Here is a 72,089-nt window from a genome sequence, read left to right as displayed (position 1 = left end):
CTTCATGGCAAAAACAGCCACGCACAGGTATATATTTGACGACCGAAATTATCTTGCGACTTTCGCAGTACCGCTTGAGAAGTACGCGCTACTGCTTACACGTTTTGTTGTCCTCATGGAGTACTACGAGTGTACGAAATTGGAAGTAAATCCGCGTTCCAAACGTCGTGGCCTCCGCTTTTCAGTGATGAACTCTGTAATGAACGGGTTTTAGCAATGGGCAATACAAAATACAAGCACTGATGCTCAAATCGTTACAGGCCCTGCAAGCTGGCTGAAGCCGGAGATAAGCTCAGCCGAAATGTTTGCGAATAACCTAACTGTGTTCCGAAGGGGGAGACTAAACACGTTTGGTGGTGGCGCGTTTGCTGCTGTTAGAAACAGCTTATCTTGTCGCGATATTGCAGTAGATAGTTCCTGTGAGTTAGTAGATGTTGTTGTTGGAAACCGGAATAAAATAATAGTTGTATCCTTTTAGTGACCTCCAAATTCAGATGATACAAATGAATAAAGTTTCTTTAATGTCAGTACCGCCATTAGACTGTTGTTTATTTGCAATGTTACATTTACATTTACACAATCACGATTTCCGCTTCAAAGTGCCATTATCAAGTGATAGCACTTCAAACACTTGATAATGGCACTTTGAAGCCGAAATCATGATTGTGGCAGTGTAAATGTAACATTGTAAATAAACAAGTCTAATGGTGGCGGTAATGACTTTTAAGAAATATATTATGGCTGTGGCCCCGCATTATGAGAAAAATTATTAATTGATGAAAGGTTCAAAGACACCTTGAGTTTGATTTCAAACACGTCCCCGACTCATACGATTATAGTTGGTGGTGACTTTAATTTACCTTCGATATTTTGGCGATAATACGCGTTTAATTCCGGAGGTATGCATAAGACATAAGCCAAAATTGTGCTAAACTAATTCACTGAAAATTTATTCGACCAGTTTGTTCATAAGCCCACGCCAATAGTAAACGTTTGTGAAAACACACTTGACCTCTTAACAACAAATGATCCTGAGATAATAACGAGCATCAAAACGGATACAGGGATTAGTGAACACAGTGTTGTCGTAGCTAGACTGAATATTGTAACCCCCAAATCCTCCAAAGATAAACGGAACATATACCTGAATGAGATTTTCACTCTGCAGCGGAGTGTGCGCTGATATGAAACTTCCTGGCAGATTAAAACTGTGTGCCCGACCGAGACTCGAACTCGGGCATGGATGTGTGTAATGTCCTTAGGTTAGTTAGGTTTAACTAGTTCTAAGTTCTAGGGGACTAATGACCTCAGCAGTTGAGTCCCATAGTGCTCAGAGCCATTTGAACCATTAAATATTCTAGAATTCGAGTTCGAGTCTCGGTCGGGCACACAGTTTTAATCTGCCAGGAAGTTTCGGAGCATATACCTGTTCAAAAAAGCAGATAAAAATTCACTTGACGGGTTCCTGAGAGACAATCTCCACTCCTTCCCTACTGATAATATAAGTTTAGACCAGATGTGACTTGAATACAAAGAAATAGTATCGGCAGCAATTGAGAGGTTTATAACAAATAAATTAACTAACGACGGAGCTGATCCTCCGTGGTACACAAAACGCGTCAGAACAGTGTTGCAGAAACAACGAAACAAACATGCCAAATTTAAACAGGCTCAAAATCCATAAGACTGGTGAACTTTTACAGAAGCTTGAAATTTAGCGCGGACCTCAACGCGAGATGCTTGTAATAGTTTCGACAACGAAATTTTGTCTCGAAACCCCGCAGAAAATCCAAAGACATTCTGGGCGTATGTAAGGTATGCTAGCGGCACGACACAATTAATGCCTTCTCTGCGCGATGGCAATTGAGATACTGCCAAAGACACTGCTGCCAAAGCCCAGCCTTCCGAAGTCCCTTCACAAAGGAAGACGAAGTAAATATTCTAGCCGGCCGAAGTGGCCGCGCGGTTCTGGCGCTGCAGTCTGGAACCGCGAGACCGCTACGGTCGCAGGTTCGAATCCTGCCTCGGGCATGGATGTGTGTAATGTCCTTAGGTTAGTTAGGTTTAACTAGTCCTAAGTTCTAGGGGACTAATGACCTCAGCAGTTGAGTCCCATAGTGCTCAGAGCCATTTGAACCATTAAATATTCTAGAATTCGAAAAAAAATGGTTCAAATGGCTCTGAGGACTATGGACTTAACATCTGAGGTCATTATTTCCCTAAAACTTACAACTACTTAAACCTAACTAACCTAAGGACATCACATACATCCATGCACGAGGCAGGATTCGAACCTGCGACCGTAACTGTCACGCGATTCCAGACTGAAGCGCCAGAATTCGAATCAAGAACAGCTGTCAACATGTGTAACATATAAGTAGATACTCTCGGGGTAGTAAAGCAACTTAGATCACTTAATAAAACCAAGTCTTCTGTTCCAGACTGTGTACTAAGTAGCTGCTTTTCAGAGTATGCTGAGGAAATAGCTCCATACTTAACAATCACATACAACCGTTCGCTCGAAGAAAGATCGGTACCCAAAGACTGGAAAGTTGCACAGGTGACACTAGATTCAAAAAAGGTAGTAGGAGAAATCCACTAAATTACAGGCCCATATCATTAACGTCGAAATGCATCAGGATTTTGAAACATATGTAGTGTTCGAACGTTATGAATTACCTAGAAGAAAACGGTCTATTCACATACAGTCAACCTGGAATTAGGAAACATCGTTCTTGTGAAACACAACTAGCTCCTTTCTCGCATGAAGTGTTGAGTGCTATTGGCAAGGTATTTCAGATATATTCAGTATTTCTGGATTACGAGAAGGCTTTTGACACTGTACCACACAAGCGGCTCGTAGTGAAATTCTGTGCTTGTGGTATGTCGTCCCAGTTATGTGACTGGATTCGTGATTTACTGTCAGAGAGGTCACAGTTCGTAGTAATCGACGAAAAGTCATCGAGCAAAACACAAGTGATTTCTGGCGTTCCCCAAGGTAGTGTTATAGGCCCTTTGCTGCTACTTACCCATATAAACTATTTGAACGAGAATATAAGAAGCCATCTCATATTGGTTGCAGACGACGCTGTCGATTATCGACTAATCAAGATATGAGAAGATCAAAACAAATTGCAAAACGATTTAGAAAAGATATGTGCGTGGTGCGAAGCCGGCTGTTGTGACGGAGCGGTTCTGGGCGTTTCAGTCTGGAACCGCGCGACTGCTACGGTCGCAGGTTCGAATCCTGCCTCGGGCATGGATGTGTGTGATGTCCTTACGTTAGTTAGGTTTAAGTAGTTCTAAGTTCTAGGGGACTGATGACCTCAGATGTTAAGTCCCATAGTGCTCAGAGCCATTTGAATCATTTTTTTTCTTTTTTTTGTGGTGCGAATGTTGGAAATTGACCCTACATAACGAAAAATGTGAGAGATCATCCACATGAGTGCTCAAAGGAATTCGTTAAACTTCGGTTACACGATAAATGAGTCAAATGTAAAGGCCATTAACTGAACGAAATACCGAGGAATCACAATTACGAACAACTTAAATTGGAAGGAACACATAGAAAATGTTGTGGGGAAGGCTAACCAAAGACTGCGTTTTATTTGCAGGACACTTAGAAAATGTAACAGATGTGCTTTAGAGACTGCCTTCACTACGCTTGTGCCTCCTCTTTCAGCACACTGCTGCGCGATGTGGGATACTTACCGGATAGGATTACCGGAGTACATTAAAAGAGTTCAAAGAAGGGCAGCACGTTTTGTATCACCGCGAAATAGGGGAGAGGGTGTCAGAGAAATGATACAGGATTTTGGGTGGACATCATTAAAACAAAGGCGTGTTTGTTGCAGTGGAATCGTCTCACGAAATTCCAATCACCAACTTTCTCCTCCGAATGCAAAACTATTTTGTGGACACCGACGTACATAGGGAGGAACGATAACCATGCTAAAATAAGGGAAATTAGAGCTCACACGGAAAGATATAAATGCTCGTTTTTTCCGCGCTCTATACGCGATTGGAATAATAGAGAATTGTGAAGGTGGTTCGATGAACCCTTTGCCAGGCACTTAAATGTGATTTGCAGAGTATCGAAGTAGATGAAGATGTAAATGTAGAAAATGAAATCTCATTTTCATGAAATATATCACTGACATGTATCAATCAAAGGCAGAGGCTACACAGGTATAATTAGGACGACGTCCAGCAAACGTATATGAACTGACCTTACAAAAGTAATGGGATACTTCCTAATCCGTGTCGGACCTCCTCTTGCCTGGCATAGTGCAGCGACTCGACGTGGTGTCTGCTCAACACGTCATCCTAAATACCCTGCAGACGTACTGAGTCATGCTGTCTCCATAGCCGTCCATAATTGCCAAACTGTTGCCGGAGCAGTCTGTTGTGTACGAACTCGCCAGCCGCTGTGGCCGAGCGTTTCTAGGCGCTACAGTCTGGAACAGCTCGACCGCTACGGTCGCAGGTTCGAATCCTGCCTCGGGCATGGATGTGTGTGGTGTCCTTAGGTTAGTTAGGTTTAAGTAGTTCTAAGTTCTAGCAGACTGATGACCTTAGATGTTAAGTCCCATAGTGCTCAGAGCAATTTGAACCATTTCTTTTGACTCCGTTTCTTGTACAGGAACTGGAATGTCCATTCTACTTGAGACAGATGAATCTCATTGCCAAACTGTTACTCATAGCCTATCGGCACTGGCTCAAGAAAACGCAGAAACGAAGCTGTATGTCGATAGGTCCTTATAGCTGCTGGATTTCTACGTGGCTGAATTACTCAACAATTTCTTTGACATACGACGGTTGTAATACGATACTTTCTGCTGGGATAACACCCTGTACGAAGATAAATCCGGAGAGAAATTAAATAGATCTGCAAGAAATGCTCAGAATACTAAACATTGCTGGCTGGGCAATACAAACTGCTTTAGGAGCTGAGAACTACGTAAGCGGAACTGGCTGCAATACTTGCAGCTCTCAAGAAACGCATGACGCGAATTCGGAGATATACCGCCACGTTATCAGTCTTCCACCCTGCCTCACTGCTACCGGAGCGTCAGTATAAGCAACGACAAAATCATTCCTGCATTTACTATTTTCAATGCAACGTGAAGAAATGCTGACTATGGATAAAGAGATATTATGAAATAGTAAAGAGGGGATATTAACATTCCAGGTTTTTATGTTCCACGCTAAGAAGTAGCTCCAAAATATAAAAACTTGACTGTGTGCAGTAGGAGGGACTACAAATCTGTTATTATTCAAATACTTCACCACGAATGGTACAACTGTTGCAGAAGATTCCCAATAGCGGTTATAGTACAATTAGCTCTTCTGGATAGGTGTGTCTGATACACCAAAGGGACAGGAAGAAGAAAAGACAGGAGACAAGTTTGGCGGCAGATGTGTGAAGACGACCTTAAATCATCTCTCAAGGAGACTATTGGATGTAGGCTATATGGCACCTGCAAGCTGTATGACATTGTCAGATTCAAATAATGTAAGCGTGTATCAATATACACTACTGGCCATTACAATTGCTACACGAAGAAGAAATGCAGATGATAAACGGGTATTCATTGGACAACTACATTATACTAGAACTGACATGTGATTACATTTTCACGCAAATTGGGTGCCTAGATCCTGAGAAATCAGGACCCAGAACAACCACCTCTGGCCGTAATAACGACCTTCATACGCCTGGGCATTGAGTCAGACACAGCTTGGATGGCGTGCACAGGTACAGCTGCCCATGCAGCTTCAACACGATACCACAGTTCATCAAGAGTAGTGACTGGCGTATTGTGACGAGCCAGTTGCTCGATCACCATTGACCAGACGTTTTCAATTGGTGAGAAATCTGGAGAATGTGCTGTCCGGGGCAGCAGTCGAACATTTTCTGTATCCAGAAAGGCCCGTACAGGACCTGTAACATGCGGTCGTGCATTATCCTGCTGAAATGTGGTGTTCTGCTGGGATCGAGTCGTAACACATCTGAAATGTAATGTCCACTGTTCAAAGTGCCGTCAATGCAAACAAGAAGCGACCGAGAGGTGTAACCAATGGCACCCCATACCATCACGCCGGGTGATACGCCAGTATGGCGATGACGAATACAAGCTTCCAATGTGAGTTCACCGCGCTGTCGCCAAACACGGATGCGACCATCATGATGCTGTAAACAGTACCTGGATTCAACCGAAAAAAATTACGTTTTGCCATTCGTGCACCCAGGTTCGTCGTTGAGTACACCATCGCAGGCGTTCCTGTCTGTGATGCAGCCTCAAGGGTAACTGCACCCATGGTGTCCGAGCTGACAGTCCATGCTGCTGCAAACGTCGTCGAACTGTTCGTGCAGATGGTTGTTGTCTTGCTAACGTCCCCATCTGTTGACTCACGGATCGAGACGTGGCTGCACAATCCGTTACAGCCATGCGGATAAGATGCCTGTCATCTCGACTGCTAGTGATACGAGGCCGTTGGGATCCAGCATGGCGTTCGGTATTACCCTCCTGAACCCACAGATTCCATATTCTGCTAACAGTCATTGGATCAACGCGAGCAACAATGTCGCGATACGATAAACAGCAATCGCGATAGGCTACAATCCGACCTTTATCAAAGTCGGAAACGTGATGGTATGCATTTCTCCTCCTTACACGAGGCATCACAATAACGTTTCACCAGGCAACGCCGGTCAACTGCTGTTTGTGTTTTCCTCGTGTCAGCACGTTGTAGGTGTCCACAGGTGCCAACCTTGTGTGAATGCTCTGAAAAGCTAATCATATTCTTCTTGTCACTTAAATTTCGTGTCTAGAGCACGTCATCTTCGTGGTGCAGCAGTTTTAATGGCCAGTAGTGTAAATACAAGTACCTGAGTAATTTCTCTTTTCAGCATATAACTACAGTATTATTTTTCAATTTTCTTCGAAATGGATGTAAGAAAGAAACTGCAATGGGACAGTCAACGGATAATTGTGTGGTGAGAGCGTTTCTCTTCCTCGAAAAATGGCACATTTGTGGCTCTGCATCTTTTGATATTTAGTTTTATAATATTGGCTGTTAAAACATGCAGTACAAGTAAGTTAGGTTTATTGACCAACTGTGACAACTGTCGCCATGCAACCATCGTAAATTACTTATCGATCAGTAGATATAAAAATTGTTTGTAGGAGAAAGTAGTGTAGAAACTTTTAGTGTCAACATTCTGTAATGGCTCTAAGCACTATGGGACTTAACAGGTGAGGTTATCAGTCCCCTAGAACTTAGAACTACTAGAACTAACTAACCTAAGGACATCACACACATCCATGCCCGAGGCAGGATTCGAGCCCGCGATCGTAGCAGCAGTGCGATTCCGGACTGAAGTGCGTGAACCGCTCGGCTACAACGGCCGGCCATTCTGTAATCACCGAATATTATCACAGAATATTTCGCCTTCAACACATCATGTACATAGTTAGGTACTATTGTTAAGAACCAGACATGTTCATTATGAAATGTTTACCTACTTTTCCGGCTGCTTTCACAATTTTTCACAGCAATCGTACGATAAATATGAGGATGAAGAAGGCGATTCTGATTAAAAGTGGATGTCGCAACGTTATCACCTACTGAATTTGTGTTATCATGCTTCTACGACAACAATGTCGACAGAGAAAGAAGAGGGCCACAACTGGGATATCGCCTACCAGTTAGATTCATCGTGCTTATAATTTATCATAGCTACGAAAACCTATGAAACGTTGTATTTATGCCACAGATGTTCCTTTATAGACCTGTCTCTAATGGCGAATAGTTCAAAATCTCATCAGACAAAGTGAACTATGGCGAAATTCAGTACAAAATGTCTTGTCAGTAGAAACACCATTGTAACATAACGGTGTGTCCTTCTGTATCTATGGAAGTGGAGTAAAAATTCACGAATTCATGTGAACAACAGAAATTCAACTCAGCAAAGAACAGTTCCAGATCTTAGGAAACAGTCATTTGAAATCAAGGCGTTTCATTCATTTTGCTGACGTTGGCTTCATATGCAGCATGAAGCTACAGATACATCTACATGATTACGCTGAGATTCGCAAGTACATTCCTGGCAGATGGTTCATCGAAACACTTTGAAGTTGTTTTTCTGCCATTCCACTCTCGAACAGCACGAGTGCGAGCTCTGATCCCTTTTGTTTGATTATGGTGACAATTTTTCCCTATGTAGGGGGGGGGGGGGGCACCAACAAAATACATTCACAATCGAAGGAAAAAGTTTGTGATTTCGAATTCACGAGACGATTCTGCCAGGACATAAAAACGCCTTTGATTTAATTATTTCCATCCTAATTCGTGTATCATATTCGTAGCATTCCCCCCCCCCTCCCCCCTCCCACCTCCCCCCTCCCCCCTCCCCATCCCCGACACACACACACACACATCGATATTAGACAACGAGCTGCCCTTCTTTGGACTTTTTCGATGTTCTCCCCGTCAGTCCTACCCAATTCGGATCCCATACCGCGCAGCAATAATGCAAAAGAGGACGGGAAAGCGTAGTGTAACGCTGCCTCATTTAAAGACCTTTTGCATTTTCTAAAAGTCCTGCCAATAAATCGCAGTCATTGCTTCACTTCCCCCGTACATTATACAGGGTGGTCTATTGATCGTAACCGGACCAAATATCTCGCGAAATAAGGGTCAAACGAAACAACTACAAACAACGAAACTTGTCTAGCTTGGAGGGGGAAACCAGATGGAGCTATGTTTGGCCCGCTAGATGGCGCTGCCATAGGTCAAAAGGATATCAACTGCATTTTTTTAAAAATTAGAACCCCCATATTTTATTACATATTCGTGTAGTGCGTAAGGAAATATGAATGTTTTCGTTGGACCACTTTTTTCTGTTTGTGCTAGAAGGCCCTGTAATAGTCACAAACATAGGCTCACAATTTTGGATGAACAGTTGGCAACAGGTAGGTTCTTTAAATTCAAATACAGAATTTATGTGCGTTTGAACATTTTATTTCGGTTGTTCCAAAGTGATCATGTACCTTTGTGAACATATCGTTTCGGAGAACGCAAGCTGTTAGAGCGTGATTACCTGTAAATACCCCATTAATGCAATAAATGCCGGTCGGAGTGGCCGAGCGATTCTAGGCGCTTCAGTCTGGAACCGCGCGACCGCTACGGTCGCAGGTTCGAATCCTGCCTCGGGCATGGATGTGTGTGATGTCCTTGGTTGGTTAGGTTTAAGTAGTTCTAAGTTCTGGGTGACTGCTGACCTCAGACGTTAAGTCCCATAGTGCTCAGAACCCTTCGAACCATTTTTGCAATAAATGCTCAAAATGAAGTCCGGCAACCTTAATGCATTTGGCAATACGTGTAACGACATTCCTCTCAACAACGAGTAGTTCGCCTTCCGTAATGTTCGCACATGCATTGACAATGCGCTGACGCGTGTTGTCAGGCGTTGTCGGTGGATCACGATAGCAAATATACTTCAAATTTCCCTACAGAAAGATACCGGGGAACGTCAGATCCGGTGAACGTGCCGGCCATAGTATGGTGCTTCGACGACCAATCCACTAGTCATGAAATATGCTATTCAATACCGCTTCAACGGCACGCGAGCTATGTGCCGCACATGCATCATGTTGGAAGTACATCGCCATTCTGTCATGCCGTGGAACATCTTGTAGTAACATCGGTAGAGCATTACGTAGGAATCAGCATGCACTGCACCATTTAGATTGCCATCGATAAAATGTGGTCATTTCTCCCATAAAAAATGGTTCAAATGGCTCTGAGCACTATAGGTCTTAACATCTATGGTCATCAGTCCCCTAGCACTAATTAAACCAAACTAACCTGAGGACAGCACACAACACCCAGCCATCACAAGGCAGAGAAAATCCCTAACCCCGCCGGGAATCGAACCCGGGAATCCGGGCGTGGGAAGCGATAACGCTACCGCACGACCTTCCTCCCATAACACCGCACCATACTTCAACTAGTCAAGGTCGCTGATGTGCCACTTGTTGCAGCCATCGTGAATTTTCCATTGCCCGATAGTGAATATTATGCCGGCTTACGTAACCGCTATTAGTGAATGACGCTTCGTAGCTAAATAGAACGCTTGCAAAAAATCGGTCATCGTCCCATAATTTCACTAGTGCCCAGTGGCAGAACTGTACATGACGTTCATATTCGTCGCCATGCAATTCCTGGTGCATAGGAATATGGTACGGGTGCAATCGATGTTGATGTAGCATTCTCAACACCAACGTTTTTGAGGTTCCCGATTGTCGCGCAGTTTGTCTGCTACTGATGTGCGGATTAGCCGCGACAGCAGCTAAAACACCTACATGGGCTTCAGCATTTGTTGCAGGTCGTGGTTGACGTTTCACATGTGACTGAACACTTCCTGTTTCCTTAAATAACGTAACTATCCGGCGAACGGTCCGGACACTTGGATGATGTCGTCCAGGATACCGAGCAGCATACATAGAAGACGCCCGTTGGGCATTTTGATCACAATAGAAATACATCAACACGATATCGACCTTTTCTGCAATTGGTAAACGGTCCATTTTAACACGGGTACTGTATTGCGAAGAAAATACCGTCTGCACTGGCGGAATGTTACTTGATACCACGTGTCTATTACTTGATACCGTGACTATTACAGCGCCATCTATCAAAAAGCGAAAAAAGTGGTCCAACGAAAACATATTTCTTTACGTACTACACGAATATGTAATAAAAAATGGAGCTTCTGAAAACTTCATCAATCTTGGGGTGTTTACGTTCTATTAAACCTGGCGATGGCTGAAAAGACAGAGCCCAGTGCGCAACCTAGCTAAAATTATCTCCTCGCGGCGATAGGGCCTAGAGGGCGTCGGCCAAGTCACTGCGAGAGGTTTAATTTCCCGGACCTTGTTTCCACGAAGAGATGACCAGCGGTGATGCTAAAGTGAGGCCAACTGCCTTTAGAATTGTGTGATCTATAGTGCAACAAAAATTTAACAGCATTCTTTTTGTATTCTTGTGAATGACCTCACAATTTCCTTATTCACAGACAATTGTCACTTGTCGCATGATGTACGCATGTTGTCGTTCTTATGATGACTTTTCTAGATGATAAATAACGGTCTCATCTGCAAAGAATCTAAAAGAACTGCTCAGATTTATCGTAAATCGTGAGAATGAAGAACTAGCTGTGTTACGTAGGAATGATATTTTCCGCACCCGTGTTGGCTGTTTGTCAATGAACTTTTGCTGTAGGTAATTCATAATGTTAGAGCACAGTGTTAGTTCCAAAAGGCTATTACAAATCGACGTTAGTGATACGGATCTGTAAGTCAGCGAATAAATCATATTTCCTTCCTTGAGTACTGGTGTGGCCTGCGCAACATGCCAGTCCGTAGCTACGGATATTTCGATGAGCGAGCGGTTGTATGTGACTGATAAATACGGAGCTATTGTTTTGCATACTGTGAAAGGACCTCAACTGGTATGTAATCTGAAGCCTAGACCTTGCCTTTATTAAGTGATTTAAGCTGCTTCGCTAAACTGAGGCAATCCATGTCTAAGATAGTCATGCACGCAGTTGTTCTTGATTACAGTTCTCGAATATTTACTTCAATTTTTTGGGAGGGTGTTCCGGAAAACCGTGTTTAGTAACTCTGCTTTAGTGGCACTGTTATCAGTAACATTACCATTGCTGTCGCGCAGTGAAGATACTGATAGTGTCTTGCCACTGGTGCACTTTACATACAGCCTGAATCTCTTTCGATTTTCTGCCAAGTTGCGAGACAGAGTTTTCTTGCGGAAACCATTAAAATCATCTTACATTGATGTTCGAGCTAAATTTCGGGCTTCTGCTAACTTAATCAATCTTGAGGTTTTTGCGTTCTTTTAAACCTCTCAACTGCTGTCGATACTACGTCTTTGAATCCAAACCGCACCTACGCTACGTTTATATTGTCACTTTGGAAGGAGTGGAGACTGTCTCTCACGATAGAGTCAAGCGAATTTATGTCTGCTTTTTTAAGCAGATATATTTTGTGTTTGTTTTTGGTTGATTTGGACGTTATGGTACTCAGTCTTGCTACAACGACCTTGTGATCAGTAATCCCTGCATCCGTCATGATGCTACCTGTTCACTTAGGACTGATTGTTTTAAGATGACTCAAGTGTGTTTACGCAACTATTTACACTAGAACTAATTGTCCATGATAACTTTCGGAAATATCATTCAGTACTTTCCTACGAAACACACCTATTTTTTCAAACACGTCGAGGGTAGAATGAAGTCACCACCAACTATAATTGTATGAGTGGGGTACGTATCTGAAATGAGAGCTAAGTTTTTTTAATTTTTCAGTAATTGAGAAACTGTGAAGTCCGGGGTGGTGGAGGGTGTCAGCAAAAGGAACCAATTATTAATTTACTCCGGTTGTTAAGTATAACCCCTGCCCATACTAATTCATCGAAAATTGTAGATTCTTCGACCTATGCTGTGTGGTGGAAGGTTGTAGGACGCCCCTCGATAGATCAGTGGTGCACCTCACACAGGAAGCAGCTACATGGTTATCACAGTACTTGTGGCGTGCACATGTGGCTTCTTTAGATTAGGTTCCTCCGCACGGGAAACAAACCGTTGGCTTGAAATTACCAGACCATGACACTCATGTGGGTATGCCAACTGTAAAAATTGTGAGTTCGTCTAAACAGGTCATTCAAAAGGATTTAGGTATACTAAATCTCACGTTAGTAAATCGTCGAAGTGTCTGTAGCAAGATCCTAGAGCTACTCTCCGAAATAAACAGTAGGAATGCCAATATTGTATTAGGCAGTGAAAGGAGATTGAAACTATACATAAATAGCAGTGAAATTTTGAACTCGGATAGGACAATGTTTAGGAATGATAGGACTGATGCTATAGGAGGTTGTAATGGTCGCCTAGTCGTAGATATCGCTAATTGCTATAATCGCACTATTTCACTCCCATTTACGGAGCTTGTTAGCACTTGATGTTAGGTTGGCGCCATTACAATGCATTGTAATCTGTTATCATCTGTTATCATAATTTGTGCAGAAAAGTTATTAATTTGCATCGAGTGACATAATTTAACATGTTATTAAAATGACAGACAGATTTGTTGACTTGACAGAATAATTCTTTGTTACAAAAAGTCCGTTTTTTAGAAGTTTGTCAATTGACTTCTCTAATTTGCATAAATAAGTAATTAACATGAATTATTAAGAAATACATTGGTTTTCGTCTAAAACAGGATTGATTTCGTGAATAATAAGTGAAACCGCTCCTAGTGAACAAATAGGTTTCACTTGGTGATTTTTATTTAAGGAGATCCAAAATACCTAAGTTGTACACTATTTTTCGTACTTCATATTAATTATTTAATAAGAATTCAGTGTTTTTACATGATGACATTTGCTGTATCAGTGATCAAGTGATATTAACTTTTGTGTGGGTTAGTAATTCAGTATAATTTAATGGGTTGACTGTTTATGGAGACATGTTACGCAATCATTGTTAACATACACAATAACTTTTCTATAATCATAAATACTCGTTAAACTGGTTGAATTTGGAGGGTATCGCATACTTCGGTACAGTAAAGCCTTTAATATGTTCCGTTACAAGGTGTTGCATTCATTGCAATTAAAAGCTGTTTAAACGAACTTGACATCGATACTGGGTCTGACTGTGAAATAGTCTGGATAAAGCTGTCAATCAGTCAAGGATTGGCCACTGTGTTCGGATGTTTTTATAGACCACTAGCATCCGCAAAAAACGTCGCAGAACGTTTCAGGGAAAGTCTGCAGTATATAAGAAATAAATATTCAAATTATCCATTAGTTATAGGTGGATACTTTACTCTGCCATCAATTGACTGGGAAAATTACACGTTTATCACAAGGGGCACAAGCAAAGACTCGTGTGAAGTTATTCTAGGAGCGTTCTCAACATACAACCTTGAACAACTGGTTAGAAAACCAACTCGAGATGGGAGCATATTAGATATCTTTTCTACATACAGACCTGATCTTTTTGATGAAATTAACCTAGAAGAAGGTATTAGCGACCATAATGTCGTTGTGGCTTCTATGCCAGTGGAAGCTGCAAAAAAATAAAAAGAGAGTTTTCTTGTTTGGGAAAGCAAATAAAAGTATCATTAATGAATGTCTTCATAGTCAGCTCCAAGCATTCACCGCGGGACACAAAGATATTGAGCATCGTTGGTTGGAATTTAAAGGTATTGTCCACCACGTGCTAGAGATGTATGTGCCTAGAAAAAATATAGGGGAGGGAAAGGATCCACCTTGGTACAACAAACTTATTAGGAAGTTGCTGAGAAAGCGGAGAATTTTGCACAGTCGTTTTAAACATAGTCACAAACAGAAGTTATATGAAATGAAATCAGCTGTCAGAAGGTCAATGAGAGATTCTACAAATAGCCCCGAAAAATTTTGGTCGTATGTAAAATCTATGAACGCTACAAATAATTCGATACCTTCTCTTGCTGACAGTACGGGTAATGTAACGGACGATGATAAACAGAAGGCCGAAATTCTAATCCTAGCTTTCAAAAACTCGTTTACGGTAGAGGGCTGCATCACCATCCTCCCTTTCAATTATCGAACAAACGCAAGGATGGCTGACATAATGTTTAGTGTATTTGGGATTGTAAATCAGTTAAGATCCTTAGACGGTATCCCCGTAAGATAACACGTTGACTATGCTACAGATATAGCACCATTCTTATCCACCATCTATCAGGGATCATTGTAACAGGGGGAAAGTACCACGGGACTGGAAGAAAGCCCAGGTCATAGCAATCTATAAAAAGATTAGAAAATCGGATGCACATTATTACCGGCCAATTTCACTAACATCGATTTGTTGTAGAATCGTGGAACATATTATGAGTTCAGACATAGTGACCTTTCAAGACTGAGAAGCTCATCTGCAGAAACCAGCACGGTTTTAGGAAACAGCGATCATGGGAGACAGCTGGTCCTCTTTGTGCATGATACACAATAGGCTCTAGATACAGGCTCTCAGGTTGATGCCATATTTGTAGAATTTCGAAACGCGTTCGACTCAGTTCCGCACATTCACATTTCTTTACGTACTACACCAATACGTAATAAAAAATGGGGGTTCCTATTTTAAAAATCGCAGTTGATATCGGTTTGACCTATGGCAGCACCATCTAGCGGACCAACCATAGCGCCATCTGGTTTCTCCCTTCCAGCTAGACGGGTTTCGTTCTTTGTGGTTTTTTCGTTTGATGCTTATTTCGCGAGATATTTGGCCCGGTCACTATCAATTGACCACCCTGTATAAACCAAACGGGATTTGCGTCCTCTTTTCCGTTAGTGTACAGTCGTGTGGAAACTAGTGTTCATGCAGAAGGGTACTCCGGTAGACAATCTTGGTCTTCATTTGCGGACTAAGACTCGGGATTGTATGACCAATTGCGTTTTACAATATTTTTTTGGATGTGATAAATCCATTTCGTAGGACCGATAAATCATCTTTGTAATGCTAAGCGTTTCTTTCTAAAACAAATAGTTATGCACATTACTGTACCGAAGTTATAGGGATTACGTCGCACTGACAGGTGCCTTTCAACAAAGATGAAAGATGACGATCTACTTGTAGGAAGGAGCCTGGAAAGCTGTAGTAAAATGTAACAGTTTTATCCGTCGATGTTACATTTTCTGACACTTTTAGTGCAACAAACCGTGCCATAAACAACGAATACGCCGGGAGAAACTGAAGAATCACAACGCATTTCTGTTTACAAAATGGCTCTGAGCACTATGGGACTATATATCTGAGGTCATCAGTCCTCTAGAACTTAGAACTACTTAAACCTAACTAACCTAAGGACATCACACACATCCATGCCCGAGGCAGGATTCGAACCTGCGCCCGTAGCAGTCGCGCGGTTCCGGACTGAAGCGCCTAGAACCGCTCATCCACCGCGGCTGGCTTCTGTTTACACCATGTTTTCTTAGTGAGGGAGCAAATGCAAAACGAAAACTTCCTAGCAGTTTAAATCTGTGTGCCGCACCGGACTCGAATCTGGGACATTTGCCTTTCACTCTACCGACTGACCTATCCGAGCACGGCTCATGACTTCCCTCACAGCTTCGCTTCTGTCAGTGTCTCATCTGCTTTCCTTCCAGATCTCTAAGAAGTTCTCTTTGCTTATCTTGAGGGAGTAACGCTCCTCGAACCGAGGAATGTGCAGACACATGGCTCAGTCACGGGCTGAGGGATTGTTTCCGGATTGAATTTTCACTCTGCAGCGGAGTATGCACTGATCTGAAATTGATATCGGAAAAAATATGAGTTGTTACATATATTAGGTCAAAACACTTGTTGAAAAATACTGAGACACGTAGATTTTGTAGCGATCAGCATGCAGATGTGTGTGCTTGTGAACTAATATTGAAAAATAGTTCACTTTTAACTGCATACAGAATGCTACTGGGAAATTTTGAAGTGTTTACGAGAAATCTGAATTCCTTAATGTTTTGTTTGTCAGACAACAGGAAGCAGTTGATAGTCTGTGGTGGCTTCAGTGCAGATTTTCTAAGGAATTCCGACAGCACAAAATTATCTGGAAACATTTTCTGAATCCTGCATTTTGATGTCAATAATTAACTTTCCAACATGGGTGAACAAAGACAGTAGTACCGTAACTGTTCATGTTTTCTTAGTTGAAGATCAAAGCAAGAAAATAACTTTTTACCTAGTAACACATGCTCCCTCTGGTCATGATGAACAGTTAGTTAGGATAAATAACATAGTGCTTGGGATATGCATACTCCTCAGTGGGAATCAAAATAATTAATGACTCTATGACAAATGTTTATAAGAATACTTTACAAGAGAAAACCTGCTATGAAATTTGTAATTAACCAAATGTTAACACATAATTTAATCTATTCCGTGATAAATTCGTGTAATTATTTGAAAACAGTCTGCCGCACAAGTTAATCAGAAAGTACAATAACAGCCATGTAAGAAACCATGGATCACTACAGGGATTAAAGTATCTTGTGAAATGAAAAGGGAAATGTATCTACAGGCAAGAACAAGCAGACGTCCTGCAATAGTTGCACACTGCAAATTTTTTTTTTAAATCACTAAGAAAGGTTATTAAAAAACGAAGGAACATGATGTATATAAAGTCATAAGTCAGTAATTCCAGCAATGGACTTACGAGTAACGCTGTATAGAATGGAGAGGCAGGACAACCAGCCACAGAACAGGATAACACCAAATGCTAAAACAAAATTTAATCTATTCCGTGATAAATTCGTGTTATTATTTGCACATTTCTTAAATATTGTAGAAAATATCGCAACAAAGAACTCAAGAAGGAAATTGAAAAAGCATGTTGAAAAAGTTACTCTAATAAATTTTAAACATATGAATATACCACCAACTCCTCCTTATGAAATTAAGAAGATTATACATTGTCTCAAAAATAAAAGATAATATACACTCCTGGAAATGGAAAAAAGAACACATTGACACCGGTGTGTCAGACCCACCATACTTGCTCCGGACACTGCGAGAGGGCTGTACAAGCAATGATCACACGCACGGCACAGCGGACACACCAGGAACCGCGGTGTTGGCCGTCGAATGGCGCTAGCTGCGCAGCATTTGTGCACCGCCGCCGTCAGTGTCAGCCAGTTTGCCGTGGCATACGGAGCTCCATCGCAGTCTTTAACACTGGTAGCATGCCGCGACAGCGTGGATGTGAACCGTATGTGCAGTTGACGGACTTTGAGCGAGGGCGTATAGTGGGCATGCGGGAGGCCGGGTGGACGTACCGCCGAATTGCTCAACACGTGGGGCGTGAGGTCTCCACAGTACATCGATGTTGTCGCGAGTGGTCGGCGGAAGGTGCACGTGCCCGTCGACCTGGGACCGGACCGCAGCGACGCACGGATGCACGCCAAGACCGTAGGATCCTACGCAGTGCCGTAGGGGACCGCACCGCCACTTCCCAGCAAATTAGGGACACTGTTGCTCCTGGGGTATCGGCGAGGACCATTCGCAACCGTCTCCATTAGCTGGGCTACGGTCTCGCACACCGTTAGGCCGTCTTCCGCTCACGCCCCAACATGGTGCAGCCCGCCTCCAGTGGTGTCGCGACAGGCGTGAATGGAGGGACGAATGGAGACGTGTCGTCTTCAGCGATGAGAGTCCCTTCTGCCTTGGTGCCAATGATGGCCGTATGCGTGTTTGGCGCCGTGCAGGTGAGCGCCACAATCAGGACTGCATACGACCGAGGCACACAGGGCCAACACCCGGCATCATGGTGTGGGGAGCGATCTCCTACACTGGCCGTACACCACTGGTGATCGTCGAGGGGACACTGAATAGTGCACGGTACATCCAAACCGTCATCGAACCCATCGTTCTACCATTCCTAGACCGGCAAGGGAACTTGCTGTTCCAACAGGACAATGCACGTCCGCATGTATCCCGTGCCACCCAACGTGCTCTAGAAGGTGTAAGTCAACTACCCTGGCCAGCAAGATCTCCGGATCTGTCCCCCATTGAGCATGTTTGGGACTGGATGAAGCGTCGTCTCACGCGGTCTGCACGTCCAGCACGAACGATGGTCCAACTGAGGCGCCAGGTGGAAATGGCGTGGCAAGCCGTTCCGCAGGACTACATCCGGCATCTCTACGATCGTCTCCATGGGAGAATAGCAGCATGCATTGCTGCGAAAGGTGGATATACACTGTACTAGTGCCGACATTGTGCATGCTCTGTTGCCTGTGTCTATGTGCCTGTGGTTCTGTCAGTGTGATCATGTGATGTATCTAACCCCAGGAATGTGTCAATAAAGTTTCCCCTTCCTGGGTCAATGAATTCACGGTGTTCTTATTTCAATTTCCAGGAGTGTATATTCGATAGTGTTTCCAATAGAGTACTAAATCTTTGTTCCCGTATAATAAGCACGGTCATATATGAAATGTGTAATGCATCACTAACTCAAGGCATTTTTCCAGAGAGACTCAAATATGTCATTGCTAACCCCCTTTAAGAAAAATGATAAAAGTCATAATTTCCCAAAAACTTTGAGAAGGTGATATACTCTGGAAGAGAATCTCACCTTCACAAAATAAAGTCCTCATCAAATAACAGTTTGGGATTCGGATTAGGTCGTCTTCTGAGAATACCATTTACATGTTGACTTATTAGATTTTACAAGCATTAAATAATGAAATAGCACCGGTTCGTGTTTCTTGCTGTCTATATAATCAATTTGACTGTGTGAGTCACAGTATTTTCCTAGATAAAATGACGTTTTATGGGACTGACGGTATAACAAACGAATGGATGATGTCATATCTAACAAAAAAATGCAGAAAGTTGTACTCAGCTACTTAGCCACTATATTCTGGGGTAAAATCGTGTATGGAGTTACCAAGGCGTTATCTTAGATCCAGTATTATTGGTCATTTATGTGAACGGTCTTCCATCTAATATACAACAAGCAAAATTATTTCTTCTCTGCAGCTGCCGGTAGTACTGCAATCACTTCATGCAGACACACAGAAAGAGAAGAAGCGGTAAACACTGTTCTTAAAAGTACCATTGACTGGTTTTCTGCGAGTGATTTCACTCTCAATTGAAAAAAGACACACCATATTCGGTTCTGCACAACACCAACGATAAGTGCAACGCGTAGTGATGAAATAATAAATATGGCGGAAAATGGTAAATTCTTAGGTGTCCAAATCGATGGGATTTTTAAACTGTTAAAAGCAGATTTTGGAAGTCCAAAAACAGCTTCTTTAAGCCACATTTGCTCTTAGAAACGTTGCAAATCCTTGGGAGAGAGAAATCAGTAAGTTGAGATGTTTAGCGTATTTTCATTCAGTACTTTAATATGGATTAATCTTCAGGGGTAACAAATTTTTAAGAGAGAAAGTTTTCATTCCTCGAAAACGTGCTGTAAGAACAATATGCGGTGCTCAACCTCGATCGTCTTGACACATGTATAAGAATTTGGACATTCTGACTACTGCTACGCAGTATATTTATTCTCTCATGGAATTCGCCGTAAACAAGGGACTACAGTTCAAAAGGAACAATGTTGTACTTAATTCCCAGAAGAAAAATAACTTCCATTTCCCTACGTCAAGGCTGTCCTCAGCAAAAAAAGGTTTGCACAATAATGCAACAGATATTTTCGATCCCTTGCCTAGTGTTATAAAGTGTCTCACAGACAGCAAAGTGATTTTGAAAACAAATTGAATAACTTTCTCCTTAACAACTCCTTCTTCTCCGTTTAAGAGTTTCTTGTTAACTGACATCCGTAAATTTAAAAATTTAGAAACTAGCCAGGTGGGAGTAGGACTTGCACACTGAGGATTCCGCACAAATTTAATTATGCATACGGATAGTTTATCCATTCTGGGAATCGAGCATATTGACGATACTAGTATGTTATCGACATTTATACTGGCAAGATATCTATCCCAAGGATTACAAGACTTTAGAGAGTGTTTTAATTTGAAGTTTGAAGTTGGGTAACTAATGAAAAATGAAATATTTTTTCGTGTGATATGATTAAAAGTTAACAATTTGAGATTTTTCGCTTTACTTGTCCCCTGTGAGGCCTTACCTCTTGCCACATTTAATGATTCCTAGTCAGTGGGAGTGCCTTATAGTTTTAAATGAGGGAGTTGTATCTTCTGACCAAAATGACTTAGAAGCTTAAAAGTTTACTCAACGAAGGGGCCGCACACCTTAGTGTAGACCTTAATGTACGCCATAAATTTGATCTTGATACTCCAAATTGTTCCAGGTATTAATAGGCGAACAGACAAAGAGACATAAAGATGAAAAATCGCAAAAAAATATATATGCATATATTTTTCGTGTTATGTAACTACGAATTAACAATTTTCAATTTTTCTTGTGCTTGTACCGTGTAACCTTGCTTCTTGTCAAAATTCGTGAGTCTAGGTCAACGGGAAGTACTGTATAGGTTTTGATGTGTGAGTGTTCGAGTATCAAAATATGTGACAGAAATGGCTGTACTCTCTCACAGAATCGATTTTGAAGTTTAAAAGTTTTACACCGCCGTGGAACCATAGACCCTAGTTTGTGGCACAAAAATTCAATTTAATTTCTCAACCTGTTCCAGAGAAAAAATGGTCTACATAGGCGGACAAACAGGCGGAGAAAAAAGGATAAAAATATTTTTCCGTATTGTTTAACTACAAATAAAAAAAATTCTGATTTTTCCTTCACATGTACTGTGATAACTTGCCTCTTGCCAAATTTCGTGACACAAGGCCAACGAGTTAGTCATCAGTCTTCTGACTGGTTTGATGCGGCCCGCCACGACTTCCTCTCCTGTGCCAACCTCTTCATCTCAGAGTAGCACTTGCAACCTGCATCTTGTTATTTGCTAGATGTGTTGCTGTCTCTGTCTTCCTATAAAATTGTTATCCTCTACAGCTCCCTCTAGTGCCATGGAAGTTATTCCCTGATGTTCTAATGATGTCCTACAGTCTTGTCCCTTTTTCTTGTCAGTGTTTTCCAGATAATCTTTGATCTTCCATTCTATGGAGTACCACCTCATTTCTTACCTTATCAGTCAACCTAATTTTCAAGATTCTTTTGCAGCACCCCTCCTCAAATGCTTAGATTAATTTCATTTCCTGTTTTCCCACAGTCCACATTTCCTATCATACAATGCTGTGCCCCAAACGTACATTCTCGGAAATTTCTTCCTCAATTTAACGATTGTGTTTGATACTAGTGACTTCTCTTGACTAGGAACGCCTTTTTTGCCATTGGTAGCCTCTTTTCTACGGCCTCCTTGCTCCTACCATCATGGGTTATTTTACTGCTTAGGTAGTAGATTTCCTTACCTTGTTCTACTTCGTGTACATTAATCCTGATGTTTAGTTTTTCACAGTTCTCATTTCTGCTACTCTTTGATTTAAATTCTGACCGTATCTATACTCATTTGACTGTTCTCTCCCTTCAGCATATCCTGTAATTATTCTTCGCTTTCACTGATGATCTACATATACGTGAATGCTCTGCAAATCACATGTAAGTGCCCGACAGAGCTTTCATTGAACCATCTTCACAATAATTCTCTATTATTCCAGTCTCGAACAGCGCGCGGAAGAAAAACGAACACTTATATCTTTTCTTGTGAACTTTGATTTCCGTTATTTAATTATTTACCTCCTTATGTAGGTCGCCGTCAACAAAATATTTTCGTATTCGCAGGACAAAATAGGTGATTTAAATTTCGTGAGATGAACTCGCCGCAACAAAAAATGCCATTGTTTTAATCTACATCTATAGCTACATCTACATGATTACTCTGCAATTCACATTTAAGTGCTTGGCAGAGGGTTCATCGAACCACAATCATACTGTCTCTCTACCATTCCACTACCGAACAGCGCGCGGGAAAAACGAACACCTAAACCTTTCTGTTTGAGCTCTGATTTCTCTTATTTTATTTTGATGATCATTCCTACCTATGTAGATTGGGCTCAACAAAATATTTTCGCATTCGGAAGAGAAAGTTGGTGACTGAAATTTCGTAAATAGATCTCGCCGCGACGAAAATAGTCTTTGCTTTAATGACTTCCATCCCAACATATCTGCCACACTCTCTCCCCTTTTACGTGATAATACAAAACGAGCTGCCCTTTTTTGCACCCTTTCGATGTCCTCCGTCAATCCCACCCGGTAAGGATCCCACATTGCGCAGCAATATTCTAACAGAGGACGAACGAGTGTAGTGTGAGCTGTCTCTTTAGTGGACTTGTTGCATCTTCTAAGTGTCCTGCCAATGAACGCAACCTTGGGCTCGCCTTCCCCACAATATTATCTATGTTGCCTTTCCAACTGAAGTTGTTCGTAATTTTAACACCCAGGTACTTAGTTGAATTGACAGCCTTGAGAATTCATCATGTTTGAATACAGTATATGCTCCAAAACCTTACTGCTAACCGACGTCAATGATGTAGGTCTGTAGTTCGATGGATTACTTCTACTACCCTTTTTAAACACTGGTGCGACCTGCGCTATTTTCCAATCTGTAGGTACAGATCTATCGGTAAGTGAGCGGTTGTATATGATTGCTAAGTAGGGAGCTATTGCATCAGCGTAATCTGAAAGGATGTCAGTCTCAAATCCTGTATTGTCAGTGACACTCCCTGTCCTATTTCACGGTAATACAAAACGTGCTCCGCTTCTTTGAACTTTCTTGATATACTCCATTAATCCTATCTGGTAAGGACCCCATACTAGGCGGCACTACTCCAAAAGAGAATACAGAAGCGTAGTGTTGGCAGTCTCTTTCGTAGATCTGTTTCATTTCTAAGTGTTCTCCCAATAAAATGTAGTCTTCAGTTTGCCTTCCACACAACATTTTCTATGTCTTATTTGCGATTTAAATTTTTCGCAGTTGTAATCCCTAGCTATTTAGTGGAATTTACACCTTTAGATTTGACTGGTTTATTGTGTAACCATTGATTAACGGATTCCTTTCAGCACACATGTGAATGATCTCACGCTTTTCATTATTTACGATCAACTGACAAATTTTTGCACCGTACATATATCTTATCTAAATCGTTGTGCAATTTGTTTTGTTCTTTTGATGACTTCCTTAGACAGTAAACGACAGCACCATCTGGAAACAATCTAAGACTGCTGCTCAGATTGTCTTTCAGTCAATTACTACGAACTGTGACCATTATCACATGAAATCACGAATCCAGTCACATAACTGGGACGATATTCCATAAGCACGCAACTTCTCGAGAAGCCTCTTGCGTGATCCAGTGGCAAAAGCCTTCTGGAAATCTGGAATTACAGAATCAGTTTGAGATCCCTTGGCAGCAGCACTCATGCTTCTTGTGTGTAAAGACCTAGTAGTGTTTCACAAGGAAGATTTTGTTAAAATCGGTGTTGACTGTGTGTCAATAGACCTTTCTCTTCGAGGTAATTCATAATGTTCGAACACAATATATATTTAAAATATCCTGCTGCATATCGATGTTAATGATATGAGTCTGTAAGTTAGTGAATTACTCTACTGCCTTTCTTGAATATTCGTGTGATCAGTGCAACTTTACAGTCTTTGGGTACGGATCTTTGGTCGAGCGAGCGGCTCTGTATGATTGATAAGTTTGAAGCAATTAGATCAGCATGCTCTGAAAGGAACCTAGTTGGTGTACAGGCTGGACCGGAAACTTGCTTTTGTGAAGTGTTTTAAGTTGCTACACTACACCGAAGATAACTACTTGAAGTTACTCACTGTGGCAGCTGTTGTTGATGCGAATTCTGGAATTTTTACTTTGTCTTCTACGGTGAGGGAAAGCAATGACATCAGCGAATCTTATCATTGATATCCTTTCACCTAGAATTTTAATTCCTCCCTTAACCCATTCTTTTATTTCCTTCATTGTTTCTTGAATAAAGAGGGGCGATGGACTCCAACTCGTACTTCTTATTATTCCCCCTTGGTTCTTGTACAAGTTGTATATTAGCCGCCTTTCCCTATAGCTTATAACTATTTTTCTCAGAATTTGGAACATCTTGCACCATTTGGTATTGTCGAGCGCTTTGTCCAACCCGCAACTCATATGAACGTTTGCTGATTTTTCTTTAGCCTTGCTTCCACTATCGGCTGCAATACTAGTATTGCCTCTCTGTTGTCACACGACCTCAATTCTCTTTTCCATTCATCTGTGTATTATTTTGGTCATCAACTTAGGTGCATGAGCTGTGAAGCTTATTGTTGGCATTTTTTGGCCCTTACAGTCTTCGGAATTGTGTGGACGATGTTTTTACGAAAGTCAGATGGTATATCGAAAGACTGATACATTCTACATGGCAAGGTCAGTAGTCGTTATGTTGCCACTTCCCCCATTGGTTTTAGAAATTGTGATGGAATGTTATCTGCTTTATTTGATTTTAAGTCTTCCCTAGCTCTTTAGATTCTGATTGTAATATTTGGTCCCCTATCTCTTCTATATCAGTTCCTGTTTCTTCTTCTGTCACATTATCAGACAAATCTTCTCCGTTATAGAAGGCTTCAGTGTATTCTTTAAATCTTTTTGCTATTTCCTGTGCAATTAACAATGGAATTCCCATTTCACTCTTGATGTTACCGACATTGCTTTTAGTTTCAGCGAAGGTTGTTTTGACTTTCTCATATGCTGAGCCGATCCTTATGACCAACATTTCGTTTTCGATTTTTTTATATTTTTCATGCAGACATATCGTCGTAGTTTCCCTGCACTTCTTATTTGTTTCATTCCTGAGTTACTTGTACTTGTGTATTACTGGATTTCCTTAAACGTTTTTGTAAATTCCCCTTCCATCGATCAACTGGTAATATTTCGTACGTTACCAGCGTTACCTTTTTTGTACTGACGGTATTCATTCCAACTCCTGTGATTGCCATTTTTAGAGATGGCCCATTCCTCTTCAACTGAACTGCCTACTGAGCTATTCCTTATCGTAGTAACTACAGCTTCATAGAACTTCAAGCGAATTCTTCATTCCGTAGTACTTTTGTATCCCACTTCTATTGGCATTGGTTCTTGCTGACTAGTCTCTTAAACTTCAGCCTGCTCTTCATCACTACTAAATTCTGATATGGGTCTGTATCTGCTGCTGCGTACGTCAACAGCCCAGTATCTGATTTCTGAATCTTTGTCTGACCACGATGTAATCTAACTGAAATCTTTCTGTACCTCCCGATCTTTTCCAAGAATACCTTCTCATTTTGCTATTCTTGAACAGAACGTTCTCTATTTCTAGCTGACATTTATTGCAGAACGCAATTAATCTTTCTACTCTCTCACTCCTAGAACCATGCCCATATTGTGCTGTAACACTTTCTTCTACTCCTTCCCCTACCACCGAATTTGAGTCCCCAGTGACTATTAGATTTTCATCTCCCTTTGCGTACTGAATTACTCGTTTAGTATCCTCATATGCTTTCCCTGTCACTTCATCTTCGGCTTGCGACGTCGGCATGTGTACCTGAAGTACCGTTGTCGGTTTGCTGTGGACTCTGATGAGAACGATGCTGTCACTGAACTGTTGTCCTGCCTTTCTATTCATAACGAATCCTACTGCTTTTATACCATTTTCTCCTGCTGCTGATAATACTCTATCCTCACCTGACCAGAAATTCTTGTCTTCTCTCATTTCACTTCACTGCCACCCAATCTATTTAGATGGAGCCTTACGATGTTCCTTTTCAGAATTTCTAACGTATCTTCCACTGAAAACTTGTGACGTTCTGCTCCCCGTCTCGTAGAACTCTACCTTTTTGTTTTTTATTCAGTTTTTTCCTCATGGTCACCTGCCATCCCTGAGATCTGAATGGGGTTTTAGTCCGGGATCTTTTACAATGGAGATATGGTCATGACACATTTCAATTACAGACAACAGGTCCTGGTGGATACCCACCAGGGGATGTGACTCTAATGCGGTGGTTTCCATTGCATTCTGCATGCACATGCCGTTGATTATTCTGTATGTTCCGCCTTTGGGGAAGTTTCCCACCCCAATACCGAAACGGTGTCGTTGGCCGAATGAGGGGTGGTTTTTCATGCGGGAACTCTTCATCTGCCTCTGCTAATGATTTTAATCTGTGGCTGGGTTCGAACTGGGAATCGACGTTTTGATTACTTATCAAAGACGCTACCGCAGACAGCGGGCGTACTGGATACAAAATATGTGACATAAACTGCCGCATATTTTGATTGAATTGACTCAGAAGCTTAAAATTTGTACACTGCAAAGGACCATAGACCTTAATACCTGGCATAAATTTGAAGTTGATACATCTGATGATTCCTGAGAAAAAGGGACGGAAAGAGAGACGTAATTGGACAATCAAGCAATCGTGTAAGAGTTCCATTTTTGCAGGTTGAGGCACGGAACAATAAATATAAACGTTCATTATGTAGGCACGTCACGTTTAGAAATTAATCTGCGATGTGAATTTTCCAAACCATTACGATTTATCGTACAAAATGACCCATGGAATTTGAAACTGATTAACAGTCTTGCAGGTTAAGTGTGGGAGTGGAGGAAGGAAAACTATCGACCAGAGTACCAAACCCTCTCGGAAGGGAAAATATTAGAATATGTGTAGTATGGTACTTCTGATTGTCAGACACGTAGGATAACTGCAGCTGCTCAGTTTCTGCACTCAGTCGTACGTCAGGCTATGCACATATCAAAATTGTCACTATGAACTTTTTTTTTCAGAACGCTCATTAGGGGCAAGCTGTACCCTGATACGAAGTTACATAGGCTTACACTTTTCATGTGACGCTATGTAGGTGATTTTCGTGAGCAAGGACATTTATTATTTTTCTATTGGTCGAATAAAGGCCTCCTGCCTATTTTTATTTATTGTATTGTGTGATTTTACATGTTATATCAAACGAATTCACTCTTATTACTATTACATATTTCGTTGAAAATTTTCTAAAAGGGTAAAATAAAACAAAAAATAACAAATAAAAATTTGTATAATACGTAGAAATTTATGTACACAATTTTGTTTAAACTTGTTGCTAACTTAGATAATGATGATAAATAAGATTCATAACAGGTTGTGGATGTATTTTAAATCAAAATTAAAAGTGTATTTAACGAATGAAAGAGGAGATGGCAATTTTAATTAGATATGATGTGACAGTTTTTACCTTTTCACCGTCTACTTGTATCGTTACACCTGTCACATATTTCCTCTTGATAGTGGTAATACAAAATTTAATATATTAATTATTTAGCTTGTAATGAGTTTCCGAACTTAAGGAAACAATGGAGACTGGGTGTTGACTTAAAATGTCATAGCCATTTGCATCAGATCCGAAGTTTCTGTAAAACTTTGATTAGTCACACCTGATGCAATGAAAGAAGAAGATGTTTTGAAAGATTTCTTGATGCCTTCGGCTGTCGTTCACTTATATCGTGTACGATTGTGCAAGTTCGGCCTTAAGCCATTTTCAAGAATTTTATGGATGGTTTTTTAATAATAAATTATGTCATGTACGTCGTTGCTCTTATGATACCATCTTACGCTCATGAAAGAAACCCGAGATGTGCTATCCACACAGTTTAGCTGCAAGACTTCCACAATGAAAATTTTGTAAAAACAAAGAACTTCGGTCAGATCTGGGTGTAACCGTGGGACACGCGTCCATGCCCCCCTTAACAGGTCCTCGTAGACATTGTCAACGTTACGGTCTTCATATATTCGTTCAGATGATTTACGTAAAAGATTCCAGAGTTCGAGTTAATCTGTTGGTAGGTTTTCGGTTAGTAGAATAATTCTGTCAGGTCGTTTAGTCGTGGGGTAGCATATAGTCTCACCAGTGAAACATTCAGTTATGTTACCAGTCTTAGCACAGTTCGAAAAACTTTTCCAGTCGTCTTATTCGCGAGTTCTGTTGGATGTCGTCGTAGTCTATTTCGATTCTTACTTCGTGGCGTTGTGACACAGTTTGGTATACTGAGTCGTTGTGTTTATCTCTTGATGTAGTTTCCGGTTTTGGGTGATTTGATGTTGCGTAAGTTGATGATTGTTGGGAATTTGCACACACTTGAACATTTTGGATGTGCGGTTTACATTTTTATGTGTCATATTCATATCTTTCTATCGCTTTTGTTTCATTATATGGTAACCAATCCTCGGGGAAGGGAAGAAGTAATTTAGGTTTATGTTGTTTCGGTGTGTCCAGATGTAATGGTGTTATGCCTGTGTCATCATCCTGTTCTGTGTGACGGCTCAATGTCATTCAATACGATCACGACGACACCCCTCCATCGACGTTAGCACTCGTGGTTTCACTCGCCTTCATACATGGCAGTGGACGTTTGAAAATTCGTGACGCTAGCTCAATGGTCGTCAATTGATTTAAATGTTTTTCCCGGCTGACTCTTAATTCAATTACTGACACGGGGGTGAGGAGAAAGAACGCATCCTGCTGATACTAGCGTTATGCGTATTTAGATGATCGATTAATCTGAATAGTTTGCAATGTTCCAGCGATTCTATTCTAACTCTATGCTGATGTACAGACAAGGACCATTTTCGCAGATAAACATGCAAGTACGTAATGGATGTTCAGTTTCTCAATATAGTTCGTCGCACTCACACATTATACATCCTCTGTAAGAACAATTTCATGCAATTACATTTTTGGTGTCCCACAATATTGGTTGGCTAAATGTTATGACGATACGTTGTATACAACTTCCACAGATATTGTTTATCATATAGTCAAGACTACGTAATGAAGCCAAAATCGTGGATAAAATGGAAATGTAGTTTGTTTATTAACAATTTTCTTTTCACTAACTAAATATGAAATATGAATCGGGATTGGAGGTGATGACCCTGTCCTTCGTTTCAGTATTAGAATGGTCGATATCGTGTTCCGAATAACGCGCGTCATATAATGTCCAAATACCGACACGACCTAGGCTCTCAGTTCGGCACTTAAATGTCTATTCTTCACTCTCGAAATGTTAGATGTGATTGTCTTTCACACGCAGGGTTCAATTTAACGGTGTATGCACTGTTTCTAGTATTTTAGGTCCCTCTTAATTAATATCTGGTAGTTAATAAGCGAACTATTTTTATTCTGGCGCGCTGTTTGTATCAGTTACCTCCGCAACCGTCCAAGGATAAGATTCTCTTAATGTTCCGCGCACACGCGTTTCACAATTTTATAAAATGCAGAATTACGTAAACTATAGCTTTCCATTGCGTACAACTTTCGTGGGTTCCACAACCATAATAGTTTCCCAAGAGTATTTTTCCCAGCTAACACAAAGTTCGAATTATGTTGTCGAAATCATTTTTACTTCACCCGACAATAAACGTCTCCGATCACGTCGTCACACGTAATGTATTTTAAACGTGCTTGATGAGTCTTTAAATAATCTCCTTAACGTATTTCGCTGTCGCGTACCACTTTTTCATCGACTAGCCCGATAGCGACAACTGAAGGTAGAGAGCTCAATAATGTGTTACAAATGCGCCTCTATATCTTTCTGTCCCGCTTGGTCTTTGCTACTTTCCTTTTTATTACTTTTCATTATATTGCTTCTTAGTAATACTGTGCAGTTATTAAAGTTTCGTACTACTTTCACCTATTTAATTCTTCCAAAATAAAGTCTATTTATCCCCGATTTTAAGTAATATGATTTTACTTGACACGCCTGCCCGCAAAGTACCTGGATGGACTTGACCGTGTCGCGTACGTATGTTGTTATTGTTATTTACTTCTGTCCAGTGTGGTGTGCTGTGTTTAATGACTGTTCTTGATGAGCACGACCGTACCTCGGATGTCGGTCGTCATTTTTATGTACTCCTATTGTCTGCAGTGTATTGTTTTTAAGGTCTTCTTTACTCAGGGCTTCCTCTTCTAGTTCTTCTACTATAATAAAACTCGCCTTTTGGACTTAGAAACACCCATCGTCGATGTTATCTGTTAGGCTAAAATACTTATCTTTCACAATGTTGCAACTGTAGATTCATGTCCGTTGGAGAGTCTGTGGTCAGCAGCAGCCCAAGTTGTTGCCTACAGGCCACTACACGTCGCCACTCTCTTGTTTTGAATGTTGGTGATTTTCGTTTTCTTCTGCGATGTGGGATGCTGGTGTACATATCCCTATTTCGTTGGGAGGACATCTTTATATTTCCGTAGTTAATACTTGTATTCATATCCCTACCTAGACGTCCAAACACTTTTGTCTCACTGCTTTTGTTTTGGTGTGTGGTAGTTGACATTATTGATGACATCATACTCTGTTTTTTCTGTTTGTCTTTTGTATAGTTCTTTGTAAGTAAGACATTCTAATCCCTCAGTTTTGTTACATGTTCTTTTCCTGTTCCTGCAAGGAAAAAAGCTAACAGTTGTTTCTTCATGACATTTGACTTTTCTATGACCGTTTTTTGCCCATTTCACACAGACAGCTTCCCTGTCACATCTTTCGACGAATGGCCAAACTCGGAACAGTTGAGGCACTTTTGTTCTGACACATTGTCCCTAATCCGTAAGCATTCCAATCGCATGTACGGTCTATCCCTCTGTAATAATAGCAATCTGACCCTTGGCGTCACCTCTAGTATATTATTTACCATTCTTTTCCCTTTCGGACCTGTTTTGAATCGTATTTTGACTTCTTTTTGAAACTCCTCTTTGGTGATGTGGTCGCTGAGATTTATTTGTATCAGTTCCCCTAGAAAGTCTTGGTCTGTGAGTGTTGTTGGAACGCTGTGTACTGGCAGCTGTGGTCTTAGTTTTCTGGGTTCTTCGCATCGAATGTCCTTTAAGTATGATACTTTTTCAATAATCTTCCTCTTTTCTGCTTGTCTCTCAGTTTCTAGAACTACTGCGTTTGCTCTATTCCTTATCGCTTTAACTTTTATTGTATCAAGTCTAAAGTTTATTGATTTTGTTAAGGTTTTCCTTATGTCTTTAGCATCCTGGTTATTCACTGATTTAAAAAAGAGGACCATTACCTGTTTATTTTTTGCCAATTCAATTTGTTCTTCAACTCTGGTTTTCGGCATTTTGACAGGACAAGCTTCTGCGACCGCAGCGGAAGTCAGTGGTGTTGGCCTCATTTCAGTGCGTATTTCTTTATTTTCTTCCTTTAGGGATGCGATCTCCATTTCCAAAGGTTGAAATCTGTCTGTTACGTCAGGGGCATTTCCCGTCGCTTATTCCGTACGTAGTCTTTCGGTCTTTCGTAGGACAGCACAACTGCCCGTCCCCGAACGGAGGATATCTCCTACTCGATTTGGTATCGAACCCGGGCCCCATAAGTTAGGAATATGCCGCTCTTACCACGCAGTTAGTGTTTCTTGAAATACTCAAATATTTTGAGTGCATAGTGAAAAAAATATTTCCAGTATTCTGATGTAATGGCAAAATCACATTCGTCTGTTATCACGTGTTTGCTGTGTGAATGGTTTACAGAAGAAAAGCGAGCATGCGCCATATTGACTAACAAATTTGTTAAACGGAAGTGCCATATTTGTTCAGTTTCCGATTTATACTGGCAGCGAAACAGACGGTAAATGCGACCCCGGTAGGTTACATAGTCACACCTATTTCGAGTTAATACGTCTTCATGGTGGACTTGTTACTGTCGGAAAAGGAATGTTGATTGTGGAAGTAACAAGCCTTTGTAAACAATTACGACTCACATACTTCTCTCACAGGTAAGAGAAACGCAGAAACTCGTTGAGTTGCAACTTCAAAGTAGTTTTGCAAATCTTATGACTGTTGTCCCATCCAAGTCTCTGTTGACAGCAGTGGATTCTTGTCTCATGTCTGGGACGACAACGATAAACTCTGTAGAGCTTGATCCTGTGATGATGTTACAAACTTTTGAGGATGAAGGAAAGATAAAACCACCAATCGAAATTTATTCGCGAAAATGTTTCTGATGTCTCTTACAGTGGAATACGTACACCGGTAGTGTTGTTGCTAGGATTACTGTGTAGGTAACTTTCAGGGATGGTAGTATGGACCAAAACAAGAAACAATGGCCAAGAAACATGAACTGTGAAAAGAATACCTTAACCCCTATGAGCACCTACTCACCTTCGATGCTATGAAACATACTTTTCCTACTGAGCAAGTGCTCATTTTGGAACCGATATTTACAACACGCTTTTTCTTGGTTTGGTCCATGCTGAATCCTGAAAAAATATGGAAACCAAAGAGCTTCAATAGAAAGTATGTGTTTCACAGCATCAAATGTGAACAACTGCTCATAACTCTTACTGTATGCATTTTAGAGCGCATAATTACCAGTCATTTTTGTCTTAGTTTGGCCTACACCACTATTTCTGAAAGTTTCCTGTACTACAGTCTTACCAACAACGGTACCAGTACATGTATTCGACTGTCTGTTGCGTCAGAACGATTTTCGTTCATCACCTCCTACAGGAGTCGTTTCCTGACCAGTGTCTCTTACGTCAAACTCACACAGATCGCTTCAGAAGTTAGACGAATAGTAACTAGATGCCAGCAAAAGCATTAACATTGGGAAATGTGTACTGTGGTGCTTCCATGTTCACAAAAACACTCTGGGTGGCTTGCCTTCACACTGTAGCGACGAGTTGGCGGATCGACAGCTTAATTTCTGAGAAAAGCATAAAATTTTTGAAAATGTTACCCTTTGGAAAACTTTAAACAATGTACTTCTTCGGAATTCAATTTTTTTTTGTTACTGATTAGATTTAACAAATTTAACATGAATTTTTCGTTTTCTCCAGTCATGTAAATAAATTTGATGTTTAAAATAGTAATGTAATCCATATGGATATTTTAATTTTGAACTGTGAAGAGAGCAATGATATAAGAAAGAAAGCAACAGACATGAAAAACAATCGCGATAAAGTAACACCGACAATGGTCTTATAAACGGAATGACTTTCTCCTGTGCCTAGCTATAATGTTTTCCCCTGTGGAAGGTGTAGATGACATCTCACGCGGTGTCCTCTTTGCAGAGATGTTTGCACGTGTGAAGAAGTGGTTCTGCCGTCCTTCTGCAGAACAGGGCATGGGGGAAGAGACCCGCGTGGAGAACCCCACAGTCCACGTGGCGGCCAGCTCGCAGGTGAGTTACATCCTAATACAATGCTCGTGAGAGTGAAACCAAAACACTGCGAAATGTTGGTTGTTCCGAGTCTGCTGAGTCTAAGTTGAGAGACATACAGTGTACTGTAAAGAAAAGGAAATGAACAGACCAAAACAGCTCAAAAGGAAGTTATGTAAGGCTTTAGCTACGAATAACTACGCCGTAATGACTCTGCGCCGGAGGGTGGGGACATAAAGTGTCCGAGTAAAGCATCTGGTGGAGTTGTCGCATGTTTTGTGTCCGGGGAGCCTCATTCACGTGACCTGGTGTAGGACCCGCCGTTGGATGGCGCCAGTGCAGATTGTCTGGCCGATCAGCAGGTGGTCAGCTGCTCCATGGCTGGGTGGGAAGCCTGTGTCAAGCGATGAGGATGCCCAGCATGTCCTCCTGTTGGGAATCGACTCCTTTCGTGAAGGGGAAGACATGTAATCAGTCTTCTGACTTGTTTAAAGCGGCCACCACGACTTCCATATCTATACCTGTCTCTTAAGCTTAGAGTACCATTTACCCCCACCGCCTTTGATTACTTTTTCGTTATACTACAACTTCTATTTTCTGTTACCAACTACGCCCTCTTTGCTCCGCTCTCATAAAATGGAAGGCATTACCTGACGTCAACACATGTCTTGTAGTCCATTCCCTTCTTATGACCATTTCATTCTTATATTCTTGTTCCGCCTGTGTAAAATGTCCTCATTTCTTACCTTATAAACCTCCTCAATTTTCTTCGTACCTCTGTAACATCACATAACAAATGTTGCAATTCTGTCCTTTCCAGATTTTACCTAAGCCCAATAAGTATTCCCTTTCGCACAATATTCTCAGAAACTTCTTCCTAAATTTAAGACCTGGGTTTAATGTTAGTTGACCTCCTTTTAGCGGGGAGTGCATCTTTATCTGTCCTAGTCTTCTACTTAAATCCTTGCTTTTTACGCCATACGCTCCTTTCCTACCAATGTACCACAATTCCTTCACCTCGTCTGATACAAGGTCTGAAATCTGATCTCCAGTTTGTCTCTAATATCATTTTTGATGATGTACACTACTTTTTTCTTTTATGAGTTTCCTCTCAGCCCACGTTCTTTGTTCTTTATACAGTTTAGTGCGTTCTACATGTTCTATAATTCTTCCTCAGTTTCACTGATGATGTTACTGTCATCTTCAAATCTTATTATTGATGTCCTTTCACCTGTAATATTAATTCTGATACTGAAAGTTTTCCACTATTCTGTTTCTTCTTTGACGTAAAGGATGACAGCTATGGAGAAGCACTGCATCCATGCTTTATGCCTTTCTTAACTCGAGAATACCGCTTTTGATATTCCGATGTAACTATTACCTCTCGCTTTTGGTACGTGTGGTATATACCAGTCTTTTGCAAGAGTACTCACGTACTTGATACGTATAACAGTCCTCGCATTCAACGTTGTGGGCTTCCAGATACGATACGACCAATGATGACTCGAAGCGACGAATATACTTTAATCAGACAACATAGACATCGATACTGTCGAGGCTATAGAAAGTATGATTTCTGTTATAGTGCCGCACTATCTATACTTGTTAACTATTACAACGACCAAACACTTCAATTAAATGCTGATTGTCTACAACGGCATTCTCTTTTCCAACAGGTGCGAGCGTTCACTCTGGACGAGTTCTTTCTTCTGTTGATGGAAAACCGCCTGCATGGAGAGGAAGAGCGTGGAGGTGGTGGGGTGAGTACCGCAGATCCGTTACTCTTCCGTTATAGGAGTGGTCTGAGGACAGTTGCTGGATATTCCTTCCCTTATTTATGTTATCAGTGGAGTTGTCATCTTGCACTCATTTAAGGAATTTCTTTCCTGATGTATCTATTCTGCAGCTGTTGATGCTGGGCGCCATTCTGTGTGTGTGTGCGTGTGGGGAGGGATAAAATTGTACAAGGAAGGCGTAGCATGACTACGGTAAGCAGGTTAAAGTGAATGGAACACGCAGTAGTTGTGCTCAGATCAAGAGTTTTACACACTACTGATTAGCTTCGAGAGCTGTATCAAAAAAGTCTATGGCCTGAAGATAACAACAACAATAAGAACAACAACAAGTACAACAACAACATATACCCCGTTGTATTAGCTAACTACTGACTCACTGCTAGGACAACACTAATTAGAATGATAGTGCTATAGCTTTAATTACAATTACACCACAATAACTTTAACCCGACAGGCCATTACAGGCACCACCGGTTGCCAGGTTTGGATTCATTTAGTCGCTAACAAATTATATTCAGAGCTATTGTACAGAGACTTGAGTTCACCGTCACCGTCAAATCCTTGCCAAACCCATTAAGCCATCACGCTACTGCCTGTTGGCATTCGTTCAGAATTTTTAATTTCTTCTCCAGGACGCTGCTGGCGCCTCGTCTGGCAGCTCGTCTAGTCTGGACACCGAGCCGTCCCGCTCTTCAGAGACACCACACCGGGTGACGCGCCAGTGGCGTTGGCGCCCTCAGCCCACCGGGAGGGGAAGACGCCACAAGGTACGTCCCCCAAACAGCTGCCGTTATCGTTCGAATCCTCAGCTGCAGTTGAGATTAAGGCATAGTCAGAGAAACACGGTCTTACTGTTTAGTTGTAACGGTGAAGTGAAAGAGAAACAGTCGCACGGTATTGTTGGGTGCGAGACCTACAGCAACTGTTGAGCATATCGATGATACAGAATATATTGGAATTTCTTTACAGGAGATAACTGCTGCTTGCTAATAATACAGTTGCTTGATCTTCATCTTCAACGTTTATTTGCAACACTGACAGTTATGTACTTTACGAAATTATGGTTTCACACACTCTGAACGCTGTCACGTGCTTTTCATTAAAGAGAAGGATGCACGAAATTCTTGCAGGACCTGCTCTGTGCAGCATCACCCGGAAATATTATACCGCATAACATATCGCGTGTTAAACTGCGCTGTAGCGTTTACTCACACACGACGTCTGGACTCTGCCTCACACGTTGTCCTCTGTACACAGATCTTGCAACGCCTGAGGAAGATGAGCTGCCTGGGCGCCAGAGACCAGGAGACGGAGGAGGCCGTGCAGGAGGAGGGGCAGAGCGGCGATCTGCTGTCCGACATTCTGCAGGTGAGGCCTCCCGTGTTACGTCACTCACCAGAGGGGCGAGCAGAACAGTGGGAACTGAGGGCAGCCTGATTGCATTTAATACGCCTACTAGTTACTAAACGCAATCACGATTTACTGTAACTCCGCCAAGTCTTTGATAGAATGTTTTTCCGACACGTTGGTAGAAACAACACGACTCGAGTTATATTTCTCCTTTGTATTCTCATCGCACCAATTTATATTCGCATGTGTAGTATCAATCTGCAAATTACTTTCTCCAATTAGTGCTTGCCTCCCGAGACACTTTAGTCTCCCTGCTTCATCAACATCTACATCTGTGCTCCACAATCCACCTTGCGGTGTGTGAAGGAGTACACATCCAGTAGGCCGTTTCTGCTGAGTTTAATGTTTCACCGTGCCTCACTCAACAGTAGTGAAAGAATACAATATATGTAAGGAAGGTGTAGAATTGCGTGATACGATGGCTAAGATATACCGATGTAACATCAAAATTCGTTCCTTCTACCTCAGATAGATATTTCATTTGATGAGTATGGTAAATGCTTATGCGTAGCCCTTGTCTAGATGACACTCTGTTCGATAAAAGATCAAACTGTTGGCTACCTGATGTTGCTGCAGGTCTTTTCAAAAGGGAGAGGAACGATGCACAGGCAAGAGGGCGACCATCACGTCAGAGTGATGAGAAGAGCAGAGGATTAAACGCACCTCGTCCTGTAACTGATGTTTGCTTTGGTAGTGGTGGTCACAGACTTGCATAGTTACACAGGTGTAGATGGAACCGATATTAAAAGTTATAGATGTCGGAAATGTAGGACGTGTATTGTTGTCTTCGTTCCATCATGGCGAATAATAATTGTTATAAATTTTCCAGACAGTTTTCAGAAACCGAAAATGGTTGCATTAGAAAAAAACACTTAACGAAATTATAGGCTGTCAGTCATTAACTAACAAAGTAGTTATGAAAGGAGACACCGTTTTACTTGCATTATCAAACACCTTACCCTGTCGCAAAGAAGCGAATTCGAATCACTCAGAATTTATAATTGAAGTCTCTTTTTAAGAAAAATATTCATATTTCTCTCTTCTGGCACATAAAATTAATGTTTATACAATTTGAAAGAGAAACGTCTTTCAGGTAAAAAAAGCGAGGAAAAGCATCTCCTTAGAAAAGGACAATAATAATTTCGCTAAGGCTGTAAAACACACCAATATTGCTACGATGGCAATACATGTGCTAAATATTAGAGCGCCCTACCTCTTCGACTACATTTTCTGTATCTGAACTTTTGTGTTCTTTTTCAGCATTGGCGCCTTCTCACTCTGGTCAAGTTCCTGTTGCTACTGGTGGGACCCGGACAGCAAGGGGAGGAAGTTCGAGACACTGATGGGGTGAGTACCGCATAGTACAGCTTGCTTGTGACAGCGGTTCGGAAATAGTTATATGATTCCCTCGTGCGTACCCACAGGCAGTAGTTTGTTGTAATAAGGAGAATAGCCACGCTTACTTCCACAGTGTTCCAGTACTATTAAACTTGGAGTTGAAAATATAATTCAGTATCAGTTTGCATCTATGTATTACTAGGAAAACTAGTCGATTCTACGGGATGTAATGTACTGATACCTGATGTAATGGCAGTTACGTTTTTAACCAAACAAACGTATTCTGTTACTATCCCCATAGCATTCACTGTTAGCTTGATGTCAGGTTTCACCGACGGTTTCAGTGATGTTTTCGTATACATCTATACTCTGCAAATTATTCTTAAGTGCATGGCAAAAGGTGGTTGTCCCTGCACCCTTGCCTTACGTTTCCTGTACGTACCATTCACATTTGGAGCGCAGGAATAATGACTGCTTATGTGACCATTTGCACGATATAATTATTGTAGTCATTAACATCATTAGGTAACACAGGAATCTTGTTTAATGTCTTAATAGTACCCAGTTAAGATCACAATAATTTTTTATTTTAAATTCTGGTTACTGCTTTCGGTCTGCAAGACCATATTCAGACCAAGGCTCCAGATGACGTGAGGGTTCAGTACACGTATCTGCTTGCGGTACCGACTGTTACCTGTCACGAAGTGCAGTTGTCAACATTTTACTTTGTAAATGTTGTATAGTTCTGTAGGTCGAATGGCTCAGTGTCTAACAGCCCCGAGTGATAGTGAAGTCACCACACAACTGTGTCTCAACCGTGAAGCCGATCGAACAGTATGCTTTAGGCAGTTTGAAATTCTGAACACCATCGGTGCGACATTCACGCTAGCTCATAACCATAGAAGTTACCGTATTTTTTCTGGATTTCTTCATGTAATTTACTGTGTTGGTGGCGAAATTCTGAAGGTTCTGTATTTCGTTTACCAGGACGCCGTGGACCCCCTTCCGTCCACTTCGGGGGCTGTCCCCATCTGAGCGCCCAACATTTCTGAGCCGCCGACACGCCCGATAAGTTTCCGCGGGCGTCGACGTCGTCGTCGTCAGGGGCTCGTCATGTGGAAGCGAACCGGACACCAGTCGCTTCGTCTCAGAAGCCGCCACCATTACCACCTGTTTCCGCGGCTTCAGTTATAAAGGAAATGTGGGGAGGAGGGGTGGGGAAGAAGAAAGGGAGAAGGGGGAAGGGGGGGAGGGTTGGGGTTGTAGGGGGCCAACTCTGTCTTACTCTTCAATAAAGTGTAATACAGACTTACTACCGCCTTTCCTTCATTATCTCTCTACTTATTCAAGTTTTTTCTGACAACCGCTACATGCTGCTATGGAGATGCCACGTTACTATTGTTCTAAAATGACTGTTTCGCGCTGCGAAGATGAACAGAAATCAAGAAACGTGTATCTTTCTTAATACGCCTTCCAAGAAAGTTATCGCTTGTCTTTTTCGTTTCACTAGACATATCTACACCTGAACTTAATAGGATTAAAGAACAGTTAATGCTGTAACAACCCAAGTTACAGGAATGTTGTAACAAATTATTTCATGATGCTACAAAATTGTAACCATTCATACACATTCCACATATACACATCTTATCACAATTGGTGACATCGAGCATAGCTGTCTTCCGGTGTACCCATTTCCAGTATAATCATTTCCCAGTGCAACTGTTTTACATTGAAACCATTTTCTCGTGTAAAGGTTTTCCACTGTTTCAACTATTTCCATTCTAACTGCTTGTCAGTACAACTTTCAGTGTAACTATTTTCCAGTGTAATAAGTTCTCAGTGCAAACATTTTCCATTGTAACCTTGTTCCAGTGTAATCATTTTCCTGTGTAGCTATTTTCCTGTGTAACTGTTTCCAGTGAAGGCATTTACGATCTAACTGTTCCCATTGCAATCCTTTCCAAGGTAATAATTTTCTAGTATGACTGTTTCCTAAACATCACTTTTTCAGTCAGCTCATGTTCTGGAGTTACTTTGTATTAGAACCATTGTCCTGTTACTCTGACCCAATGCTGCCACCTTCAAGGATCAACATCTAACATCAGGATGACTTGTAACTTATGAGCTATGTGGCTTCTGAGAACAAGGATAGAGTGTTGAAATGAGTATGTAACATCATGAAACTAAGTGTTTTATTAGTTGGAACAAGTCATGATGAAATAATTACACTGGAAATTGTTATACTGGAATTACACTGAAAATCAGTCACATTAGAAGTTTGTTATCCTGGAAGATTCTTATACTTGAAATGGTTGCATTGGAAAACGATTACACTAGAAATAGTTACATTGGAAAACACTTAGAAAGGAAATTTTTACAATGAAACATTTTGTATTAGAAGAATAGTTTGGAAATGGTTATGCTGACAATGGTTGCATTGAAAGATGGTTACATTCAAAAATGATTGTTCCAGAAAATGGTTGCACTGGGAATGGTTTCATGAGGTAATGGTTACATATGAAAATGTTTGCACTGCAAGTTATTATAGAGCAAAACAGTTACACTGGAATATGCCTACAATGGATTACTATTACACTGGAAAACATTTTTCAGGAAATTTTTATACTGGAAAATACACTGCAAAATAATTGCACTGGAAACTGATTAAATGGCGAAATGGTTACAATGGAAAATAGAGGAGAAAATGGTTATACTAGGCATCGTCAAACTAGATAATAGTTACACTGGAAAATGATTACACTGGCAAAACAGCTACACTGGAAAATTGTTACAATATAGAACTATTACACTAAAAAACTGTTGCACAGGAAAATGTTTACACTGGAAAATACTTCCGCTGGAAAATGGTTAAACTGGGAAGCGGTTAAACTGGGAAATGGTTACACTGGGAATAGTTAGATGAGGTAATGGTTACAGCAGAAAATAGCTACACTAGGAAATGGTTACACTGAGAATGGTTAAATGAGATAATGGTTACATCTGAAAATGGTTGCACTGGCAAATTATTACATTAGAAAATAGCTACATTGGAAAATAATTGCAATGGGAAACTGTTACACTAGCAAACTGTTTTACAGGAGAATGCTTGTACTAGAAAATGCTTACACTGTAAAATGTTTACACTGAAAATGGTTACATTTTAATATAGTTGCTCTGGAAAAAGCTTCCAGCGGAAAATGCTTCTACTAGAAAATGGTTACAATGGAAAATGGTTACCTTGAAAATGGCTACACTGGAAAATGGTTAAACTGGGAAATGGTTGCAACTGAAATGGTTATACTGGGTATGATTACACTAGGTAATGGTTTCTCTGAAAAATGGCTACACAGGCAAATCGTTACAGTGGAAAACAGCTACACGGAAAAAGTTACGCAAGGAAACTGTTATACTGAGAAATGGTTACAGTGGAAATGGTTACACTGGAAAATGGTTACACTGGAAGCTGCTTTTAGTGGAAACTGGTTCAGCAGGAAAATCAACGAACTCGAAAAAGGTTACACTGGAACTGGTTACACTGGAATTGGTTACACTGGATAACGGTTAAACTGGGAAATGGTTACACTGGAAAATTATTACACTGGAAAATGGTTACACCGCCAAATGCCTACACTGGAGGAAGGGTATACTGGGTATGGTTACAACAGGTAATGGTTACTCTGGAAAATAGTTACACTGTCAAATTAGCTCAGCGGAAAACAACTACATAGCAAAATGGTTACAATTGAAAAATGTTACATTGGAAACCTATTGCACAGAAAAATGCTTATTCTGGAAAATGCTTACAATGGAAAATGGCTAAACTCGGAAATGGTTACACTGGAAAACGGTTACACTGGAATTAGTTACACTGGATAACGGATAAACGGGGAAATGGTTCACTGGAAAATGGTTACACTGGCAAATGGTTACACTGGAGGAAGGGTATACTGGGTATGGTTGCAATAGGTAATGGTTACACTGTAAAATAGTTGCACTGTCAAATTAGCTCGGCGGAGAACAACTACATAGCAAAATGGTTACAATTGAAAAATGTTACACTGAAACCCTGTTGCACAGAAAAATGTTTATCCTGGAAAATGCTTACAATGGAAAATGGCTAAATTCGGAAATGGTTACACTGGAAAACGGTTACACTGGAATACTGTCACACTGGTAAATGCTTGTACTGGAAAATGCTTATACAGGAAAATGGTTGCAACGGGAAATAGTTGCGGAGGAAAATGGTCACAGTGGAAAATGGTTACAGTGGTAAGTAGATATCGTGGAAAGTACCTACAGTCGAAAAACGTTACACTGGAAAATTATTACACAGGGAAATAGATATACTGGGAAACAATTGGCTACACTGTATTACAGTTGTATCCCAAAGAACAGAAAACAGATCCCTTACAAGATGTCTCTCTAATGGCTTGAAGGAGCAAAAAATTTGAGTTTAAGTATCCCATGTGTATACTAACAGAATTTAAAATTTTAAAACACTACTCATTGAGGGGTATAACCTTATGTGAATTTTCAATGAAGTGAGACCAGTATTGTAGTTAAAATCTATGAATATGTCTTGAGGCAGTGTAACGCAGTTTGTGCAAATACCCAGAGAATATTCACCCAGTATTTGAGAATGACAGCACTTAGTGACTTGCAACAAGGTTCACACATCCTCTCAAACATTTAAGAAAACTTATCCTCTCTCATCCTGCAGAAAATGGTGTCCATGCAGTAAATCTGCTGCAGCAGGTCTGAGGATGAAATTTATTTCTTCTTTACGACTAACTGTGTACGCAACACATTTCGCAGATGGAGTCCACGTATAGCGCTGAGTGTACCTGGAAAACTATTTCATCGTACGACACATTGTCGGAAAGAAATGACTCTTATAACACTGAGATGCGTGAAAAACTAGCTTTTGCTCTAAACAGAGCAAAAATAGCCGAGAATATATCCATTGTCTCATAATGATAGCAGTTAATAACATCTACAGACTTTAGACATATTTTATAACCTGTCCTAAATTTCTTCGCGACTAAATCTACATCAGTAATCCGTAAGCCACATGGTGGTATGTGGCGGAGGATATTTTTGATGCAACTAATAAATCCACTCGTCCGCACACTGTTTCGTTTGCGAATGGCGTGTGGGAAGAATAATTGCCTGTAAATCTTCATATTATCTCAAATATCTCGAGTTTTCTCTTTGTCGTCATGTCGCGAGACGTATGTCGAAGGAAGTGATACGTTGTCCGACGCTGCCCGGAATATACTCTCTTGTAATGTCAATAACGAACCTCTCTGTGATGCATAACGTCTCTCTTGTAGCATCTGCCAGTGGAGTGTGATGAGCAGCGGTATAACGCTCCCGGGCCGACTTAACGATCCCACGATGAAGCACACAGCCTTTCGTTAGATTTTCTCTATATCTTCTATTAGTCCCACCTGCTAAAAGTTCCAAAGTGGAAGCAAGAGTAAAGAGTGGGTCGAACACGTCTTTTGTACGTCACTTCATTCGTGGATGAGTTATATTTCCGTAAGAGTCTTTCTATCAATTTCAATATGCCATCAACTATCCACAGTATAAGTTTAATGCAGTCACTCTACTTCAGTCAGCTCCGGATCGTTTCTCTGTGATATTTTGCAACAGATACTCTTTCCAGCAGTTTGTTATCAGAGGTGTAGCTATACAGCAGTGGATGTTGTCTCCTGTGTATGAGCAGTACGTTACATTTATTTACTTTCTGGGTCAACTGCCACAGCTCGCACCACCTACCAGTCCTCTACAGGTCCTTTTGCAAATCGCCACAGTCTTGCGGCATTGCTGCTTTCTTATAGACAACAGCTTCAGCTGCGAACAGACTTACGGGGCTTCCGACGTTTCCTACAAGGTCACTGCAGTAATATCTATATAACATCTCGTTTTAGCCTTGCTCCCATCTGTGGTGTGAAAATATTTACGTTTCAATAAATGGGACACACTATACGACGTCTGTTCAGAAAAAAAGAGCAACTTTCTACATAAAAATATTCCGCGATTAGCTTTTGCTTACTGTGCATGGTCATCTTTGAAACACTCTCCTCCACAATTCATACACCGCTCCCAAAGCCGATTCCACTTAACGGAAGCAGTCTCGGTACTCCTCTTGCTGGATCGCGCGAAGCGCCGCCTGCGAATTTTCGATTATCTACTCTATCATTCCAAATCTTCGTACTTTCAACGGGGTTTTCAACTTTGAAAATAAAAAAAAGTCCTCCGGGGCCAGGTCTGTAGAGTACGGACGATGAGGCAGCATTCTGATTTCACAGGCGAAGGTCTTTCTGGTCTTCACTCATGCGCGGAGAGACGAACTCGGCGGCAAGACCGTGCATTCCAAGATCCTGCATGAGTATTTCGTGACATGATCCAATTGAAATGTTACATTCTTCTCCGATCTCTCGTACAGACAGTCTTCGATTGGCACGCACAATTTCGTTGACGTTCCTCGCATGAACGTCTTCGGCAGACGTAGAAGGGCATTTTAAACGAGGGTCATCAACTTCCAGCTGGCAATTTGTAAGCTGTGTCAGCTATCCATAACACCAAGTATAGCTTAATCATTCATCACAGTAGGCTCCCTGCATCATTTGGTTTGTCTCTGTTAAGGTGTCCTTTTGTTTCTCACAAACATTAATGCAGATGCGTTCCTCCTCTAACTCTGCCATCTCGAAATTCGTAAAGTGTACGATTTAAGTCTCTACTTAGTGCAGCATTGAACAATAACTAATAGACAATAACTAATCTTCCGGCAGCTACGCATTCAACAAATCCGTGTGTAGCGATGCCAGTTGCATTTCTCACCAACACACCATAACATAAAAATGTTAGATGACGTACAATCTTTAATGTGTGATTGCGAGAGACAGGCTATGTGGTCTGTGGTGCGTCGGGTTCTCTCTCGAGTCTGCAGGTATGCTACGAAGGAAACGAAATAATACACTCTGGTGTTAATTATTTGATTGGAAGGGCGTGTGCTGAATTTTGTGTGACGATACTGAAATCATTACTTAGACAACTTTCGAACGTTCTACTGCGGGAAATCTGATTTCCTATCGAGTTATGGCCTGCGGCGAACTATGCAGCAGAAGAGCAACTCTGCGCAGTTTCAGAAGGGCGTTACCCTTGGTATTGTCACCAATTTCCAGGTGAAATTAAACAATTTTTTTATTTATGACATTGGAAGCAAATTATATTATCTTTACTAGTGCGAGAACAAGGATCACAGCTGCAGCAACAAATATGAATAAGAAAGCCAATTCATAGAGTTTTGAGAAAATACTTCGAAACTACAAGGTTCCCCAAATTCCTAAGGTGCACATACTCTTTACGGCCTTCGTAACGAAATGGTTGTCTACTCAGAACTCTCCATCACATGTCGTCCGCTATGAAAGGTTAGCCAACGTCAGAGTGGTGAAACAAAGAATATATTCATTTAAAAAATTTGAAGCAATCATCAGTTATTTTATTGCAGCTTCTGACTGATGCACAAAGAAACTAGCCGGCCGCGGTGGCCGAGCGGTTTTAGTCGCTTCAGTCCGGAACCACGCGACTGCTACGGTCGCAGGTTCGAATCCTGCCTCGGGCATGGATGTGTGTGATGTCCTTAAGTTAGTTAGGTTTAAGTTGTTCTACGTTCTAGGGGACTGATGACCTCCGACGTTAAGCCCCATAGTGCTCAGAGCCAATTGAACCATTTGAACCACAAAGAAACTATTGATACAGGCAATGGTTAATGTCGGCGAACCTTGCCTCGAGATTGTGGGACAGAAGACGAATAAAAGTGCCGCTTCTTTGTTTCCTAATCTTGCACATACTGCAGCCATTCATCTATAGTGAAACTTCAAGTTTCTGCCGGGTAATGAATTCTATCCACATTATCTCCAAAATGGACTCCAAACTTTTCAGTTTTCACTGAAGGTGCATCAGCCTACTTTAAATCAGAGTGTTTATTTGTTGCTATTCGATAACTCACACAGTAATCGCATTTGAAGTTGTCGGTGTTCAGTCAATAGCAGAGATCTGCACGTGTATGTTGTTGACAGGTTTGAAATCATCAATTATCCTGTGGCAGCTTGGAACTTTTGTTCTCATTACATCTCAACTCACCAGTGTTGCTTTTATTATCATCGGAAATAAGCAGTAATTTGTATATAACAGGTCTTCAGCAACTTGACACTTCCGATAACAACATAATTTATGCGTTCTTCGACATTTTTCTCTGTAATTAACACGGTTTATGTGTCGTGTATTAACTAGCAGAACACCACTCCTAGATTTTGGTCTGATAGTCAAACATACGTGAGGCGAGAGATGAATAACGGGGTATTCATTTAATCCTCGACAGGCTCCCTCTCTGTTCAGTCCAAGTGGGATCGTCAGTTCCATCGGCCGACAAACACTTCCTCCGTCTGGAGTTTGAAAAATTGGGTCTGCACTATTCCATGTCTACGTGGTTTTCTTTCAACAATTCGGCCCACATTCCACACGTGCCTCGGCTGTCTGTCTTCTTGCAAGAGTACAGTACCGGCCACTCTGCACTTCAAAGGGCTTTACTTCATCAAAGTTCCTGTGCTGGAGCAGTTACACGTTCTCCGATCTCTTCACGAATTTATTCTGCAGCCTTCCTCGCTGTTTAGCCGTCATCCCGTGAGATTGGACGCGAGTTGATCGTGGCTTCCATTTTCAAAATTGTAGTCCTAAGTGATTCCTCATCCACTAGCAATTTTCGCCAAACCTTTCTCAAGCAGCATTTCTTTGCCACCACAGGGTCCCACCAGCCTCCCTACTAAACAGCAAGTGATACAATAAGCTTCCAAGACACAATTTGTTGAGCGTATTGTTGGCTGACCTTAGTGTCCTCGAAGGAATGAGAGAGGTCTTTTTTTCAGTGTTTGTGGTTGGAAATGTTTTTGTTCTCAAAGTAAAGCTTGTAAATGACATCTAAAACTTTGTGTTCATGCTTGAGTCATGTTCGAGACGAACAAGTGCTGTTCTAGCACATGTGAAGAGTAAGCTGTAGTTCTTCTGTAACAAGACAACAAACTTGACTAGAAGTGGATAACCGAATTCTCCGCCTATTACAGCAAGCGATTTCGTGAAATGAATACACTCAGGCGGTAGAAAAGTTTCGCTCTCCCATCTGCAGACTTTTCTGCATAATTTGCAAAGGAGACACATATGTATGACCTTCTTTGGTGCTTGTCTTCCCTTCAAGATTCAATATTCGTTATGTAGTTCAAACTGTACTACGGCAATTCCTAGGTGGTATGAATGTACGTACTTCCGGCGAATGAGCAGTTCTGTGAATAGCTAAGAACTGTCTGCGTGTAGTGAGTGGTTCTGTTGCACGTCACACCTCCAAAGTGAAGTGGCCCTCCAAGTTGTATAACTCAAACCTGACTAGAGAGGCTGTAACGTTCGTTTTTAGATTGCATTGGAAACTTCGTAATTTTCCCAAGCGCGTGGTGTTCTACCGGATAGCCTTCACGCTGGGCCAACCGTAGCCTACAAGGTTTTGCTGATTCCAGTTCACGGGCGATGCATTTCCTATTAACCTTTTTTATATAACAAAGATTATGGATGAAACCCAGAACCCATGTCATTATTTGCATTATTTTCCAGAAAAAACTCTATTTTTACGAGTCACTGGGTCACACCCATGCAGTAATAGTCAAAGATTGTTGGTATACCTTTCGTATCTCTGGAAGAGAATCTTACGAGATGTCTTGCTCAGGCCATGTGTCAGATGGCTGAGTTAGCCATGAAGGCCAAGTCCATAACAGCGTGGAGACTGTGTCCGCCTGCTCTTGTGAATACTAATGTCGTCGCCTACCATGCAGCAGGCCCGGGTTCGATTCGCGCCCGCGGTGGAGATTTTCTCCGCTGCTGGACTAGGTGTCGTGTTGTCCTCATCATCATCTCATCATCACCGACACGCAAGTCGCCCACCTGAAATAACACGGCGGCCGAACTCCCCCCCCCCCCCCCCCCCCCCCCGCTGCCCGCATCTCGTGTTCGTGCGGTAGCGTTCTCGCTTCCCACGCCCGGGTTCCCGGGTTCGATTCCCGGCGGGGTCAGGGATTTTCTCTGCCTCGCGATGGCTGCGTGTTGTGTGCTGTCCTTAGGTTAGTTATGTTTAAGTAGTTCTAAGTTCTAGGGGACTGATGACCATAGATGTTAAGTCCCATAGTGCTCAGAGCCATTTGAACCATTTTTTGAACTTCCCCCTATGGGGCCTCCGGACCATCGATGCCACACCATGATTTCATTTCATGGGAGATTCTAATTCCTTCACTGGCATTCACGTGATGCCGAATCTGCCACGTTGGATGTTGTCGGGCAGTGCTACTCTCTTGGATTTCAGTTACTCAGTTACCGAAAATCGTATTCCAGCGATCTGGAGCGCCTCGTATTCAGTCTAGAGCCACCATGGATTCACTCCACATTTTTTCGGTTGCGATGTGAGATGCAGATGCAGATGCGATGTCTGCCGCAGAAATTGCGAACCCAGTAAGGCAACTCATAACTCAAACCGCGGAAGCGCAACCCTTTTCATAGAAAATACTCCGTTTCTACAGCAGAGCAAACAAACACATGTCGTTTGAGTGTCGGAGATCCTGATGTGCAGCATCGCTCCGTATGTCATTTCGGTGGCGTGACACAACTCACGAAAGTATGAAGCCTCTGTCGTCCTTTCCATCTGAGTATTCTGAATGACTGCCGACCAGTGAGTCGAGAGTTACAAATGAAGACCTAATATTCAAAAAGTAATAAGTACCATTCTTTTTTCAAAATCTTTTTCATTCGCTCTAAAGGCGCTATAGCCATGCGAGCTTATCATATTAAAAGTGCTTCATCATATGACGAAGGGAATGAATCGTAACAGCGACGATCTGAAGGCATCAGTATTAACTCCAGGGTCATCTTCATTCTCACCGTGCTCGGCAATAAGCGTTGAATTACTTCAGTGTAAGCCGGCCACGGTGGCCTAGCGGTTCTAGGCGCTTCAGTCCTGCCTCGGGCATGGATGTGAGTGATGTCCTTAGGTTAGTTAGGTTTAAGTAGATCTAAGTTCTAGGGGACTGATGACCACATCTGTTAAGTCCCATAGTGCTCAGAGCCATTTCTGAACTTCAGTGTAATGCGCGAACGTAACATTTGCAATATTGTTTGTGGTATTGTGGAAGTGACTTCTGTACATTAGCACTCGATCTGCAACAAGTAAAGCCTGTTCCTCCTCTTATGCAGTCGGAAATGTTCTACATTCACCAGGCCTCATACAACAAATTCTGTGTTCAAGCTTATAGCAACAGTGAAGCAAGAATGTAATTGTGGAAGGAGGTGGAGCTAACAACATAACATCACGTTTAACCCACGTCCTGTATTGCGCTAAAAATGCCGTCGGTACTTTTGATAAGAAAATGAAATTTTGGAGTGTACTTGTATGCATGTACATGTTCGTCGTGTCGTGTGGCCTATTTGATTGCACTGGGGAATGGCAAAATAATGTGAACGGTGGTAGTAGTGAGACGGTTGTGTTTGAAGGTGAACAGTGCAGGTAAGGCACGCGTTGCGCTGAACTGTGGTTGTTCAGTAGGGAGCAGGCGTCAGTGCAGGTTGTTGACGAGCAGCGCAGACTTCATATTCGCACTCAGAAGCCGAGGTCGACGTGCAGAGAAAGATCTAAGAGAGTTCCAAGGAGGGCAGATTGTGAGGGCCTGATTAGTTGGAACACCAGTAACCAAGACAGCCAACTCATTGAATGTTTCAAGAAAAACTGTTTCAACAGTCATGACAGCCTTCACAAAACATGGAAACACATCATCATGTAAACGTAATAGTGGGCGCAAATCAGCACTAAATGACAGAGACTGTCGAACGCTAATACGAATTGTGTTAAAACAAAACAAAACTACAGCGGCTGAAGTGACTGCAGAGCTCATTAGCCATCTTCGAGACCCTGTATCTAACGACACTGTCCGCCGAGAACTCCATATAGCTTATATTCATGGACGAGCTGCCATACCGAAACCATTAGTGACGACAACCAACGCAAAGAGGCGTGAAACATGTTGTAAGGAACATAAATCCTGGACAGCTGATCAGTGGAAACAGAACATATGGTCCGACGAGTCAACGTTTCCGTTATTTCCAACGGTCCACGTTTACGTCTGGACAACGCTAAAAGAGTCCGCCTCCGTAGCATAGCGGCAGCGTTACCGCCTACCACGCAGGGGGCCCGGGTTCGATTCCCGGCAGGGGACTGGGTTTTGTGTGTCCTACATCACCATTTTCATCATGACTGACTCGCAAGTCGCCAATTTGGCGTCACCTAAAAAGGACTTGCAATACGGCAGCCGACCTCCCCCGAATGGGGCCTCCCGGCCAACAATGCCATACGATCATTTCATTTCAACGCTAAAAGAGACCTACAGTCCTGATTGCTTGATTCCAACGGTTAAGCATTTGAGGTGGAAGTGTGATGCTGTGAGCAGCCATATCTTGCTATTTTACTGGTCCCATCATTACTCTCAAAGGCTCTGTTATGGACAAAGATTATGCGAACATTTTAGGTGATCAGGTGCACCCCATGATTGAAATGTTGTTCCCCAACAATGCTGCTATGTTGCAGAAGGAAAATACACCCATTCACACAGTCAGGACAGTACAATTGTGGTGTGAGAATAGTCAACCGAACTGCAGCGTTTTTCCTGTGCAGCGAAGTTCGCAGACATGAATTTTATCGAACCTTGTAGGCTGTATGGGAGTGCAGCCTCAGGGAGAGATTTCCGCCTCCCTCGTCACTATAGGAGTTGGAAGATGTTCTGATCGACGAGTGGTATAACGTTCCACTGGAGACTATACAATCATTATATGCTAGTATTCGAAGAAGAATCGCGACTGTATTACGGGCAAATGGGGGACCACTCCCAACTAAGTTCAGGTGTTGACATTATTTTGCCTATCCTCCGTAAGTATCAGACCACAGTTTCCTGTCCTGTGATAACAATTTAGCCTTCATAAACGAGTGCAGGAAGGTAATTGTTTTGTACCTGATGATTTAGAAGAAGTACACTACTGCCCATTAAAATTGCTACACCAAGAAGGAATGCAGATGATAAACGGGTATTCATTGGACAAATATATTATACTAGAACTGACATGTGATTACATTTTCACGCCATTTGGGTGCATAGAACCTGAGAAATCAGTACCCAGAACAACCACCTCTGGCCATAATAACGGCCTTGATACGCCTGGGCATTGAGTTAAATAGAGCCTGGGTGGTGTGTACAGGTACAGCTGCCCATGCAGCTTCAACACGATTCCACAGTTCATCAAGAGTAGTGACTGGCGTGTTGTGACGAGCCAGTTGCTCGGCCACAATTGACCAGACCTATTCAATTGGCGAGAGCTCTGGGGAATGTGCTGGCCAGGGCAGCAGTCGAACATTTCCTGTATCCAGAAAGTGGTTCAAATGGCTCTGAGCACTATGCGACTTAACTTCTGAGGTCGTCGCCTAGAACTTAGAACTAATTAAACCTAACTAACCTAAGGACATCACACACATCGAGGCAGGATTCGAACCTGCGACCGTAGCGGGCGCTCGGTTCCAGACTGTAGCGCCTAGAACCGCACGGCCACTCCGGCCGGCTCCTGTATCCAGAAAGGCCCGTACAAGACCTGCAAAATGCGGTCGTGCATTATCCTGCTGAAATGTAGGGTTTTGCAGGGATCGAATGAGGGGTAGAGCCACGGGTCGTAAGACATCTGAAATGTAACGTCCACTGTTCAAAGTGCCGTCAATGAGAACAAGAGGTGACCGAGACGTGTAACCAATGGCACCCCATAACATCACGCTGGGTGATACGCCTGTATATCGGTGACGAATACAAGGTTCCAATGTGCGTTCACCACGATGTCGCCAAAAACGGATGCGACCATCATGAAGTTGTAAACAGAACCTGGATCCATCCGAAAAAATGATGTTTTGCCGTACGTGCACCCAGGTTCGTCGTTGAGTACACCATCTCAGGCGCTCCTGTCTGTGATGCAGCGTCAAGGGTAACCGCAGCCATGGTCTCGGAGCTGATAGTCCATGCTGCTGCAAACGTCGTCGAAGTGTTCGTGCAGATGGTTGTTGTCTTGCAAACGTCCCCATCCGTTGACTCAGGGATCGAGACGTGGCTGCACGATCCGTTACAGCCATGCGGATAAGCTGCCTGTCATCTCGACTGCTGGTGATACGAGGCCGTTGGGATCCAGCACGGCGTTCCGTATTACTCTCCTGAACTCACCGATTCCATATTCTGCTAACAGTCATTGGATCTCGACCAACGCGATCAGCAATGTTGCGATACGACAAACCTTTAGCAAAGGCGGAAACGTGATGGTACGCCTCCTTACACGAGGCATCACAACAACGTTTCACCAGGCAACGCCGGTCAACTGCTGTTTGCGTTTGAGAAATCGGTTGGAAACTTTCCTCATGTCAGCACGTTGTAGGTGTCGCTACCGGCGCCAACCTTGTGTGAATGCTCTGAAGAGCTAATTTTTTGCATATCACAGCATCTTCCTCCTGTCGGTTAAATTTCACGTCTGTAGCACGTCATCCTCATGGTGTAGCAATTTTAATGGCCAATAGTGTAATGCTTCAGCACGCCCATATTGTACACTCAGAATGGAGCAAAAGGGCTTTGCTTACTTCCAGACTACTACTAATAAAATCATCAACAAACCAAAGTTACACATCACTTTTGACGCACAAATTAAAATCATCTCACCAGGAATAGGACATATCAAAAGGACATTCAATGACATCGACCAGTGGGAAAGTGTAAACAACCTAATGAAAGGCAAAACTGTGGGCGGTTTCATACATACATAAGTATCAGTAACGCAAAATATATCACGATTTTCTGCCTAGAAAAATAAGCACACGTTTGCAATGTTGCCTTTATATCAGGGCACTCCAATTCGAGCACGCAGTGCTTGCGTGCCCCCGTGCCGCGCCGAGAGGTACCGGCGCTCCTCGCCCCCCTCCGCCCGTGTTTACTCCCGTGTAGTGGCTCCAGTCTAGGGGCTCGGGGGTCTCAGAGATGGCGCTCGCTCTCAAGTCGTCTTCCGTGCGCTGAAGTATCCGTCCTCAGTCTCATGAAATACGACACTGTCGATGTGTCTAGGGAGCGTTCAGGATGAGCAGAAGAGGTAAAGATTTAGGGGTTCCAATTTTTTTAATGCTCAGTGGGAACATTGGTATTTGTTTGTACAGTCTGATGCAGAAGCATTGTGCTTAATATCCCACTGCCTTAAATATCAAAAGCATCGACAGCGCGCCGTGACTGAGAAAATAAACATTCCACAACACACACGAGGGGATTGTTGGACCGGACAGAAGCAAAATGATTACTAAATAAAATCAGAATTGCCACAATCGGAAAAGGTAAGCCTTGTTTATCAGTTCATTCTAAAAGGAAAAAAAATACTCTTTTGTAAATGTACTCATGTCTATAGGAAGTTGCGCTACTTCTCTTTAGATACTGCTGTTAAACTAAATTATGAGACTGTTTTGTGTGGCAAGAGTTTAAAGTTAATTATTGCTGTTGTTGTACCGCAGTTATTTGAGCTGAACTGCACACCCGAAAGTGCAACTGGAGCAAGCTACAATGTTGGACTGAAAACTGAAAAAATTGGAAGACCTTATACGGACGGCCAATTTGTAAAACAATGTTTTTTAGAGTCTTCGGAGGTGGCCCCACTGCAATGTTGTCGGAACGGGTAGGTTTCGTAGGGCGTACGAAGAAAAAAGTGTGTGATGCTGGGCTTCCGACAACTTTGACAAGACACTACCTTTCACATCAAGAATAGATATGTGTAAAAGTTTTCCACACGTTTAGGTTCATCATGGGTATAGTTGCAGTAATTTTGGACTTTTGTAGAAAGCAAGGCTTGAATAATTGCGAATTTAAATCATTTTTGGAGGATCTTGAATCAAGGAACAAAGACATTCCCTTTTATTGTGCCGCACAATAGCTAAGTTGCTAAGAAGCACTCTCAATCGTTTTCCATTTGAGACAAGAAAGAGCATTGTTTACTGATATGAAAGACATGGATGAAGAGCAATGAATCACTCATCTCGCTTTCGTGAAAGACATCGCGGGTTATTTAAATGATTTAAATATGTCATTGGGAGGTAAAAATAAATAAATAAATAATGTGTTACCGAACTGAAAGTTAGAAATTGCAGCTTTTCCCTTTTAAAATTCAGCTTCAAGGTGGAAATTCGGCCGATTTTCTATACTTAAAATTCTTCAATTTAAGTACTTATGAACACATCAGTGAATACATAAAAGCGTTACAGTCATAGCATAGAATTTGAAAACACGTTTGAAGGAATACAACAAATAAAACGCCCCTAACGTCGCGCCCATAGGATGCCCCGTCAAGTCTCGGAGTTGAGCCGATAAAACCATAGCGTGATTCAGTTTTGACAGACCGCCATTACCATTACAATGGTGATTTGATTTAACTTTAAAACGCATTGAGCAACAAGAATTCTAGAGGAATCATGCACTTGCCCTGCAATGTGTTGCTATTTTCGGAGCAACGATCGTTTGTGAACAAATGTTTTCAATTATGAATATTAACAAAACAGAAACAAGGGCAAGTTTGTCTGCTGATTCGTTGGAAGCCATACTTTGAATTGCAACTGACAAAACGATTATTCCAAATATCGGCAAATTAGTAGCTTCAAAGTGCAAAGTGAGGAGCCAATAAAACTATTATTTATGTCTATAGACAAAATTGGGTTATTATTATTATTATTATTATTATTATTATTATTTTGATTCCGATTCGTCATCATATGCGCATTGATTTACCCAGCCCCATTCACCATCAACAACACTACTCTCTCGCCTCGCTAATCGCACGTTCTTCTGCTACAAGTGCCGCAGCAATGCTGTGTCTGCCTCCCTCCCCTTCCCTCACCCCATCCGGGCTACAGCGGACCGCCGGTGCTTTTGCTGGTGGCGATCGGCTCTTGCGAATCACCTGAGTTGGCGTGACCTGCTTTATACCACCATCTGTATTTTACTGATTTGTTAAATGATACTCAAACTGATGGTTTTTGTTTCGTATTGTTTACATATCTTAAGATATTTATTTTTAGAAGTATTTTGCCACCAATTGTATCAATATGTCTCTGTTGGGCTTAGCCCATTTCATCTGCATAAGGTAATAGGTAAGATACGTCCTGATCTCAAGTTAAAATTTTCTTTCCTTGGAGAATTCCACGTAATTTTTTCTCTGCTTGTGGTATAGTTTATATTTCCAGGATGACAATAAATATTTCATACTATATAAACGCGAATGCTAATTCCGTATTTCGTACAATATCACTTTTCATTATTTTTGATCCTTATCACGATGAAAATGTGAGGTAATCAAATTTTCCATCAGGAGAACTAGTCTGCAGGCTGAATCTCGTCCCATTGTGTGCCTCTATACCACACGTACTGAAAAAGAATCTTCCCTACCATGGGTATCGGTGAAAACATACCAAGAGGATCGTAGAATTTGGCTGGCATGTAGCAGGTTCAAGCTGTACTTCATCAGCAATGACACAGTGCTCGAAGAAGACTGAATCTGAAATCATATCGCCTAAAACCTTTATTGTGTTCTTTAACTGATCACCCAGTTACCGTTTAACCCTTAGTATATTGGAATTCGCCGCTCATTTCTCAATTGGAAGTTTTATATGTTGCTTGGCCTCTCCGCTGATGGTAACCGCACCGGACAAAACGTTCGTCACACTAGTGACAATATTACGAGCAGCATTTAATTATCTTGTAATTCCGACCCTGGACTTGATAACTCCAAGGATTCTGTTATAAAGCGTGTGCAAACGTTGTGCAGGCACGTGGCATCCAGGTTAAGTCACTAACTCAGGACTTGATCGCGAAATCCCGCGCGATTGCGTAGATGCTAATATTGGAGTTTTACACGTTGTTCCGACAAGTCTCACAGATTATACATGGCGCTCAGGTCAGGTGATGATACAGGCCCACCGACATGTAATAAGCGGGCGAGTGTTCAGAAACCCAGTCACATATTCTTCCACCCCAGTGAACTTTCCTATTGTAGCCTTTATGTGGCTGTGTGAACAATGGCTTGTTGCGAGGCCAAATGAGCACTGCATGAAGCTACCGTCCCAGTGTTCTCTCGCTGACTGGTTTGGATGCTCCTTCATTCTCTGCCTGCAGAAATTCCCGTCGGGTTTGGAAGTTATCTTCATACACAAGCCGCGAAACACCATCAAATCCAGCGACTTCATGCACCATATAGCCATGGGCACAGTCAAAAACAATTGCCCCTTTTACCACTCTGTCACATCCATACATTCACCCACGTTTATGTTCAATGGCCGCTTGAAACATAAATGTCTCACAGATCGCTACTGCCTTACGTACACACAGGCCGCTCGATCGCTGCGCCATCGGGCTTAACGATTCACCGGTGCGTGCACAATGGTGTTACTGTGGGGCGAGCTACTTCTTGTGCGGTGAGCTTTTGTGGATATCACTTTACAGTCGGTCCCGCAGCTAGCGGACATCTCGTCCATGAAAGTACTTTTATACAGGATTTCTGCTGCAATAGGAAATATGCCCGTAGGCAACGTTCCAGAAAGAAGAACTGACCTGCTTGTGAGTCCAAATGGTAAAGGTGTAAACCTGTAAATGAGGACGTCATTCGTAGTTAGCCTAATTACTGCTACTATCTTCCCGACAAGAAACCAAAGGATCTCGTTAAATCTTCGTAAACACATGTAAAAAAATGCTGGTGTGTTGTCTCCATCGACTGCCTACTAGAACATCTTGAAGCGAAATAATGTTGACAGTGTTTCAGGTAGACAGTTGGATCCGGAGTCCGAAGTGTCATTAAGTGACGGTGAAATGTTTTCCAGAGACGAAGCATCGAAAACAGTGCTCCACTTTGTAATACCCAGTCTTTCTTTCTTCAGTGCGTTTGAGGCAGGAAGAATTCATCATCTGGAACGCCTTGCATACTGATTCATTACGACTTTCTCACTCTGAACGTAAAGCCACATCTCAGAATGATACATACCAAGAAATTAAGCTTTGTTGGAACATTTTCTTTGTAAAGATATGAAATGTCTTTCTACGTTGCAAAGATCTGAAGATATGACCACATCTTTCTTTCTTGATAATGACACTAATCTTCGTCGGTCTTCTGTTTGGAACGTATCATGGAATATTTACGAAATAGCGGCATTCTTCGATGAGACTGATTTTTTAATGCCATCAAATCCCACAAACGACGCATATTCATGTACAACGACGCAGACTCTTCGTTGAGGAGCACGTGGCTCATAATTACACCGCTGACAGACACAATAACGTGCCTGTCAGATGTACAACACCTCCACCCGCTCAAAGTCCATCCGAATCTCGAAGGAAAGAAAACTGCAGAAAGGCATGTTGGGGTGTCGTCCTTTATTATTTGGCAGTATTATTGCTCATCTGTCAGAATCTCAACAAACAACTGATGCTCGTCGGCCTTGGGATCAGAAAGTTGTATGGGTAATAACTCGAAATGATGCGCACGTGTTCCCACTCTGTAAACCGGAGAAAGTCAGTGTGTTTTCTTCCAGACTCGTGGTAACTTGATGTGAGACAACATGAGATCTGTTGACGTTGAATGTGGTGACTCAAATTATGTAACAGCTAATGGCTGGTTGGTGATGACTCACAATTGCAAACTGTTCATTGAACTAGTGCTGATAAACTTTCATTGGCTTCCAGAATCGAGTGAACAGCGCATAAGTTTATTTAGCCCCATGGGATCCGTGGTCCAAGTGTAGGCAGTTCGAAAATAAACGAGGATAGGCAGTTGAACATCAATATTTCCCGCTGAAACTAGTCGTATTTCATTGCTTACACATACGTGATGCAACGTATATTGCACCTAGAACAAGATGCGTTATTTTCCTTGCTGCGTTCGTTGATTTCCTAGTAAATTTTATTGACATTTTCGAGAACGAAACTGAACTAAAACAAAAGATTATGGTAGACACAAATGATCACAAAATTGTAATATCAATGAAATACAACTAACATCACTGACTAACAAATATTACAATGTAAACATTAAGCGTCAAATAGAACAAATTGTCATGCTAGGTGTCAAAAGCATCTGATGAAAAAATTCTACACGAATAAAACTTACGTGATTAATGACACTCGAGCAACTTATAGACAGTCGGCAGTTCACTCTCTGATGCAGTATGGACTTCTGTTCCACCTAGACATCAAGTATATGTATTAACTGACCTTTATATATATCTTTTATATTAGTAAATTGATTCACCATCTGCAATATCTACAGATTTACCTGAGAAAGCAGCCATATAGGAAACACTCATGTAGTAAAGGAAACAATATACAAAATAAATGATTTGCATCTTTCTTGCAATTATTCACTAAAAGAGACAATCAATATACATCCGCACCACCAGTAATTGCTGTTGTGTTCTTGCTCACACGCGAAATATACGTCGGCGGATCGATAAATGTTCTACAGTCAGATACAAAATCGGTTCTCTAAATTTTCTCGATAGTGTTCCTGGAAAAGAATGTTGGATTTCCTCCTGAGATCCCCATTTGAGTTTCCAAAGCACCTCCATGTTTCATGCTTGTTGACTGAACTTTACAGGTAACAAATTAAGCAGCTCGTCTCTGAATTGGTCTGATGTCTTCCATTAATCCGACCTGGTGCGGATCCCAAACACTAGAGCACTACTCAAGAGTGGGTCGCATTACTGCACTATATGCTGTCTCCTTTATAGACAAGTTGGTTTTTCACGGAATCCACACAATAAACTGAAGAAGACCATACGCCTTCCATATTATCGTCCTTATGTGCTGATTCCATTTCCTATTGATCTGCAGTGGTACTCCGAGATATTCAATCTACTTGACAGCAAATGCCTAATACTGTATTTAAATATGAGAGATTGCAGAGCACTCTCACTTCTGAATCGGTGTCATTCCGCTTAATGTTCATCGGGAAGGTGATCTTTATTACAATCTGACTTCATACGTCATGATGAAATGGTGGGCAGTAGTTAACGCTCTTGTTTGTGTGCTCTAGTGCAGGAATAATGATAAGCTTTATCTGCATTCAATTAAATAGGGTGCCTATTTAGACGACTGCAGTAAAAGCGTACGGCGACTGAGGGCCGAGGATAGCGCGTTTTTCTGTGGAACCTGGGCGAAAATATTTCTGGACTGCCGAGTTCCGAGGTCTCACTGTGCACACACGTTTGGATGGCGCTCGTCGGTCGCCGGTCGCGTCCAGGTAGGCTGACTAGCGCAGAGGAGACGCCGCTGCAATGGACAAAGCATTGAAGACCGGCAGTAAAGCAGAGGATGGGCCATTTTTCAGGTAGGAAGTCGATGAGACGACTGTGAGCATTCTGTGAATTTCCGAGGGACAGGTCACTGGCGCCCAGACATCCAGACTCTGTTACAAAAACATATTTGTAAAGGCATGACGCTTTTAGCGAGTTTATGGCCTTTCTTTGGAAACTTCGAAATGGACACAACAAGGGAGATAACAATCTTTTTATGGAGGGCTATGGTTCCATCCTGGTCATGCTGTTAGCAAATGACACGGTGTAAATGTGTGGGAAGGAGGCCGTGAAGCTGAATCTTTTTTCTTTTTCCCTCAATAAACTTCAGAGTCTCTGATTAGTCAAATCGGTGTATGCAGAGTAAGAACCACTCTCCCAGGTTCGAATGCCATGCTCCAGCTCATGGTTCGCTTGTGCTAAAGTGGGAGTAGTCTAAGATGTAAGCTGGCGAGGAAAGCGGAAACAAAGAGAAGAGGTCACTCTTGTACTGGCGCTTCGCTAGTAAAGAACTGCAGGTTTCTACCAGAATGGTGAGACTTGTGTCCTTTGCTAGTGTGCCACTAAGAGCCTGTGCCAGTCACCTTCTGAACTGTCAGAGATACTGCTCGTAGCATCATGCACACAATGACTGATGCGTGAGTGTACTTATTTGTATTGAGTTGGCCATCTAAACATTCGACATGTTCCATGAAGCGGCCGGCCGAGGTGGCCGAGCGGTTCTAGGCGCTACAGTCTGGAACCGCGCGACCGCTACGGTCGCAGGTTCGAATCCTGCCTCGGGCATGGATGTGTGTGATGTCCTTAGGTTAGTTAGGTTTAAGTAGTTGTAAGTTCTAGCGGACTGATGACCTCAGAAGTTAAGTCCCATAGTGCTCAGAGCCATTTGAACCATTTGTTCCATAAAGCATAGTCATGGGATGTAGTCAAATTGGTTTCACAGGCCAGCAAACGGGTCCACCTGCACACTGGAATCCACCGTGATTTCAGAGGCTCATAGGAAAGTACCTGTGTTTCAAATTAGCCGAATACGAGACCGTGTTCTTGTACACTCCTGGAAATTGAAATAAGAACACCGTGAATTCATTGTCCCAGGAAGGGGAAACTTTATTGACACATTCCTGGGGTCAGATACATCACATGATCACACTGACAGAACCACAGGCACATACACACAGGCAACAGAGCATGCACAATGTCGGCACTAGTACAGTGTATATCCACCTTTCGCAGCAATGCAGGCTGCTATTCTCCCATGAAGACGATCGTAGAGATGCTGGATGTAGTCCTGTGGAACGGCTTGCCATGCCATTTCCACCTGGCGCCTCAGTTGGACCAGCGTTCGTGCTGGACATGCAGACCGCGTGAGACGACGCTTCATCCAGTCCCAAACATGCTCAATGGGGGACAGATCCGGAGATCTTGCTGGCCAGGGTAGTTGACTTACACCTTCTAGAGCACGTTGGGTGGCACGGGATACATGCGGACGTGCATTGTCCTGTTGGAACAGCAAGTTCCCTTGCCGGTCTAGGAATGGTAGAACGATGGGTTCGATGACGGTTTGAATGTACCGTGCACTATTCAGTGTCCCCTCGACGATCACCAGTGGTGTACGGCCAGTGTAGGAGATCGCTCCCCACACCATGATGCCGGGTGTTGGCCCTGTAAGCCTCGGTCGTATGCAGTCCTGATTGTGGCGCTCACCTGCACGGCGCCAAACACGCATACGACCATCATTGGCACCAAGGCAGAAGCGACTCTCATCGCTGAAGACGACACGTCTCCATTCGTCCCTCCATTCACGCCTGTCGCGACACCACTGGAGGCGGGCTGCACGATGTTGGGGCGTGAGCGGAAGACGGCCTAACGGTGTGCGGGACCGTAGCCCAGCTTCATGGAGACGGTTGCGAATGGTCCTCGCCGATACCCCAGGAGCAACAGTGTCCCTAATTTGCTGGGAAGTGGCGGTGCGGTCCCCTACGGCACTGCGTAGGATCCTACGGTCTTGGCGTGCATCCGTGCGTCGCTGCGGTCCGGTCCCAGGTCGACGGGCACGTGCACCTTCCGCCGACCACTGGCGACAACATCGATGTACTGTGGAGACCTCACGCCCCACGTGTTGAGCAATTCGGCGGTACGTCCACCCGGCCTCCCGCATGCCCACTATACGCCCTCGCTCAAAGTCCGTCTACTGCACATACGGTTCACGTCCACGCTGTCGCGACATGCTACCAGTGTTAAAGACTGCGATGGAGCTCCGTATGCCACGGCAAACTGGCTGACACTGACGGCGGCGGTGCACAAATGCTGCGCAGCTAGCGCCATTCGACGGCCAACACCGCGGTTCCTGGTGTGTCCGCTGTGCCGTGCGTGTGATCATTGCTTGTACAGCCCTCTCGCAGTGTCCGGAGCAAGTATGGTGGGTCTGACACACCGGTGTCAATGTGTTCTTTTTTCCATTTCCAGGAGTGTATTTTCCGGGCGCATGCCATTAATAACAGATTGCTGTCGTCCGTGACTTCAGTCGCCATATGCATCGTGGTGTGCAGCCCTGATCAGTTGAAGGGTAAAGTATTCACTGCTACGGCGTAGGGCTCAACACCCTGTTCTCTCGAGCAATATTTGTCCTTTTTGGAATAGTATAGCATAGATGATTGATAGTGGCATAGTGTTTGTGCTATACCTCGAATTGACGAATACGAAGTCAGAAAAGGCGACTACTGTTCTATTTGGTGTCGTGTGTCGATCCCTAGCTAGTCACTTTGTCCACCATAGACCCCATATTAGTGAAATCGTTTGTCAAATGAAAATGTTTGTGTGACGTTTCTTTACCCTTTGCTTTTTGTCTTGTGAATAAAACTATTGTTATTTAGATCAAAACTCCTCCCTGTGTTCTAATTAACATTACCTTGCCATTTCGATTAAAGTGCTGATTACAAAAGAAAGTAGCAAGGAGCAATTGCCGAACCGCTGGCAGTATCTAGCTCCTTGGACTTCTGTGACGATGTCATTTTGCGTCCTTGCCCAATAGGTCCACATTATTATGAAATAACAAACGAAACAAAAAGAAGAAAAATATGCGTCATTAGTATGTTATAGATTCTTAATTCCCTGATTGTGTTGTTTGTGTGTTTGTTTTATTTATAGTGCTTTTGTGTCTGTGACTTCTGTGTCGTGTCAGTCGTTTTCCCGTCATTGTTAACGGCGTTGTCGTATTGTTTTTGTGGTGTTTAGTATTGTATTTGTTTTGTATATGGTTGTTTTTGATGCTGAATCTAGGGTACTACTGTCGCAGTCTCGGACTACATAGTGCTTTTCTAATATTTTTTTGACGTCATTGTATGGTACTGTGTATATCGTGTGAGTTAGATAATATGGTTGTCCACGTGTTGCACGAATAGTTAAAGTTTTGTTGTAGATAGACAATTCGAATGATAACGAGAAGTAGGGCAACATAGCGTACGTCATGGAGGAAGAGTGCAATGAAACAGTGGAGGCACAGTTTGAATGTAGAAGGCATTTCTGTCGAACGGTGTTAGCAACAACGATGTCAGGCTACAAGGCTGGGAGACGAAAGTGATATGGCTTTTCTTGAGGGGACAGTGTCCAAAACGCTCTGAGCACTATGGTACTTAACATTTGAGGTCATGATTCCCCTACACTTGGAACTACTGAAACCTGACTAACCTAAGGACATCACACACATCCACGCCCGAGGCAGGATTCGAACCTGCGACAGTAACAGCAGCGTGGTTTCGGACTGAAGCGCATAGAACCGCTCGGCCACAGCGGCCGGCGGACAGACAGTGTAAGATCGCGTGTGATAGAAGATGTGAGCGTACCACAACATATCGAAGCAGAAGCGCTTACTATAAATCCGAACAGAGAAGACAGGACGGTAACAGAACTGAATATTGCGGATTCAACACCGCAGAAGTCAAGTATGAGTTCGGTCGAGGACGATGCTGAGGGAAAGAAAGAGGACTTCAATCTGTTGCCATTTTAATGGGTATGGAGAAGAAATTGGAGGAGAAAATTAATGTTAGTACGAGATAATAACGATACGGGGACTGACATCAAATATATCGGTGCTCAGGTAAATCAGATGAGAGAGGAACACAAGTCATGGGCAAAGAAACTTCAGGAAAACGTACGTAAAGTAAACACCAAAGCAATGAAAGGTTTAAAGATTGCACATGGTGCTAAGAAGACGGCAGAAATTCGCCAAGACAGTAGCTAGTTCCGCAAGACGAGTAGCAGCTAAAGTATCGAAAACGATTAAATGCAAAAGATTGCAAGGACGAGAGGCAGTGATCAATTTTAACAAGAAGGTCGAAAGCGTGGAAAAGTTTTAAAATGACGCGGAACAACGCATCGACACGAAAATACGTGAAGTCACGGATCTTCATGCGACAGTGGCTATAGACAAATTAGTATGAGGTCCGCAAATTAGGGAATGGTTCGGAGATAACATCTGCAACCCCAGTGAGCGAGACTGTAGAGATGCGGAGTCTCCTTTCGTTGAAATCTCGACAGGAAGCGATCAACACGCATATGGAGAAGAAATTGAAGGAGGCGCTAAGGAAACAATTTAAAATGCGGCCAAGCGCAAACGCAACAGAACCAGAAGCAAATTGGGAGGAAACGAATAACTGTACACCGTTAGCAGCGAGCAGAGGACATGGTGAGATGAACGTCGCATTTTCTCGAAGCCGAGGAGGGAGCTCAAATGAGCGGACGTCGAACGACGACATCCAAAGGACTGATATTTTCCGTAGGACGGAAGTTGCTGATGAAAAGTCATTTGATTTTCAACACATTTTGCAAGTCCGAAAATTCGAAATTTTCCGATATGAGGGTAATTTTACTCACCCACGGACTTGGATATCACAATCTGACCTCTCTTTACCTCCAAATTGGCCTTTAATAACAAATTAGACTTTATTTGCGGACACTTGCAAGGGTCAGTTGCGGAGAAATGTGTGGAATGTCAGCGACGTGTAGAAGTTACCAGGAATTCAAGGGTCAGTTGCGGAGAAATTTGTGGAATATCAGCGACGTGTAGAAGTTACCAGGAATTCAAGGACAGCTTCCTAAATATCTGCTGGTACAAGAAGTCACAAGAGGGCATAAAATACGAGATGATTGCTGGGAAATACTTTGAGAGTTCAGGTTACAAAAGCCCAGTCATGTTCCTTGATGCAATGACTGACAAGAACCAGTATCTTCAAATACCATGCTCTGCTGGTGAAATCATTCGTCATTGTTACCCCAAACGTCCGTCTGCATATCAACAAGCATTAGCCGGCAGGTGTAATGTGGAGCTCAGTAATTTCCGTAACACACTTTACAATTTAGAGTATGTATTCCGAGCAGAGAATATCAGAGAACACAAAGTCTAACAGATATGTCGCAGGCCCTATGTCGCGTCCACAATATAACCATTACAATAACAGGAACGGAAATGTACGGAATGGAACACCTTACGGAAATTATTCACGGTAAGGAAATTTCGGGAGTAATGAAGATGAACAATGAAGAGACTGGAATGGGAACCGCAATAATTATATACTACGCAACAGTGACTGGAATGGAAGGAGGAATGAAGGCTACGGATCACAAAACAAGGCATGGCGAAACCATGGCTCCGGTTTCAATGGCAATAGAAGATGGGCGCGAATGAACAACGGAGAAAATGGAAATGGAGGTCAAGAGGAGGAAATTGAGATTCGCGGCGCCCAGCCGAGGGGCGCGAGGAAATGACAACCAACGTCAATGACTAGTTGTATGTGCAGAAGAGGTACAAAACACACCTGCAACTGAACTCGGGCCTACCCTCATCAATGTTATTAGATACGACGATACTGAAGAAACGTTGCTGAAAGAAACTGCGTGGTTCACTCACAATGACGTGCATCCAATCATTATGGGAACCATACGAGGATAGGAAGTTAGAGAAATCCTGGATAGTGGTAGTGAGCTTTCGGCCATTGCGGAAGAGACTTATAGACAGTGTAAGGCACTGCAGGACTGGGCGGAACTATCGGTGAAGAGATTAAGAATAAAAGGAGCAATAGTAGGGAAGGTAACTGAAGTGAACATGCAGTCTAGGCTAGAGCTACTTTGTCAAGGTCACCTGCTGGTGGGAAACTTCCTGGTCGTGCCAAAAATGACGACTGAGCTTATTATCGGAACCGATTTTCTAAACGAGTACAATGCAATACTGGATCTAGGACGTGGTACAGCGACATTAAATAAGGATAAAAGCATAAGGCTTCGATTGATTGATCGGGTGATACGGGGGCAAGTCCCAGGGAGGTGCTTTAAAATCTGTGTAGATGCAGAAGACTGGCATTTACGAAGGTCGAAATCAGTGTCGAGAAATGAAAGAGATTGCCACTATGACCCAGAGGACACCGAGAACGAGATCTGTCAGACGATACAAGAGAGAGTTTGTGGTACTGTCAGTATTACCGAAGAGGAGAGGACAAAACCACAAACCGTCCTACTGAACAACACTGAAGTGTTCCTACCTAGACAGGAGCCGTCACTAATTTCCAGTATGCGTTCCATGTCAAAGAACATCAGAAGTTCCTCGTCCCACCTTATCCCATTCCCATCGCATACAGGGAGAAAGTCCGGAAACAAGTACGGAGGATGCTGCAAGAAGGGATCATTGAAATCAGTGTGTCCACATACAGTAACCCATTGTGGGTAGTGGGAAAGAAGGATGGGTCGATATGTCTGGTGCTTGATTAGAGGCAAATCAACACGATAATCGTGCTGGAAACAGACCATCCGGAGAAGCTAGAAGATCTCTTGCAAAGATTTCATGGTTTCAAAGTGTTTTTGTTCATTGACCTCCATTCAAGTTCCTGGCAAATTGAATTACACCCCTCTGTCGTCAATACAGGACACTGCTATCAGTTCCGGCGATTGCCCTTTGGTCTCAATATATCATCCGCAGCATTCGTTAGGGGGCTGAACGGAATTTGGTCGGAATGTCTGAAGAACGACATCACGTCCTATGTTGACGACATCCTCATCGAAAAGCCCACTTGGGACGAACAAAACAAGGTCCTTGGTGAGCTACTAGGAACACTGAAGCAACATCGTGTCGCAGTTAATTTGGAAAAATCTTGTTTCGGAACGAGGAAGGTGGATTTTCTTGGGTATGTGATTTCAGCAGAAGGGTTTGCACCTAATCCGGAAAAACTCGGAGCTATAGCCGAATTCCCGAGACCACAGACCATGAAGGATCTCAGAGGGTTACTGGGCGTCGTAAATTTTTATCATAACTTCATTAGAACGAAGGAGAATGACTCACCAAGGCTTTGTGCCTTAACAGGAAAGAAGAAACCGTGGATGTAGAACGAGGCTGCGGATCATGAATCCAATTCGCTTAAGCAGGTCCTTGTGGAGGCACCTGTCCTAGCTCACCCTGACTTAACAGCAGATTTTCGCATGTGGACTGATGCAGCGAAAACAGGTTTTGGCGAAGAAATATTGCAACAAATTATGGAAGATGAGACATTAGTAAACAAGACCACAACATTTGGGAGCCAGGCCCTTACAAAGTGCGAAAGGAATTATTCAGTAACTGATTTAGAGGCATTGGCTATCAACATTTTGGAAATCCTGCAACATCACGTCCTATGTGATGTGCTGTCGATGACACTAGATACGACACAGATTGCTCAGATCCTTCATCCATCGTTAGGCGGGGTTCGAACGTGGGTGCTGTCCCGATATGTAAATGGGTGCCATCCTATATCTCTCCAGAGTGTCCTTCCCATCGTTTTGACCCCTAAGTGTCCATCATGCCTATTAGCGCTAGGAAGTCTTTCGTTAACGCTTTGCAAACAGTGACTGCCGTTGCTCGTCGTAGCGGAGTGAATGTAGCAAACTTAGATGTTAATTCAACGACTACTAAAATGTATCGGAAACCACGCCAAGTGACCGGGAGCTGTCCCATTAAGTCCGCTACCGCCCTGTTTGTTTGGAACGAGTGATTGGAGGGGTGCCTTCATTGTCTAGCTGTCTAGTTCTGTCTTCTGACCGGCACTGCATACTGATAGAACCCTCTTCATCCGTATTTGCATTTGTTTAAAATGACACAAGTCCTTCAATTTGAGAAGCATTTCCGTGGTCCGAAGTGACAGTAACTTAAGTGTGTGTACCAGATTAACTTATTAACTACCTCATTTGGTATACAAAGGCTTCATATCGTGCTGGTTTCGTTATGTCAACGGAATAAGATCCCCTTCCTTACAAGGTAGAACATTCGTAATTCGACTTCTTGGGAGTCCTTCCCACGTTCTTTCACCTGCTTCATTTCTGGATCTTTATCTTGCTCTCTTCTTATATCCCGTAATGATGCAGTCATGACGTTCACGAAAGCGACTCCCCGCAGATAGAACAGGTTAAAGTTAGTGTCCTCCAAATCTTCTCCCTTTGCATCTGGTCTCCCAACCAGCAAACGTGAAAGTGCGTCCGCAACTATATTTGTTTTTCCCGGGACATGTGTGATGCTGAAGTAAAATAGTAGGAGGAATAAAACCCACCGTGTCGGCCTATCGTGTCCCAATTTTGCCGACAGGAAAAATTTCAACGCTCTGTGGTCTGTAAAGACATGGGTCTATGTCCAAGCAGGATAGATTTTATTTAAGTCCTGATTACAAAACAAAGTAGCAAGTTTGCAAACATTACAGCGTTACCTTTCCTACTCATCTGCATTAACTAAATTTTTTTTCTGCATTTGTAGCAAGCTGCCGCTCACCACGCCAAACAGAAACCTCGTCATACTGTTTCCACCTATAGTCATTCAACGATGATACTTCCAGTGGAGAAAAGAGACATCAGCAAACAGTCGGAGATTCCGGCCCACCCTGTACCCTAGGAGGGTAGCCGGCTGTCCTACAACACTTCCCTTAGCAGAATAATAGCTATCCTATAACACTTGCCTTGGGCAATCCTGACAGAAACCTTGTGTCTGGTGTAAGCTCGTCGTCGAGGACAACGTATTAGGTTCTATTACTCAAGTATTCTTCTAATCAATCGCATATACTAGAATCCATTCCGTGTGCCCGTACCTTCGTTGGAAGTTTGCAGTGGGACACTGTGCCAAACGTTTTCCGGAAATCTTGGAATATGGAGTCTGTCCGTTACCCTTCATCCGTGGTCCACAATATAAGGTAAGTGAGCTGCTGTATCATGAGCTGCGTACAGCTCTGATCCGAGGAAAATGGCCAGCATGCGAGAGCATGCGCTACCCAGTGTGTTCAACAAGGCTGCTCATAAAGACGGGATTATTCGTGGGCTCACGCGTCAGGTTCTGTTGGTGGCAGAAACGTATGGCCAAGTGTTTTGGAAAGCACTTTGGCTAGGGATCATCATCGTAGTGTCACTATCATAGAGTACAGCGTCCAAGTATAAGTATTAAACTGCTTAGACAAATGCAGCAAAGTACCCGGTTCTTTTTGCATCTGATGTGGTCTACGGTGGGCCTTAAGGTGCTTGTGGAACTACCATTAGTTCACTGGCAGTTCATTAGAAATCCCCCCCCCCAAAAAAAATATTTCTTTAGTACTTTTTTTTGTATCAAACCGAGCCGTGGATTCCGTGACAGTTATGAACAGCAAATGGCTCAAATTCTTAACATATATTCCTAAGATCTCGATCTCGAACAGACTTGAAAATTTGCTTGATATCCCTATTCGTTTCCACGATACAGAGGTTCGAAGTTACTCTACTTTTAAACGTAAAATAATTACGTAAGATCTGGTATGAGGCGAAATATAAAAGTAAGTAACTGCTACAAATTGGTCGAATTATAATCGTATGTTATGTATACACATATCAAGAAGTGCCATCTTCAAGTTGCCGAAAATCTTTATAAATTTATGGGTGGTTTCTTATAAAACCTCAAAACAAGGGTTTCTAACCTTTTTCGTACCAAAACAGAGCGACGGATTCCATAACGACTATGAACAACAAGTGGTTGAAATTCTTGCGATATATTCCTCAGACTGCGGAAACAACCAAGAAAATTTTCATTATATCTTTATTCGTTACAGAGATACAAACGTTCAAAGTCACTGTACCCATGTACGTAAAATCCGCTGTGAGGCGAAAACATAATTTATAAAGTAACGTTGGGCCGAGAAATATGTTATAAAGTTTCTCCGTTATCATCAAAAGGTTTCTGTGAGCGCCATATTGTTGTACCGAAGCACATGCAGAATTTCTGTGCACGTAACATCCAGGCTGAGGTGTAAAATTACTTTTGCATTACTTTAATTTCATACAAGCGAACTATGTAAATTTCACTGCCCCATTAAGTTATTTTCATATGAGCCACGTGTTCTGCTGTATCAGGGAGGAGAAGGGAACCAGCGGAAAAATGCTCCTGTAGGAGCACAAAACAGGCGAATATGATCCTATTTGACAAACTCTGACTGAATAGTGCGGTACCGGTCGCCTCATTCTATCTTCCTCAGAACCTTTAAAAATTTTCCAGAAAATTTTGACATGCGAACATATCCGCGTTTGTTATGGAGAGAGAGATAAGGACACAGTGTCAGTGTGTCAGTGTGACAGAAACGGAAAAGTAATAAATACTGGAAGACAGTACACAGTGGTTGTGATACAGAGAGACAGCGAAGGAGCCGAGGCTGTGTGGGATAGAGAGACTGACACAGTGGCTGTGTAATATGGATGATATGATAGAACAGTGCTAGGAAAAGAGTGAAGGAGACACTGGCAGTGGGAGAGGAATAAGGAATCGGAGAAAGTAGAAGTGCCTGAGACATGGTGATAATGAGAGTGTATGACAATGACAACGAGCAAGAGAGAGATGGTGACAGCGAGAAGCGCCAGCAGCAGTGGGAATGAATGATTGAGATAGTAGCAGTATGAGAGAGTGGGAGGGTGACAGCGGCAGTGGGAGGAGTCAGTAGTAGTAGATGTAGTACAGATCGAAGGAGACTGTGGCTTGAGGCAGGAGGTAGTGACAGTTAGAGAAACATAAATATATAATGACAATGAGTTAGATTGAGTGAACGATCGAGTAAGGACGGCCAAGTGGGAGTGCGTGAATATGAGCGATTTACTGCCGTGTGTATGAGCGATTTCTAGGTAGGAGAGAGTGTGGGAAGGGGAGGTGAGTAACATGTTAAAAAGAGGGCAAAAATTTCAGGATGAGTTTTGAAGATGCTGAAAAGGATGAATGAGACACCTGGTACTCAAATTCCAGTCCGAATCTATTAAAATGCAGCATATTTGCCTTTTTGTGTTCCGATGGGGCCATTTTTGCGCTGGTGTTGTATAATAGCGTGCTGCGTGAGCTGTTCTAGTTTCTGCCTGTATGTTAAATCTCCAATTGGGTCACGAATTTTCTTTCCTGGTGATCTGCTCTATAACAAGGCCGAAAAGCGAAAGTAATATAGCACAATATTCCAAATTTTGATTTGCAGCTCCTTGTGTTGGCCGTGTTTGCAGTTAAAATTGTGGGATGTGAGGTCCTCCAGTTATGCAAAACACCGTTTTTTCTCAGTACCCAAACATGTTTCGGCACCACTGTGCCATCATCAGTGGGTTTTCGTTTTTATTTATTCTTTACATTCAGAGTGCATGAATTTTCTGGATCACGAGTGAGTTAATCACAGCAGGTAGCTTGTCATGTTTTCGGACGGAATGCACTTCGTTCTCCGCATCATACTGAGGTGTTGCGATGCACATTGAAAGGTAGCTACACTGAGCCACAGCGCCAAAGATCGCGCCAGAGAGTATTGTTCCGCCGCCTCCACTGGCAGTGATTATTGAGACGTAGCGGCAAGCAGTTCTCGCCGAGAATTTGTGGTGGACACTGCTTGTCGTGAAGTTGGAGTGAGATGTGGTAGTGGAGAGTGTGGTTCCATGTTTATGCAGTTATTTGATGGGAGAGATAGCAGATGTTGTTCCAATGGAGATATTGTAATGATCTGAGTGCTTTTCGTCAATATAAATTAAGGTAACTAACTACTGTTCTTTATTTTCTTATTATTTGTGTGTCCTGAATAATGCTTCATTACAGGTTCAGTCAACAAAGCATCTGGCGTGTGTTCTTGTATTAGAGTGTAATTCTGGGTTTCTCGCACAATTATAGTATTTCTAATTTTCTTTTATCACGTCAGTATAAATGATATTTAAAAATTCTTGTCTTGTTGAAGAAGAACCGTGCCAGATGTGCGTTGAGTCATACTACCACATACAGAACAGCTACACTTGTGCTTTGTTGGCTTCGTAGATTTTATAGTTGCTGGGGACTTAATTAGTTAATTGTGTTAACAGAAATTTTCTTTTCATTTTT

Source organism: Schistocerca cancellata, chromosome 5 (assembly GCF_023864275.1).
Source record: "Schistocerca cancellata isolate TAMUIC-IGC-003103 chromosome 5, iqSchCanc2.1, whole genome shotgun sequence".
NCBI lineage: Eukaryota > Metazoa > Arthropoda > Insecta > Orthoptera > Acrididae > Schistocerca > Schistocerca cancellata.
Note: the sequence above shows the minus strand (reverse complement) of the source record.